Source organism: Camellia sinensis, chromosome 14, assembly GCF_055761805.1.
Source record: "Camellia sinensis isolate YWXY chromosome 14, ASM5576180v1, whole genome shotgun sequence".
NCBI lineage: Eukaryota > Viridiplantae > Streptophyta > Magnoliopsida > Ericales > Theaceae > Camellia > Camellia sinensis.
In genome coordinates, this window is record NC_138974.1 from 66,047,198 (window position 1) to 66,119,286 (window position 72,089).

Consider the following 72,089-nt stretch of genomic DNA (forward strand, 5'->3'; position numbering starts at 1 on the left):
TATGTTTCTCATTCTTTCCGAAACACCGGGATACGTCCCTATGTTTCTCATTCCTTTCCGAAACACCGAGATACGTCCCTATGTTTCTCCTTTGTTTCGAAACACCGGGATATGTCCCTATGTTGCTCTCTTTTTCCGAAACACCGGGATACGTCCCTATGTTTCTCCCTCTTTGGTTAAGAGCATTTGGAATACGTTCTGGTGCTTGAACCACTTTGAAACACTGGGATACGTCCCTATGTTTCTCCTTCGTTTCGAAACACTACGATATGTCCCTATGTTTCTCCCTCTTTGGTTAAGAGCATTTGGAATACGTTCCAATGCTTATACCTTTCTGAAACACCGGGATACGTCCTTATGTTTCTTGCATGATCATAAGTTATGCTCGGCTTTGTGCATTATCTTGCATTTTGCCCCTGCCCTCGGGCGCATATCTTTGTCTGCTGCTTGTATGCTTTGTCTAAGTCTTCGGCCTTGTCAAAAATGGGTCGTCTCTGGGCTTTGACATTCACTCCTGTCATTTTTATGACTTTTGAGTTCTGTCAAAGAAGGGCAACTGTAGACACTCCATTTTTGACCGTCCTTAAGACTTGGACGTCATCGTTTGAACATTCAATGATTACCCTTGTTTGTGTTCGTCTTGAGTTCTCGAAGGTTTCGGCTACGCGCCTTACCTCGAGACCTCTCGACTTGTTTGTTTTGTGTTTGGTTTTGCATCAAACACTTGTTGTTTTGCTTCTGAGGGTGGGAAATAGCTTGTAGGCCATCCCCACACCTCATCGGTCATGGCTTGAGGCCACCGGTCTTGTTTCCTTGCCACCGGCCATTGGTGATGGTCGGTCGACAGTATTGATGGTCGGTCGGCATTGTGTTTGGTCGACCGGCCACTGATTTTGGTCAATCGGTCACTTTTTCTGGCCGAGACCTTTTCTTGAGGGGGGTTTGAACCTTTTGAACCCTTGGTTTTAGCTTCTTGAGGAAGCTTGAACCTTTTGAACCCTTGGTTCTAGTTTTTCGAGGAAGCTTAAACTTTTTGAACCCTTGGTTTTAGCTTCTTGAGAAAGCTTGAACCCTTTGTCTAGCTTCTCCAAGAAACTTGAACCCTTTTGCCTAGCTTCTCCAAGAAGCTTGGCCCTTTTGTCTAGCTTCTCCAAGAAGCTTGGCCTTCTTGGCCCTTTTTGCTCCAAGCTTCTAAGAGAAGCTTGGCCCCTTTGCTCCAAGCTTCTAAGAGAAGCTTGGACACTTCTTCCTCTATAAAAGAAGAGCTCAAGGGTTCCAAGAAATTTGTCTAAGGCAAAAAGCATACATCTCTCCCTATATCTTTTCATTTTAGCTTCAAAGTGCTTAGTTCTTGGCTCCATTACACACCACCTCCTATCCTAACACCTCCACCATCACTCTAAGCATCTTGGAGGCCATTTCAGAGGCTAAGGGATTGGTTTTCTGGACCAAGAAGCTGCTGTCCCTTTTTGGCTACAAGGGTAACACACTTTACCCTCTTTTGGTTTTTATTTTGCTTCATCTTTTAGCCATACTTAGAAGCATTTTTGAGCTTTATCATAAACTGAAAAAAGTCTTCTTTTGAGCTCCTTTTTAAGTTTGTTTAAGATCACTTTTGTGTTTGGGGTTGTTTACCCCCCCTTAGGCCTTGTTTGGCCCCATTTTGTGCTATTTTTGGTGAGCTTCGGGACCACCTTGTTTGGGCCTCCTCACCACTGAAATCTTGAGGGATTTCAGTGGTGCGGATGGTGTCTTAAGGTCCTAAGAAGGAGAGGGCCATCCCTTTTCCTTGTTGTCTTCAAAAAGTGCCATTTTAGCCTCATGTATGAACACCATTTTTTAAGTTCATGTTGGCCATGTCTTAAGTGTTATTTGTGCTTATTTTGCCATGATATATCACTGTTTTTACTTGGTTTAGACACACCATGCATGCCTTGTATACTTGTCTTGTAATGCCATGAATTTGCCTTAACATGCTTTAGGCTTTGACTCTTGTTCTAGCATGATTTTGGCCAAGCTTTGTGAAGCTTTTATGCATGTTTTAGTATGCTTTAGCTCTGTTTTTAGTTGCTTTGGTTATGCTCAACATGTTTTGTATAGTCTTTTTGCATTCTAACTTGTAGGCCTTGAGTGTGTAAAGCTATGAGCATGTTTTGCTTGATTTGTTTAGTTGGTTTGGCACCTTTTCTAACATAATTTCAGAGCTTAGTATGCATGCAAGGTGTCCATGTTTATCTCTTTTAAGTGTGCTTAAGAGTCCCTCATTTATGCTTAAGTGTTGGTCCATTTGCATGCATGATTGTACGTGTACTTGGCCCCCATTTCCTTAGCATTTGGTCACTGTTTTGGGCCTAGTTGAGAGCTGCCCAAATTAGTTTAAGACCATTCTAGCATGTTGTTGCATGCTTGCCCTATGTGTTGTTGCATATTTGGCCTCGTTCCATGCTTGTTACATTGCATTTTGCATATTTGATACATTGCACCTTTGCATGCTTAGGTTTTAATGCATTTGGCATGAATTGTACTTAACATGTTGTCCATGTTGCATCTTGCATGCTTGCATGGTTAAGATTACACTTTGCATGTTCGCTAACTTGCATACTTGCCCTCATGGTCATGTTGCATACTTAGCCTCCATGCCTAGGTTGCATTGCATAGAGCGTGCATGCTTTGCCTCTTGAATTGAGTATGATAGAGGTTGGGCTTTATGTGTTTATTCGGTTTGCATGTCATTTGAAATCAAAATGCACAACTTGGCCTCTTGGGCCATCATGCATGGAAATGTGCGATTAGTGGTCTGAGGGTCGATCACCATACTCCCTTGAGTCTTAAACATGATATGTAGTGTGGTTGTGCAAACATTTGCTTTGAAATGCATTGCCATGCCTTGTCTGTCCTCTGCTGCTGTCAAAATAGGTTTCTGCAGGAAGACATGGCCGATCAGCCATCTACAGTGCCGACCGACCAAACATTTGTGGCCGATATCAATATCCACGGTCAATGGATGGTCGGTGGCCTTTACTCTTGGCCGGTGACCTTCTACAGTGCTCAAAAGGTGGTTCAGAAGCATCCCGGAGACTTATGCAGTTTTCAGAGGTGCAAAACAGTGTAAACAGAGGCAACAGTGGCATGGCATTGGGTTTCCGAGCGAAGCCAATCCGAGCATGCATTCATCCCTCTTCCCGGGACTGTTTTACTGCTTTATTAGCTTAATTAAGTTGATTAATTGGTTAAGGGTTTGTAATATTTAATTAGCTAAAGTAATTAATTATTTATTCGGTATGTATTATTTATTCGGACCCTCCGAGTGAGGGCACAACTGTAATAAGCGTGCGTATGTGTGATGCATGTCTTTCAATCCCCACTTTTTTCTCCCTTTTACTTACCTGCTTTTGATGGTTAGTACTAGGACATATTTCAATTAGCATCATTATGTTCGCATGTTTGTATCATTCATTTGTATTGCATGCACCGGGCTCGGCGCATCATACTAACTGTATTGTATTTCAATTCCAAGTTGAATACATGTATTGAACTGTCGCATCTCATATGTCATTCTTAGGGTACCCGAGCCTATTCTAATTGCATCTTTGCATGTGTTGCATTAGTCATTTTAACATGAACTAGGATCATGCATTTGATTACTAACTAGTTTCTGTTTCGGCTCGGAGTACTCGGTAAGTGCTTATGCTTTAGCATCCTTGCATGCGTGTGAGTGTTGCCATGACAGCATGTTTGCCATGAGGCTAATTGTTTATGTGATATAACTGCCTGAATGCTTGTGGGTGAAGGTTGGATTGCTTGAATTGGGACAATTCATTGAAATCTGTATTTTAGCCTACTTGCGAGTAGCAAACTTCAAACCATTTTCCCAAACAAACGGATATGCAATGCTTTATTCCAAATTAGGCGATCTAGTCTATACTTGTTTTGCTGTGCGCATCACATAGCAAATCTAGGCTAATAACCGGAATAAGAACGCATAATGTTTTTAAAACTGGATATCATGGTTAGTAGAGGCCGATCTTTGGATCGGGCGAGAGGGGGTGCTCATAGCTGACCTTCCCCAATTGTACCCAAGTTCCCGAGCCGAAGCAACTTTGGTGATGACGGACACGTGGCCTTAGGCAACGAGTCAGGGTTTCCTAAATTTTCCCAAAATAAATATTTAGGTGGCGACTCTGTATCTGGCAAAGCAGTCAATGTTTGGCACTTCTTTACAAAAATCTGTTTTCCAAAACGATTTGCCGGATTTGGACTCTTTGGTGATTTATCAATCTGACATTGCACATTGTGAGATCAGATTAAGAACCGTGACACAAATCGAGTCCGAACTGTAGCATGGGGCCCGAGGGCGCGTCTACAACTAGTGATCAAATATGGAAATCGAGAAGACGAGCTTTGATTTGGCATGGTGGAGGAGAACGATGATGGTGTGGGAGTCGATGTAGGTGTTGACGATGTTGAGAGAGATAAGGAGAGAACCAAAGTCAAAAAGCTTGGGCTCCATTTTTTATATGCGAGAGAGAGAGTCTGAAACTAAAAAAAGAGAGAGAAAACAAATGAGAGTGAAGGGGATGTTTGGTTGTAGTTGTTGGAGAGTGGCTGTAAAAGTAAGGGAGAGAGAATGAAGACAACAACTTACATTCACAGCAAGCATGCAGTTAGACATCTGGCATTGATGGAGGAGGTCTTAGAAGGGTAAATTAAGGGTAAATTGGTCTATTAAAAATTAATGGGACTTGAAGGAGCAAATAATCTTATTTAGGACTTAATGGATTATGAGTTCACAATATGGGACTTGTATGTAAATGCTCCTTTAAAATTTGAGGGTAAAATTCAATTACATAGATTTTGAAGAGTCAAAAATACTAATTTCCTTTATAAATTTTCAACATACTAAGGATAATGAGATTATTTAAAATGGAAAATGTTTGAGACTATTAAAAAAAAAAATTATAATAAATGTTAACTTTTGATTTGTTACATACCCAATAAGATAAAGATCAACTCTATTGTCAAATCATTATAGGTGAATTTTTAAATTTAAAATTATGAATCTCTAACATTTCTTATTTAAAATTTGGGAGTGGTTCCACACACACTTGTGTTTACACCATTGCTTACATATCTCAGTGGTAAATTATTCATGAAAAAATTTAATTGATTTAGATTTTGAGTGTGAATTATTCACGAAAAAATTAAATTAATTCAATAACTGTAACCATATAATTTATCATATTTATGTAAACAAATAGATGATTTACTTTAAATTTTGTTTGTAATCTATTCTTCTAAAATAAATATAATAAAATTATATTATTATAATTATCAAATACAATAATTTATACATAGAAACTCATAAAATGAACTAATTAAAGAGTTAATTACTAAAAAGTCTTGTCTACATATTTGGTGGTAGCTTAGGTCCTGTCAATAAGTTTTTGAACCAATAAGTCCCATTTATAAGTAAAAAGACGTTTTGCCCTTTAATCCCCAAACTGAAAATGTTCTCAATTTCAAAACTGAGAATGTTCTCAATTTTCAAAACAGAGAATGATTTTAGTATATAATTATCAAAACTAAAAAATTTCTGTTTGGCTTATGAGAAAAGTATGGGATTGAAAAGAAAGATAATTCTGCGAACCTGACACATTAGATTGATGAATTGAGTTTTTTTTTCATGATTAAAATTGAGAATATTATAAACTGAGAATATTCTCAATTTCAAAAAACTTTTGCAAATTCAATAAAATTTGATAATCTACAACAAAATTTATGAAACTATCCGGTATTACCTATTTAAAAAAAAAAAAAAAGTTTCAACACCCAAACTGCAGAGAGAGAGATTAGTTTGATGTGATCACCTCCGAGAGAGAGCCCATGCGAGTGAGCCGATGATGATGATCCAGCCTTGAGTGGATTGGGCTGACGGAGTCGAAATCGTTTAAGGAAGAAACGATTACAAGAAAGGGACACTATTATGGCTGTCGGAGAATCTCAGCGACGAGAATCTATGGCCACTGGTGGGAGATTGCAGCGGTGAGGGCTTTGGGGAGATTCCTTCAAAGTCTGATTCATTTCTAGATCTGGTTCGAGATGTCGTGATGTCGAGCTTCAGGCAATATAGTTCGTAGAACTGACGTGTTCTCGGCTAAGAGAGAGAGAGAGAGAGAGAGAGAGAGAGAGAGAGAGAGTAAGAGTAAGAGAGAGGGAATGAAGTATAGCAATGGATGTTTGACAGCTATGGAGGAGGTCTTGGAAAAATAAATGAGGCTATTAAAAATTAATAGGACTTGAAGGAGCAAATGATTTTGTTTTGGACTTAATGGAGTATAAGTTCACAAAATAAGACTTGCATGTAAATGCCTCATAATTAAATCATCTTATTGGATCCCTTGTTGAGTGCCCGAGCATGCACACAGAAAACTGTTACATTAATATTCCGATGTTTGTAAACAAAATATAATTTACTATTTGGTAAGATAATTTTTTTTATTAATCGATAAGAAATTATTTATAATATAAGAAAAATTATATTAAAACAATTATAGAAGCTCAATCGCTAATTCAACAAAGAACTCTCCAAAGTGGAAAGACTCAACTAGCTTAATTACTAATCAAATTTAAGAAAGAGCCTATAATGAAAAGAGTCAAGAAAAAAAAAAAAAAACAATGAGTTATATAACCAAAAATGTCCTATTATCTAGTGTACATACAAGAAAAAGACAAAATAAAGACCTGATTGAAAAGAGACTAAAATAATTAAAAAATTATTATAAATTATTAAATCATTTTAATCCTTTTTTTATACATATTTTCATAAAAAAAATACTAAAATATCAATTCTCAAACGTTTCTAAGTATAGATCTCAAGAAACTTTACAGTAATTTTTTATAGTAATAGTTTTCACATTTTTTTTAATTTTTATTTAAATTTTTTTATTATTTAAAAAATATTTTTTACACAAATTTCGATATTATGGTCACAAGTGGGCTGATGGGCTACCAAGAGTATTATTTTAATGGGCTTTAGGTATTTTACAGTATATTGGATCCTTCATCTTCTACCACACCACAACTCTAGAACCCTAGACGACATCAGAAAACCAGGGTTACTTTTACTCTCTGTTATTTGTCTCTCTAGCAGTAGCAGCGATGGGCGTAGATATGGCTCCGGCACAGTCGAACAAGCTCCGGTGGGGAGAGATGGAGGAAGATGAAGGAGAGGACCTCGAATTCTTGCTTCCGCGGCGCCAGGAGATCGGACCGGACGAGAACGGGGTGAAGAAGGTGGTGGAGTACAAGTTCAACGACGAGGGAAACAAGGTCAAGATCACCACCACCACCCGCATTCGAAAGCTCGCCTCTGCTCGCCTCAGCAAACGCGCCGTCGAGCGCCGCTCCTGGCCCAAGTTCGGTGACGCCGTCCACGAGGACGTCGGCAGCAGGCTCACCATGGTCTCCACCGAAGAGATCATCCTTGAACGCCCTAGGGCTCCTGGTAAGCATTTGTTTGCTCTCTCGCCTTTTTTTTTTTTTTTTTTCAATTTGATCCTTTAGTTTCAATTATATCAATTTACCTTTTAATTTTTCATACTTAGGTCAGTTTAATAGGAAATTAGGAAATTGGACATAAATTAAGGACGATGGTTCATTCAAAACAGAATAGACAAATTTTAAATTGGACGTCAATTCGCCAACCATTTTGATGATGATGAGAGTGAATCAGCTATTTTATCTATTGATTTCAATGTGATTTCAATCCAATAAAGGCATTATCAATTAGACTAAATTGGCACAATGTGAAAATTCAAAGGAAAAATTGATACAATTAGAATTATAGTACGGGGCAAACTAGAGGGTTTATGGGTGTAATTTCCCCCTTTTTCTTTTGTGTTTTGTTATTTTTTTAATTGTTTAGCGAGTATAGAGGTAAGAGGTTTGTAATTTTCTTACTCTTAAAACTTCGATTATGATACCAATTAAACTGCAGTTTGGCTCCATTGATTTGGAGAAAGTTATGGTCTATTGGTTTTGCTTTTTAGAACTATTGTCTGTTTTCTAAAATGGACAATGACTTGGGAATATCTTCAAGGTGACACCTTTTTAACATATTATTTTTACCTGAGGCTAAAGAAACGAGTTGGAAAGGGATGCAATTCCAAAATTTCATTCTTTTGGTGTTCCAAAATTGCGAAAATAAGCTTGAAAAATGATATACTAAATTGGTCCCCGGTTACATTGATGGTATTGGAAAGTCGTCAAACCCTATGGTGCAAACACATTATACCTGCTATTGTACGCCTATTTCTGTATGATTAATGCATGAACTTATTTCCAATTATGTTTTCTTGTCCACTGACAGTAGGGTGTGAATATGCTGATTCTTTTGGAATTTTAGTTTGTCTTTTAGAAGGCTTATGTGAGGAATTTGATTCGGAAGTTCATGTCATACTGTGATTCTATTATTATGGGGAGGTCCCAAGGATTTGTGTTCTCTGAAAGAATTCTTTTTGACTTGTCAAATTGGGGTTTTTTACAGTCCACATGTAGTTTGCTTTCAGATATTCGTTTGGTTTGTAGTTAGTATGTAAATTTTTTGTAGGTTTTGAAGGATTTGTGACCCTAACATAAATAGTTTTCCAATACAATGATGTCAATCATTGACTATCTTGGGACATTGGGATTATTTTCAATTTCTTCAAACGAAATTTATCACTAGAAAATTGTAAATACATGATTTCTATTGTCAAGTAGGGTGAAGTGTTTCCAGAATCAAGCATAGTCATGAAAACATTACTATGGTGCTTTGGTGCTTTTATGAGTTGTTTTGCAGCCATTGATTCCAAATTGTGAAGAGGCTTCACCTTTGCCGAAGGGGGTGGAGAGTGTGCAAGTTCCTTTAAGGCATGCATGGAATGCCCCCTGTGTAGGAGGGTCGAACCATGGGGACCAGCTCTTTGCAAAAGGTGTCCTATGCTTAGGGCAAAGTGGCTCAATCCCTTTGGTTCAACATTTAGGAGGTTTCTAAACTACCTAATGTAGTTGTGGTCAAACCTTGGAGACTGTATCATGGGGTGTTAGTGGGTAACACTTTTGAGGTGTTATGTCTTGGTCAACACTAGCCTTTTCTTCCTGATTGTGCCTCTCTCCAAGACTAATCAAGTCGAAGGGGGCACCATGACGAACCCTTAACTCTTGTCTCCAAGTCACTAGTAGAAGGGGACACACTTGGTTGAAGAACTACTCGATTGAATCAAGGAGGTACCAAGCAGGTAAGTCACTAGGGCAGGGACTATATTCAAGTAGAAAATTCTTGGCCAAGTGTCACAGGCCGACTCCTTTAGAGGCGCAGCGGATCAATTTTTTGCCCGTGTGGCGCTCAAACTCCACCAAGTTTATGCCCGCCATAACTCGTTGACAAATCGAGTGTTAATGATCTCACCCGTTTGAACATTAGGGCCCAATGCTTTGTTAAGCAAAACAAACTTCACAAGGAGGCTCCATCTTCACCTGGATGCCATAAATAGGCCTAATGCCTCAAGTGCACCAAGCACGGCATAAGTTGCTTCATAGCGCCAAGCTTACCTCAAGCAAGGTGCTCACCCAACTTAGGTTCATGTCATCAAGGTGCCAAGCCACACAACAATGTGCTAGTGAAGGCCCTTGACTTAGCCAACAAGCCAACATAGCATGTTGGGTCTTTGACAGCATCTCGAAGTATCGTAGGATCAAGCATGCCTTAATTGATGCATATAGGAAGCCACATGGTTATGCAAAGCCCACAAGCCATCGAGGGTCAATCTCTTGCCCACAGTGTAGTCCTCGTGCCAACACGTGTGTTAGATTCCGCCTAAGGCCATTGCTCACCTTAGCGTTGCATCAACGTGTAGCATGAGTAAGGAAACATCTCAATCCGTAGCTTGTTTGTAGCATAATGTAATCCCTCAATGGACTTAGTCAATGTATTACTTGATGCTTTCATTCAATAGTCCATATATGTGGTGTTGCCTTCCAACCGCTTAGCATAAGCCAACGGATCCCCAAGGTTGAACCCAAACCAAGCACTTGAGTTGCAACTCGAGGTCTTTGGTGGTGCCTCAATAGCCCATTTGGTCTAAAACGAATCCCCAAGATGCCAAATCGCGTGGCATAATAGAAACAACGTGCTGGACCTCTCCCTCGGGAGGCACGTGCAATGCTCACATTTTTTGCATCGTCCACAAGGCTCCTAAACCCGCGTGGAGACTCTAGACACCGTTCTGGATGTCTAAAGCCCGCACTTGAGTTGCCCTAAGGCTGCTCACTTGAAACTCAGTTTGGGGAGGGAGGCAGGTAGGTAGTGCACCTTGCCTCCTTATATATGCTTGTTAAGCATTTAGTCATCTGGCAGGAGGAAACATGCCTTTGTCCAAAGAGTCATAATCAGTGTGTTTGGTTTGAGTTTTTTGAAAACTGACTTTTTTGGTTTTCGTGTTTTTTTGTTTTTAGTGAATATTTTTTAAATTTTAAATATTTTTTTTACTTTTTTAAATGCACCTTACTTAGATGTTTCTAAAAAGTAAAAAATTTGTGAAAAAATATTTTAAAAAATTAATTAATACATAAAAATATTAAAAAAAAATATATACTGAATTCTTATATTTTTTTTTGTATTTTTGGTATTTAGTGAATTTTTAAAAGATTTTTTTTACAAATTTTTTTACTTTTTAGGTGTATTTATGTTAGGTGTGTCTAAAAAGTAAAAAAATTCTTAAAATATTAAAAAAATTCAGTAAAAACAAAAAAAAAACACGGAAAATAAGAAAGTAGAATTTTCTGAAAAATGTTTTTTGAAAAGCGGAAACAAGCAAGGTGAATGATTTTTCAAAAATTCCACAAATTGAGAAAAATCATGAAACTTGGTTGGAAAAACACTTCTCCCAAGACCTCTTTCCAGTAAAAATTTCAACTCAAAATTCCTTCATTTGGATGCCCAAACAACGCGCCGAAAATCTGCCGCGGCTGGCTGCTGCTGCCGCCTGCTGGCAATGGGCTGCAGCCTTGCTGCTGGTGCTGGCTGCTGGCAGTGGGCTGCGGCCTTGCTGCTGGCGGCTGCTGCTAGCTGCTGCTGCTGGTGGCAGCTAGTGCTGGCTGCTGGCATGGGCTGCGGCCTTGCTGCTGCTGGCTTGCATGCCTTGGGCTGCATGGGGCCAATGTCGGGCCACGTTGAGGCACTTCCAACGGCCACTCTTGTGCACTCAAATGGCCACACCACCGCGAGTAAAATGTCACGGAGTTGGCCTTGCAAGGCAACCCGTGACACCAAGCCAGGGAGTGCTTGAGTGGCATAATGGATGCCTTGTCCCCTTAGGCCCAGAGCTAGGGTACAGTGTGCACTAGCTTAGTTGGCATAGCTCAACCTGGGATGGGAGCATGTGGAGGTACCTTATTGGCACACGATGCCTTTGGTTGTGCATTTTGCATAATGTTTTTTTTTTTTTAAATTTTTATATTTTAATTTTTGTATTGTTTAAGTTTGTGAATGGACTCAATTGTGTCACTGGAGGGGGGCGGGGAACCCTGATATTAATGCCCACTTGTGTCACCTCATGCAGCTTACACTGAGGATATTCTCTGTCAGATTATTTAGTTGACCATTTTAAATATGATGTGGTAAATACTTTTAAGTCCAACAACATGGCTCATCCTTTCTGTTTTTAAGCAGTGTGGCCCATCATGATGCTTATGTATGCATCTTTATCCTATATGTCATTTTTTTGGATGTTGATTTGCACACCATGTCACTTCTCTTTCATTTTATTTTATCATTTTCTTTGGTTTTGGGAGTTAAAGAGGCAACTAATGTGAATCTTGAATTACTAGGAAAAGCAGGTTTTGATCATCATCATGATGTCCTAAAAAGAATAGTGTAGTGCTATCTCCATATTCTCTACCAGCTTTTTGGGATGGGCCCACACAAATTCATCCTCAAAAGCAGGAAAAGAGAGTGAATGATAGAATGATTCAAGTTTTCACTGTTATTTTTCTCCATGGCAAACAAAGCTCAATGGGTATGGCCCAACAATTATTACTATAGGAGAAAGGAAGAGGTCCCAATCCCACAAGACTTCTTGAATCAGCCAATTTGTGAGACCTCATGTGTGGTTGGAATGTTGTGCTTACAAGCATAATGCAATAATTAATAGTTTATGTCAACATCATATCACTGTCCCAGTTCATTAGAAATTTTATGGCACTTTCTCTTTGATCTGGTGTGAGATGGTTGACATTCCTTGAACATTTGAATTAAAGAAAAAAATAGCAAGTGCACATACAATTCATAGAATGAGACCCCACTAGGTCTGTGCTCTGTTTTTTGTTTTCATTTTTCAAAAATCACAAACTTGTTTGACAAACTAAATTCTGAAAACAGTGGAGAAAAAAATTCAAAAAACAACCAATTTTTCAGGAAACACTAAAAATGTAGTTACCGGCAAATCTCAGTAGGGAAATTCGCTTGTCACAATAGAGAAATTTCACCTTCCCTCACAGCTCTAGTTGAAGAGAAGAATGGCAAAATAAAATAAAATAAAATAAATGAGAACATTTTCTTAGAAACTACTGACAGCAAGTGTGTTGAAGAATGCTACTTAAATGAGAATTATGCACTTATTAAAATGGGGCCGTGGTTGCGATCCAGGGTGGGGTGGTTTGTAGATCTACCATGGTGATTTGCAAACTTTGATCCTTTTTCTACTTGCTATCTCATCCTTTTTTAAGACTAAAAACTGAAAAATGATGTATAGAGAGTTCTTATTGCCAGAAAGGGTGATGTATTTGAGGAATGGTGTGCTTGGTGTTTTGGAAGTTTCAACCAATGTCAACATAAATGATGAACAGGTCGATTGTACCCAAATAAGTAATGGTCAGTAGGTACCCTTCTCACTTTTGTTCTCCATATGTTTGTGGCCTTTGGAAAGAGGAATCAAAATGTGGGGTCCACTTTTGGGGTTTGAAATGGGTATATACTTTCTGGATATGCTTGGTGGACCAAGTGACTGTTGCGAGCTGCGAAGTCTTTCGCATAAGAATTTATGTAATAACTATTGTTTGCAGAACAATTGAGTTCATCAGCAAGGGTTGATCAAAGTTCTCTTAGGGGTCAGAAGTTTTTTTTACTTATATATTTAATTAATATTAATTTAATTTATGTAGTTGTCGATATTTTGTAGTCTATTCGTTGTGTTAATTTTTGAAAATTGAACTAATTTTTTTTATCATCTTTGTTTTTTGCTCCTTCCAGTTTTGTCATGTGTAGAGGTTAAAAAGGTGTTATGGCATTGACATGAACCTGACGCTACATCTCCTTAGCTGCTTTTAGTTCTCTATACGCACTTTTATGATGCATATGAAATAGGGAATTTCATGGATATGAATTTGGTTTCATTGGAACAAATACAAAACTCAAAAGTTTTCAATTAGGAATATAAATCCCTACCACACGGACACACACACAAAAACAAAAACTACACTGCTAAATGATAATCTTATCAAAGGATAATTGTGGAAATATAGAAGATTATGATGCGATGAATAGGAATTAAGAACAAAAATTCATGTTTAAATGATGGTGCCACTATCTCATTGTCACAGTGAGCGACCTCCATTTTTTTTTTTTTTTTTAAGATTTTGTTGTTGCTCTTCTCACATTGTATGATCCGTCTTTTTTGAACTGTTGAAATTGAGTAGACAGTCTGATGATTTATCTTAAACTCATCCATTGCGAAGGTGGAACATTCTCTTTTGAACTTTATAACATGAGTTACAACTTTTATGGGATAATCTTCTTCTGGTAAAATTTCATAGACGGTAAAAATATTTATTGTTAACTAGAAGTAAGAAATGTACTTCTAAACTCCTTTTCAAAATAGCAATATTAAGGTGGGGCCAACTTATCAAGATATAAAATAGAACAAAGTGGGGCCTAGTGATGGCTTGGATTTTGGGTTGGGGCTTAAATAAGCGCACTAATGAGATGAACCCAAAACGCTCAGAATGTTAGACAGGGAGAAAGAGCTATTAAAGTTATGGAACGAGTTGTCAAGGGACATGTAACTGACTTCACTCACTTATATTTACATTGTTATAACATTTAGCTATATGTGTGTGTGTGTCTGCATGCTTGTACGGAGAATTTTCATTTTCCACCTGTCAAGAAACATATATGTGAAGGTTTATTAACGTAAGAGAAGAAAACATAGGTCAAATAGTATGCTTTGTGTTTGCTCAATGTTGATTTACTCTTTGGTCTACATGGGATTGATTGCTGATTGCCCCTTGGAAGATTACATTCATGGCACATGTTTTACTGTTAATTCCACATTCCAAGGTCATATTGGCATCCTGTCTTTTACATCAGACGTGTATGATTGACTTTGTCTGTTGGTTCTTTTTTTTTTCTTCTTTTATTTTATAATTCATCCATTTGGTTGTTAGAGAGGTCTACTTCAATGTTTATGTTGAGCTCATATTTTCTAGTGAATTCACAGCAATATGAAACTATTCTTTGTTCATAACCATTGAATGGTGATGTTCTAATTTGTTTCCCACATATTTTGTTGTTAACAACAGGCAGCAAATCTGAAGAAACAAAGGTTGCAGGCGACCCCTTGGCTCAAATTGGGAAAGCAGGTGCTGTACTCATGGTTTGCAGGACATGTGGTAAGAAGGGTGACCACTGGACTTCAAGGTGCCCTTACAAGGATCTTGCCCAACCGAGTGAGGGCTTCATTGACAAGCCACCTGCATCAGAAGTCCCAACCGTGACTTCCGGCCCCAGCAAGGGAAGCTATGTTCCTCCGGGCATGAGACCAGGTGCAGAAAGAACTGGGACAGACATGAGACGCAGAAATGAAGAGAACTCTGTCCGGGTCACCAACCTCTCAGAGGACACCCGGGAAGCTGACTTGCATGAGCTGTTCCGTACCTTTGGCTCAGTGAGCCGTGTTTACGTTGCTGTTGATCAGAAGACTGGCATGAGTAGAGGTTTTGGTTTCGTTAACTTTGTGAACAAGGAAGATGCCGAGAAAGCTATTAACAAACTCAACGGGTATGGTTATGACAACCTAATTCTCCGAGTTGAGTGGGCTGCACCTAGGGCAAGCTAGTATTTTTCCCTAAGGTTATGGAGACGTATAATTTATCCTTGTCAGTTGGGATTTTGAACCTTTTACTATTTCTGGTTTAGACTTAATTTCTTATGCTATTGCTTGTTCAAGATTTTGGGGATCCTTTTCTTAATATAAATTTTCTCACCACGTCATGAAGAATGGGGTTAAGACTTTTAGTTAATTTTACTGGAACGGAAAACTCAATTTAGTTGAGTAGAGATTCCAAGATTTAAGTTTAAAGGACAACCTAACTGCGTGTAACGGGTGAGTCACTGAATTCAGTGATACCCTGTGAGGGTGGGAGGTTAAGTTAATGTTTTTTAATGACCAAAGTGATGTAAATAATTAACCGTGGTATAATGAGATACTTTACATAAGTTACTTATGTGTGTGCAAAATGAGGTTGTTTCTTTAAGAATTGATAAGGTCGAATTTTTTAAAAATACTCACTGAATTAGGTTAGTGTTCCAGGATTATTACCAGACGCGCTAATGAGAACAAGAACAAGGCAATGTAAAGTTTGTGTTTTTTTTTTTTTTTTAAATGTTTTTTGATAGTTGGTGATTTCCTTGAAGGCATAAAAATATATTTTTGAAAAAAAAAAACAAATAAATAAATATGGTGATAATTTGTACTCTTTTCCTAACAATTTGTAAATGATAATTATGATACCATGATACTTGTATATTCTCTTTTTATGTTTTTGTTTTTGTTTCTTTCCAAATTTGACGGGTGGTCCAGATGTGGAGTCATGATTATATTGGCAAAGTTCTACAGAGGGAAGGAGGGAATGAGGCATATTGCAAGCACAAACTCTTCAACGCCCAGCTTTTAAAGGGGTGATGATAACACAGATTTGGGGTGCCTGCTGTGCACCTAGCACAGTAGGCACTGTTGTGCGGTTTTATGAGTTTATTTTAAGATCTGTTTTTATAATCTGAATCATTTATATTTTAGAGTATATTGAGTAGAATATATCTGTAAAAAATTAAATTAATCGGATATCGTTAATCATTGTGGTTTAAAGTATTGAAATAAATACAAATGTGAGGGTTTACAGGTATGTTAAACTTGATGTATTCTAAAATGTGAACGGTTCATATTATCAAAATGGATTTCGAAATAAACCCATAAGACAGCACAGCAGCGCCTGCTGTGCTGGGTGCACAGCGGACAAAAACCAAGAGGAACGTTGCGACCCCTGCCAATAGCTGAATGGAAAATGGAAGTACGTGAGAATGAACTTTGTGACCGGGTTGCCCAAGACACCCAAAGGGCTTGATGCTATATCTGTAATAGTGGATCGCCTCACTAAGTCAACACATTTCTTACCCTATAAGATAACCAACACTTTAGAGTCTATGTGCAAACTCTATATTGGGGAAATCATTCGACTACATGAAATTTTGGTATCCATTGTATCGGGTCGTGATCCATGATTCATCTCTCATTTTTTGGGAAAGTCTGCAAGAAGCTTTGGGTATCGAGTTATGTTTCAACACCGCTTTCCACCCACAAATGGATGCACAATCTGAGCGCACTATTCAGACATTCTTATTCCAATGTCAATGTAACTGTGGTGTGAAACTAATGCAAATATTGTAAATGTAACATTATATACATAGTTATTTATTCAAAATATTTTAAAAGAAAATTGAGTTGGCTAGGTTGAGCCAAACTTTAAACATATTAGCCTGGTTTAAAAATAAATTTTGGAAAAGAGTTTAAATTTTTTTTTTTTTATTATATATTTTGAAAATAATTTTAAAGCTTTGAAATTTGTAATGATTTGATATTTTTTATAGTTAAATAGATGAATGTAAGAGAAAAAATAATTAATTGATATATAATAATAAAAAAAGTGATTTTAAAAAAAATTCAACTAAACATGATTTTATAATTTTTACTTTAAAAATATATTTTGAAAGGCAAATCAAACATGTCCATATAATCACATCCCCTACCAAGGGTTCTAACTCGGTTATTCCTCCATTGTTTGGATTGGAATTGCGGTTAATTTGGTCCACTCTCCTCAACTCGTTTTTACATATAGCCTCTATTAGTCTTCATTTGACATAAGTTAAAATAATTTTTTGGGGTTAAAATAATCATAAAAAAATAAAATAATTTTTTTAACTTAATAAGATAAAATATCACATCTAAATTATAATTATTTTATTTTTTCTCTCACAAAAGTCAAAAAAATTAAAAAGCCTATCCTAGACGAAATTTTTTAATCCTAGACTAAAATAGCCAAAAATTCAACTCACATCCTAAACGAACCCTTATTTTTTATTGTATGGTTGAATAAAAAGTAAGTGAAATATTTTTTAAGAAAAATATTTTTACATTATTTTTTAAAAAATAACTTATTTTTAAAAATTTTGTAAGTCAATTTTTACAAAGTTAACTCTCATTTACTATCTTTTCAACACATTTAGCATTTTAAAATAAATATCTTAACATAAATGATACTTTATTGAATCAAAATTTCTCTTTTAAATAATAAAATATTTTTATTTCAAATATCAACTAACTGCTGAAAAATAAAAATAAAAATAATTTTTTTTTTTTGTGTAAAATCAATTTATAAAAAAAATTATATAAGATATTTTACGTCAAAACAAACAGAGTTATAATTTTTCTTTAAATCCTAAATATTTTTCTCGCTTGCTTTTTATATAATCACATTGCAAAGAAATAATCACATTACAAAGAAATAAAAAAAAAAAAAAACTATCTCTTTGACCCAAATCTCCATGTGTACAATGGTCATTATATTTTGGCACTAAAAATAAGTTACACAAGTAATAAAAGTAAAATCAGTTAAAAAAAAGTAATCTATAACATATATAAAAAGAAGGTAAGCGTGGTGTAACAATGGTATAACGCTGGGACTTCTTCGCTGCGTGGCCTTCAGCTTAGTCACACACACGACGGTAGAAACAAATAAGTTCCAAAGCTCCTCATAGAAATTTTCCAAAACAGTGGTATGCTCTTTGCTTATTTCCCAAAGCTCCTCCCTGCCAAATTTGATTGCAAAATTTGGGTTAGTCCTATGGAATTCAGATGAGTCACGTCGAAAATGAAGAAGAAAACAAATGTTACCCCTTCGAACAACACACACACACATATATATATATATACATATCTTGTGGATGGAGTTGCTGTTATCCTGTTCTTCCCATCACTGTCAGTGCTGTTGCTGCCATGATGCTATCAAAATTGGACATCCAAAGCTTCGCTCCTGCTATTGCAAATCCTGGTAATTACATCTGTAATTTCATACCTACTATTTACAAGTGTGTTGAACAATATTTACCCACACTGTTTTTCACCCCTGCCCCTACACACCAGGTGTTTGTCAATATGTCTCAACAAACAAAGACTTTGCCAGGAATCATAACGAAGGGGGGAAATTCCAACATTTCCAAAATAGCCAATTTCCAACCCTACTCAAACAAAGACAATAATTCCCAAGTTATGAAATTTTTATAAAGAAGTCTTTATCAATTGAGTGAAGCCCAAAAAAAAAAATTATAAGAGATAAATATGATATTCCATCACAATTTATTCATTGAAATCTCATAAATCCAATATACTTTATTAGAGTCTTCAATTTGGATGAAAGAAAAAGGCAACAGCAAGAAAGCAATTCTAGAATTAAAGATTCTAATAGAAACCAAAATCATGATTTGGAAGGGGAAAAAATAAGGTGGCTAAAGGCATGGTCAATCATAAAGAAGGGGGAAAATTCCCACATTTCCATACCATCCAATTTGTTTTTATGTTTGTTTTTAATGTAAGTTATCTTTGTTTTCAATCTTCTTGTCCTCATAGTTGTTATCAGACCAAGCATCAATAAACCTTCCAAGATGTGGAATATGGAAAAATAAAATTGTCTTATTAGCTATAAAAAATTCATAACTTGGGAATTATTGTCTTTGTTTGAGTGAAAAATCCAACATAACTTAAATTAAAAAAAAAAAAAAATTACAAGAAGAACAAAAAAGAAAGAAGTCTTTATCACTTGATTGAAGCCCAAAAAAAAATCATGAGAGATAAAATCATAAGAGATAAAATCTGATATTCCATCACAATTTATTCATTGAAATCTCAGCAATCCAAGATACTTTAGAGTCTTGAATTTTGGTGAAACAAAAAGGCAACATCAAGACATAAATTAAAGAGGATGGTTCAGGTGCTTTCACAGTTATATGAACACTTAAAAAAGAGCTTTTGGATTAAGGCAAAGCTGCGAAGTGTTTATGAAAGATAATCTTAACAATGGCAATGGATCGAAGTTCCCGTAAGGGTGTTTAATTACGCAGAAGAATACAATCCGGAAGAGGAAAAATCGAGAGATGTTCAAGTGCTTTGAATTTATGCATTGTCCATATAAATATAGCATATGGTAGCTATTTTATTAATGGTTGCAAGTTATTGAATTCAAACTCAATGATCACCATGTTTCTAAACTATTGTGACTCTTCATTCAAATCTTAAACTTCCTACTTCCAGTAACTTCTTCCTGCGGGAAGATTGAATCACCATATAAGGATTTGATTTGGTGTGAGAGGGTCCACCATATTATGGTGTGATCACCTCTCATATCTTCAGTTTAGACACAGAAAATGATGTTTTCTTGAGTGAAAAGTCCAACACCCAACAAAGAAAGAAATTCTAGAATTAAAGATTCTAATAGAAACTAAGATCATGATTTGGAAGGGAAAAAAATAAGACAGCTAAAGGCATGGTCTTCATAAAACGAAACATTTTTGTTGATTCACAAATCGAGCTTTATATGAACACAATAACGCAAAAAATTCTTTAATTCGGGCAGAACATCAACAAAAGCTTTGAAATCATCACAACAATAATAATGAACAAAGCAAAAACAATTTTTTTAGATTAAAAAAAAAAGAAAAGAAAAAGGAAAAGACAAATCACAAGCCATTACGAAAATAAAATAAAAAAGAAATTCTCTGGATGTACTCTGTAACATGAGGGAATTGAAATTGAAACAAAAGAATGAATTTGGAAAATCTCCTTTCATTGTTGTTGTTCGATCTTCACATTTTTTAGGCTTATGAATCCCGAAAATTTTGTAAACCTGAAGAAGATTGAATCCAAAAAATCTGTACGTCTGAGATTTGGAATGGTTTTTATGATTGGAATGGTTTTCATATATTGGTTCTCAAATAGTTTGATTTATGAATCATCTCTTTTATAATTAAAATGGTTTTTGTTTATTGAATCATCTATTTCTTGAATCTTCTTTATGTAATTGGACTTTCTGTTGTTCGAATGCCATGTTTTCATTTTAGGTTTTCATTTTTTTTTTATCATATATATGTCCATATCTGTCGATGATGTTTGCATCAAGGATTTGGAGAGGGATTTATGAAGGATTCATTCTTTTTATTTACTGTCTTAAGTGTGCTATTATCCTTGTAATCAAATCTTATATCGCCCTTACTGATGTGAAAAAATTATTGGTATTTGTTGGTTGGATGGATTTGTTTGTCATTCTTTTTTCAATAACCAGGAAAATTTGGGGTTATTCTGGCATCTATATTATTGCCAATCTTTGGATCTCTGTATGGCCTCTTGTTTGCCTACATGCATATGTTTCCTTCCTTTTATTTGGTGAATAAATGACAATTTAAATTTAAAAACTTGCATGAACTAGAAAGAACAACTGTTTAAATAATTCAGTGCTACAATCTATTTATGGCATGAACTAATGGACCTTCTTATTTTACTATATTCCTCATTGCTTTATTTGTTATGACCCTAATATATTTAAGAAGCTATTTTTTCTTTTTCATTCTTTGGCAGGGTATTAGAGATTGGGGTAATCCACTGTTGGTGGATTAACAGAGTTTCTCTATGCTAATTTCAAATTTAAATAATTTATTTAAATTGATCTACAACTTGACAACTATGCATTCTAAATTCTATTTCGACGGTCAAATAAATGCTTTAGATTTACTCTTTGCCAAGCTCTTGTATTTGCCACATATTTGTCAATTCTGTTTTATTATTATTTCCAATACTTCTTAATCCATTATAGCACCCTTTGTGGATCTCACTTTCTACATATTTCGTATGTCTACTTCAGGAAAAGCACAAAAATAAAGACATTCAAGGATCACTTTTTGAAGAACCTTCTCATGGAGCTCTATTTTGCACTTGGGAAACATTTAAGAGGACATTGAAAGATAGATAGATTCAAAGGGATACGTATTAACCATTTCCATGTTCTTTTATATATTTGTTAATCATTTTAGTATCTCAAAATTCTCTTCTTAACACGTTCATCCCACAAATGGTTAGACTAACAAGCCGGTCTTGCTCATAGAACAATGTCATATGGTATTTCGCTTCTATTTATCATTGTCAACCTAACTTCAAAAATTATGTCTTCTTGTACTCTATGTAACCAAGTTTCTTGGAGTCTATTTTTATGTTCAACAATGTTTTTATTTTTATTATTTTTATTTTTTAGAGCTAAACAACATATCATTCATTGTGGAGACTTTCACCACCGGCTCAAGATTGGAGATCACCTTAGCGAGGTAATCAGATCGATTCCATCTTAGAAAAGCACAAAGATTGTTAGTTATCATAATTTTTAAAATTTCTGTTAGTCTTTTACTTTTGTATTTTTGGTTCTAGGTATTATTAGTTTTTTCCACCAGTTTAGTCCATTCATTTATTCTATCTTCCTATTGGTTATGAGGCCCACTTCAAATAGGTTATTGTTAGTGGCTTAAGTGAATCTTATTTGTTCTCATAACTAAATCTCAATGATATTAACTTAGAAGATATGATGATCTAGAGGATAACTGAACTTATACATTAAAAATTTGTTGTCTATCACTTTGTTTTCTATGGATCTAAACCTATACATTAGAAAGCTTCTCTACTTTGACAGGGCTGCTCAATTTTTTTTTGTAACTATTTGTGATGTTATTTTGCTAATTTCAGCTCTGAAGTGGGTTTACTTCTGCAAACGCTGTTGATGCTTGTTATGTTATTTTCTCATTCTCTTATGATTGGAATCGTTTTCATCCACTTGCGTTTTGTGAACTTCCACGCAGCAATTTAGCTTAGGTAGTTTCTTTTTGCTTGTTTAGCTAATATAGGCCCCGTTTGGTAGAGTTGTGGGAAAGTGATTATATCTTATAACTTAACGGCTTATGTGCCTGTTTGGTGCAGCTTAAAAACTGCTTATTTCAGATTTCAGCTTAATTTAAGCTATTTTGATGTGTTTGGTTTAGCTTATACCTTATAGCTTTTTGGAAATCAGAAATCAGCTTATTCTTTGAGTGGGGCAGGAGATGCTTAATTTATAAGTCAGAAATCAGCTTATGTTCATAGTTATAAGTTATAAGCTGTTTAGACATAAGCTATAAGCACTTTCCCACAGCTCTACCAAACAGCTTATAACTGTGAACATAAGTTGATTTTTGACTTATAAATTAAGCTTCTCCTCCCCCACTCAAAGAATAAGTTGATTTTTGACTTACAAAAAGCTATAAGCTGTATTGTTAAGCTGAACCAAACACATCAAAATAGCTTAAATTAAGCTAAAAGCTGAAACAAACTGGAAATAAGCCCTACCAAACAGGGCTATAGTTCTCATGTGAAGAATGGAAATGATATAAACTGAAAAATCAATGTGCACTTTATTTTTCTTTTGATGGGCTGTACTCATTTTTTATTTGAATTCATTAAATATTGAGCTTAAAGTCCTTGCTAGGACCATTTCCATGTGTGGATTTCGAGATCAAGTTGCTAATAGTTGTTGGAAAAAGACTGAAACTTACGATTTGGGACACAAGTAATTAACATAGATGACTTGTTATTTGGAACTATTTTGTTTATTCAATGTGGAAAATTTCTTGGATCCCAATAGCTTAAACAGTTGCTAAAATAGCTACTTTCCAATACCAAAACCCTACGCCTACCTTTATAAAAAGTTGAGATAAAAAATAATTGCTGAAGTGTTTGTGCAAATTTGAGTGGTTTCGGAGTTGTCGAAGGAGAGCCCTTAAATTAGATATTGACATGTATCTATCCTTCAAAACACAAACACAAACAAAAACAACAATTTCGAAAAGCTTTTTTTTATGGACAAGCTTTACTGAACTTATTTTATTCAAATATATATTATTCAATATTCAGATATGAGGCTATTAAATTTTTTGGTTTGCAATTGGACAGAAGAGGTTTGGAACATTGATAAGCTCTTATTATAGAGGTGCATATGGAATTATTCTCGGTAAGCTATTTATAAATGCAGAAAATTTGCATTCCAATGTCATTTATGTGGTAGTTATACTTTTGATAGTATATATTTTTTTATGGTATTTCACATAGAATAGTTCTCTGATTTTTTTTGGGTAACACATGAATTGTTTTGAAAAAGTCTGCTTGGTCACATGCTTCTTCTTACCATTTCAATCAATTTAAAAAATTTTAATTGTTGATACTTTGTTGTCATCTTTCCTCTGCCTAATATTTAAGCAACCATTTTTGTATTTACTTTTTGTTTTAGTTTATGATGTAACAGTGATGCGACTCTACGAGCGAAGTGTGTGGGAGCCAACTATTAAAAATAAAATGAAATAAAAAATGTCTTTTTTTTGTTATGTGTAATTATTAGTTATTAATAAATTATTAAGTTAATTAATAATTTTTAATAATGTTAAAATTTTATTTTAATTAATAATTCAAATAATTTCATTATTGTATAGGTGAACAGTTAAAAATTTTACTTTTTCAATTAATTTTATTAAATAAAATTTTTTGATAAAAAGTTATTTATAATTTTTTTAAATTACAAAAAAATAATTCGTATTTTAATTAAATCTCATATAATTCATTTATAATTTACCCACATTCAAAAAAAAAAAAAAAAAAAAAGTATAGTAATAAACAAATCTGGTAATATTTTGCACTAAAAGTTTATTATTAGCGGAGCATGTCGCGACAAGCCGCGTCCCAGTACCCGGTGACAGTGGTGAGACGTGGTTTTTGAATCATCCGGGGTTCGCATATTCCGGTGACAGTCTGTCCCGTCTCATTCCCCATGTTTCACTCTTCTCAGTAGTAGTCCTCACCCAACACTCGTCTCTCTTTCTCTCTCTCCTACTCTGCGCCGATCGGAGATCAGGTTCCTCCTCGCCGGTTTCCCATGGCTACAATCGTCGAATCTGTTTGGCTGGTACTGTTTCTCCGTTATTTCACTAACAAGCGGTGGTCTTTTTTATTTTTATATGCCCTAGATTTCAACTTTTTTTTGTTGTTACTTGAAATTGCTAATTCCACATTGAGCATTGGTACTATTCGATCTGTTCAACATATTTATATTTGTCTATATGTTTTTTTTTGTTTTTTGGTATCTACAGTTTGCATTAACAGTATGTTTGGATGGGATGATTTGGTGAGAAATGATGTATCAAATGTTTATAAATTAGATGAGAAATGATGGGGAAAAAAAAAAAAAAAACAAGATGATTGGTTATAAAAGTTTTATAGAAAGTTCTAGAGATCCTAGAACATGACTCTAAATTTAGCCCTAATGATATGGCAGTGGGTTGGGTCTTAATCAATTAATTCACAACGGTCTCAAGCTTTTTGAAAATTTCATAATAGGGAGAATCTCATTAATATACAGAGTAAGAAAGAAAAAAAAATGTCAATCATATCCCTCTTTTATGTTCTTTGTTTTCTTATCCATTCAAACATTTATAGTGGGCAAACAAAATCATTTATATTATTTTCTCACCTGGATGAAAAACCACAATAATTTATTTTCTGTACTCACCTCTCTTACCAAACGGACAATAAAAGCGGGGCTGTATGTGTATCCATGATTTATTGTTTTTTTTGTATATTTGTGAAAGAAGAATTGGACTTTCCTTCTCTCTATTTTTGTAGATGTGGCTTTTGAGTTTCTGAAATTTACTTTTGTGAAGCTTGTATGAGGGGGTTCAAGAATGTTGTCGGAGATTTCGAAATTTTTTAAAGAAAATTCAAATTCTCTAGAAATGATGAGAGACTTAGATTCTTCAATGGTTACAACCAAGAACACAATAGCAAAGAGATGATGGAGATAAGAGATTGAGTGAAGAAGAAAGTAAAGTAGTTAAAGAGAGAATAATGGCAAAGCTCTCCCATGATCTCCCACTTTCACTCTCAAGGTAGGTAATAGAAAAAGGGAAATTAGTTTTTTCCCAGGAGTTGTCTCTCCAAAATCCCATCCTTTGTAAAGCTATGGGTGGGTGTTATTTATAGGCACCTCGTGATGTAGGATGTAACTCATATGGGTGGGTGTTATTTATAGGCACCTCGTGATGTAGGATGGAACTCATGTGCAAGGCACATGGGGAATATTCTCTCTAACCACTTTGTCCGAGGAGGTGATCTCTCCGAGGATGAGAAAAATTCCGAAGAAAAGATCAACTTCTCGGCAAACCCTTCTTCTTAGTCACGCCTAACCAATGATCCTAAATCATCCAAAGGGCTCAGGGGTAGTCCTAGAGGACGCCCTGCCGCAGAAGGGTCATGGGTAGTTCAAAAGAATGCGTTGCTGCAAATATTGCAGAGTCTTAAGGACCCCCTAGATTGTGCCACCTCGATTCGGATATAGGCTAGTTTAACCGAAGAGTGAACTTATCTCTACTCACTGTCCTCGAGATCGGGTCCTTTGTTCGGACTTTGTTACTCGCATGGTTTTGGTGCGTAGATCTCGGAAAGCTCCGAGTTCGCAAGTGTTTTGGGACTCATTAATGGAGCGGCTTCTAGATCATGTTCAAATCCGTTTGAAGCCAAGCGCTTTGGATCTCTAGGTTCATGGATCTGAACCCTTTTGAGTTCGAATTCAAATAGGTCTTTAGGTTCGTGATTCCGAACCCTTTCAAGACTAAGCAAATACCTCGGAGAATGGATCTTCTCCGAAGGTTTCATCTCTTCTGAAAGCAACAGTTAACCTCCTCGGACACCCATATGATCTGGACCTCCTCGAATGGTTGTTGGGCTTTCTTTAGAGATATATGTTTGAAATGTATCTTCCTTAGGCTAATTTGTTGACTTTCTTGTGGGCCCGTTCAATAGAATTCACTTGGCCCATTTGGTAATAATTTCTCCAAGCTGACCAATTTTTGGACTTTCCGATTAGACTTTGATTGGGTCCAATTAATTTAGTGGGTTCAAGTTAACCCTTCTTACAAAACTATAAGAAGCAATGGATTTGTATATTCGATTTGATTGTTGACTGAATATATACTTCATTTAGCTCTCGATATTTGGGTTTTATTAGTTACATAGGATTATTTAACGTGAAGGATACTCCGTGCTTGCTAGATTTTGTAGGTTTAGAGAAGAGAAGGAATTAGGGAATGAGTTAGACTTCATTCCCTTTTATATTGATAATTGAGCAATTACAGGCATAGTCTGAGCAATCACAAAAAAGAAAAAAGAAAAAAAAGGAATAAATACAATTATTTTCTATTCTAATATTTCCTATTATAAGAATTTTCTATTCTAACACTCTCTCTCAAGCTGGTGCGAAGATATCTCTCATGCCCAGCTTGTTGAGAATGCTATGAAAGGATTTGCTCCCTGGTCCTTTGGTGAGAACATTAGCTAGTTGGTCCCCAGTCTTCACAAATGGAAGACATATGGTGCCACTAGTGAGTTTTTCCTTGATGAAGTGCCGATCAATCTCCACATGCTTAGTTTTATCATGCTGAATTGGATTATGAGCTATGTTGATTGTAGCCTTGTTGTCACAGTATAGTCGCATAGAATTAGTCTGATGGATTCCCAAGTCTCCCAACAATAGTTTAATCCATAGTAACTCACATACACTTTGAGCCATAGCCCTGAATTCTGCCTCAACACTAGGTCTAGCCACCACATTCTATTTCTTACTTCGCTATGTGACTAGGTTACTACCCACAAATGTGCAGTATCCGGAAGTCGATCGTCTGTCAGTGACTGATCCAGTCCAATCTGCATCAGTAAATGCCCCCACACTGAGATGGCCATGTTTTTGAGAAATAGAGGCCATTTTCCAGGAGAAGACTTCAAGTATCTCAGGATTCTCATAACTGCCTCTAAGTGAGAAGTTCTAGGAGCATGCATAAACTGGCTCACCATGCTCACGGCAATGGCAATGTCTGGACGTGAGGGAGATAAGTATATGAGCTTGCCTACTAGTCTATGGTATCTCCCCCCTGTCAACTGGATCTCCCTCTTGATCCTCACTTAGTTTTTGGTCCGATTCTAGAGGTGTATCACATGGTCTACCTCAAAGCATTCTAGTTTCTTTTAGCAAGTGAAGTATATACTTCCTCTGGCATATGAAGATGCAACCCTTGGACCAAACTACTTCAATGCCCAAAAAATACTTCGAATAGCCTAAGTCCTTGATTTCAAATTCTTTGGCTAAGTATTCTTTCAAATGAGGAATCTCCTCAACATTATCTCCTGTCAGAACAATATCATCAACATAGACAATAAGAGTTGTGGTCTTGCCATGTGAGGAGTGTTTCACAAACAAGGTGTGATCAACTTGACTTTGCTTGAACCCATATTTGAACATAGCTTGAGCGATTCTTTCAAACCAAGCCCTCGGAGATTGCTTTAGCCCATAAAGAGACTTTTGGAGCCTGCATACTTTACCATCGGACTTAGCATCAAAACTAGGAGGAATATCCATATAGACCTCTTCTGCTAGGTCTCCATGAAGGAAAGCATTCTTCACATCAAACTGATGAAGTGACCAATCCAAATTTACAGCAAGAGAAAGTAAGATTTTCACGGAATTCATTTTGGCAACCGGTGCAAATGTCTCCTGGTAATCCATCCCATAAGTCTGTGTGAAGCCCTTAGCAACTAGTCTTGCTTTGTACCGTTCTATGGAACCATCTGCTTTGTGTTTTATAGTGTACACCCACTTACACCCAACTGGATTTTTGCCTCTAGGTAACTCTACTAACTCCCAAGTGCTACTCTTGCTGAGAGCTTTCATATCTTTTATCATGACATGTTTCCATTTCGGAATAGAGAGAGCATCCTGAAAATTGGTAGGTAAACTCATAAAAGACACTGTAGACAGAAAAGCTTTATATGAGGAAGACAAATGAGAATAAGAGACATGATTACTAATAGGATGCTGAGTACATGACCTAACCCCCTTCCTATTAGCAATGGGAACATCTAGATCTGAAAAAACAAGAATAGAAGCACTAGAATCAGAATTACCTGGACTCTCAGGAGAGGGGGGTGACTCTGGACACTCATCCGGAGAAAAAGTTGGCAGTAGAGGAAGGAAAGTAGTCTCTTGCATCTAGGTGACTTGCTGTTTGTCCTTGTCCTTGATATAAACTTTGTTTGCTGGCTTTTCTTCAACAACTGCTGGCTCATCATCCCCTATCTTTTCAACCACTTGCAGAAGTGGAACAAGAATCGCTTCACACCAAGGCCCCCCTGAAGGGATGACTGGAAGACCGGGGAGGTCGGAAAGTAGGGCTGAGACTCAAAGAAAGCGACATCTGTGGAGACAAACCATTTGCGAGTGGGAGGATGATAACACTTATAACCTTTTTTGGTGGCAGAATAACCCAGAAAAACACACTTAAAAGAAATATGATCCAATTTACCACGAGTGGGTGAATAATTACGGACAAAGCAAACATAGCCAAAAGTCTTAGGAGGAATGGAGAATCCGGAAGAGGTTGACCCGAACAACACTTGAAGAGGTGTTTGTTTTTGAAGAACTTGAGTAGGAAGACGATTAATTAAATAAGCGGCAGTGAGAACCGCTTCCCCCCAATAGGATCGATGGACCCGCATTTCAAAGGATAGACAACGGGCAACATAAAAAAGATGGCGATTTTTGCGTTTTGCAACCCCATTTTGTTGAGGGGTATTAGTGCATGAAGTCTGGTGAATAATGTCATGAGTGGTGAAGTAAGTGGCAAGACCAGAGTCAATATATTCCCCTCCATTATCAGAACGTAAAATTTTGACAACCGCCCCAAGTTGAGTACAAATCATTTTATGAAAGTTTTGAAACACAGAAAATACCTCACTTATATCTTTCATCAAATAGACCCAAGTGGCCCTGGAACAATCATCTATGAAGGTAACAAACCATTTTTGACCCGTTAAAGACACAAAATAGGAAGGACCCTAGACATTAGAATGAATCAAAAAAATGGAACTAAACTTTTATTAATAGAAGGAGCAAAAGAGGCTATGTGTTGCTTTCTAAGTTGACAAGACTCATATTGAAAATTCGACACATTATTTTTCTCAAAAACAGAAGGAAATAAATGCTTAAGTAATAAAAAAAGAGGGATGTCCTAAGCGACGGTGCCACAACCAAATGTTGTCCTTGGTGAATAGTAGCTGAATAGATGAATGAGCCAGCTTGTTTGTCTGATCCAGAATGTAGAGCCCATGTTCCTCTCTATCACTGTCAATCCTCTTCTTCGTGATGAGGTCTGGAAAAAGACAACAATCAGGAAAAAAATGTCACGCTACAATTTAAGTCACGTGTAATACGACTTAAAGATAAAATATTAACACTGAAATTGGGAACATGAAGGACAGATGACAAAAGAAGGGAAGATGTGGCATGAATTAAATCTTTTCTGGACACAGACGAAATGGTACCATTAGCAATACAGACTTTTTCCTGACCTGAGGAGGGGTTATATTCTGAAAATAAATTAAAGGAGCCAGACATATGGTCGGAAGTACCAGAATCAATAATCCACGGGACATGCATATCAGATAGCAATGCATATGGGGAGGAAGCCAAGTTACCTGAATTAGTAAAGGACGAAGAAGGTATACCTATAGTAGAAGTAGAGGCTAGACGGTCTAGCACGTGGCGAAGAGCAATCTCAAAATCTGAGGCAGATAACCTCGAGACATTAGCAGCGAAGGAGACAACCGAAGATGAAGATGAAGGCTCAATAGTGTCTGAAAGATGGGCTCGTGCATCGGACCCGCGGCCTCTAATACTAGACCGACCCCCTCGAGTACCACGACAGTCGCCTCGGCCAGCAGGGAAAGTACCATGCAGCTTCCAACAAGTCTCGCGTGTGTGGCGAGATTGACGACAGTAGTCACAGTAAAGATTATCCTTTTCAGAGGAAGGATGAGAACCACGAGTCACGCGGTCGCCATCACGAGATGGTGCAAAAACTAAGGCCGAGCGATTAGTAGTAGTAGAAGGAAGTATCGCAGAACGGCGACTCTCCTCATTTTGCACAAAAACAAAGGCTTGTTAGAGAGAATGAAGCACATCCATGCCATTTACTCTGCTCCAAACTGGATCATACTCCACATTTAGGCCTTCTAAGAACTTGAAGACCTGCTCTTGAGCCACAAACTTCCGGTAATCAGCAAAATTAGTGGGACAAACAGGCTTGTAATCTTGAAGGTGATCAAGCGGCTTCCACCCATTGCTAAGGAAGGTAAAATACTGAAGGATAGTTGGTTCACCTTGTACCGACCTTTCAATGGGGCGACGTAACTCGAAAGTCTGTGAGAAGTTCCCCTTCCTGGAGTAAGTAGTTGCTACGGCCTCCTAAATATCTTGGGCAGTGTCCAGCGATAAGTAGCCTTCTTCAATCTCCGGAACCATAGAATGGATCAACCAGCCCATAATCAGAGAATTGGTGATCTCCTACTGGTCATAATGAGGGTCGGTGGGACTGGGTGCCTGAACCCGCTCGTCAACATATCCCATCTTCCCCTTGCTCTTTAAGAAAATAGTCAGATTCTGCGACCATGCTAGGTAATTCTGACCATTGAATGGAGAGGTGGTGATTCTAAGGCCAGTGTGGACGTTATCAGTCATAGTGGAAGGGATAACAGAACTCTCGCCCTGAGATGGTAGAGAGGTAGTAGATTCGCTGGTCAAATCCGCCATGGAGACTACTAATTATTCCTCAAGCACGATGCCAATCACAGACTCGGAAGATGATAGCGGAGGAACAAGCACAATAACCACTAAAAAATTAAGAATCCAATTTTATTTTTTTATTTTTTTATTTTTAACATCACCAGAAAGCAATCGACGGGATTTTTTTTTTTGTTGAGTGTTTTAAACAATAGTTCACAGAGATGTAAACAAACAAAGGAGAAGGACAAACAAAGTTTATATCAACAGAGTCCTACGTAGAGATGAGATGAACCATGATGAACAAAGACGAGAGGTGAAGTTGAAGATGGCAACAGACGAGGGCCTAGATGGCCAAAGGGAGTGCCGACAGAGGCCTATGACACCATAGGGACTACCGACAACCCCCTTAGGAAGCCAGAGGGATTGTCGACAGCCCCTTAGAAGGTAGGAAAGAGGTCGACGAAGCCTAAGAGGCTGTCGAGATAGCGGGGCAAAGGTGTTGAGACTGGGGTTTGACTGTAGGTAGGCTGGGTGTGGGCTATAGTGAGATGAGGCTAGAGTTTGGTTGGTTTGAACTGTGTTGACGGGAGAGGAAAGGCAACAGAGAGATGGGGCTAGGGTTTTGGCTCTGATACCATGTCGGTTTAGAGAAGAGAAGGAATTAGGGAATGAGTTAGACTTTATTCCCTTTTATATTGATAATTAAGCAATTACAGGTATAGTCTGAGCAATCACAAAAAAGAAAAAAAAAAAAGACTAAATACAATTATTTCCTATTCTAATATTTCCTATTATAATAATTTCCTATTCTAACAGATTTTTTGTGGACTCTTTTATGGTTCATGAGGTCCTTTATCTATAAGTAATTGGCGCATTGCAATGTGGGAAGATATAATAATGAAAAAGGGTAATGTTAATGACAAGTTAGTTATCATTTATTAGCTACTTGTAGGCATTGCCTGCAAATATGGGTAGTTATTGGATCTCCTCTAGATACTTATAGACAATATTTATTGATTGAATGTCAAGATTCTGGAGGTTTGGAATGCTGATTTGGGGACGTAGTTGAAATCTTTGCGCTGTATTCACGCTTCACATTGTTTTCGTTGTTATCTAATATTATTATTATTATTTTGTGCAACTTTTTATTCGTTTATCCACAGTATGTGATCACTCATTTCAATGATTTTCAACTGGCGTGTCTCGGGAGCTTCTTTCTTCATGAAAGTGTCTTTTTCTTATCGGGACTACCTTTTATTTACTTTGAAAGAGCAGGATGGCTGAGCAAATACAAAATTCAGGTCTGTTACTCCTGGCTTTACTAAATTAGAATGATTAATTTATTTAATTTCATCGTGTTATTACAAGATGGAAAGGAAAAACAAATTTAAGTTGTATTAGTCAGTGGTGTAACTTTGTCAAATTTTGTTTTGATTTGGCTTTTTCCCTACTCAATAGTTGCAGCAAACTTTTTATTATTATTATTATTTATAAAAGTTGTCTCTATTTTTATATTTTGGCCACGAGTTTTTGCATTACATTAACTGTTTTTCTATGGAGAGAATTTTTCCATCGACATAAATTTGACTGTGGCTTCTTGATTGTAACAACCATATTCTTTAGGTACACATGGTCCAACCATAGCAAGGTGTTAGTTGAGCTCACTTATCTTTGATTTACTATTTTTTCATATGTAGTCATGCTGGATATAGGCTGTGTTACTATTTCTCTTAATTGCTGCTTAATGAGACAGCAAAAGCATATCTAGTCAGTGTTTCAGATCTTGACATACAGAATGGGAGGCTTTGCTTTTATTTTTATCCATTCCATTATTATGAGGTTGGATGGATGACAAACCAGTACTGTTTTCTGAGGATCCAAGCAGCTCCATATCCATTCTCTGCTAGCCACATATTAATACAGGTTTCTGAAATTCTTTCTCCATGTTCTTACAAGTCAGCCATTATGAATAATGTATCTTCTTCCCTTTTCTCTACCCATTTACAATGATCTCATCATTGGTCTTAACAAAATCCCTAGTACAACATGTTCATGTTAATGCAACTAGGAATCTCATTGAGAGTTTGATCCAAGGATGAACACTAGCGACATGCTTAACACGTGAATGAAAACTTGGATCGGAACGAGCCCTGGCAGAGGAATGTAATCGTTCCTTTGAATCTTCATTTTGTTTTCTATGTTGCTGCATTTGGCAAGTCACTTGCAATTTCATTACAAGATTTATTCTATATGACTAATATGTTGGTTAACATAAGTTGGTTTCTGAGCTAGAAGCAAGAGGTTTGATGCAGAAATCTTATAAGAAAACAAACCTGATGCTGCCATTGAGACCCAAAGTTGTTTTTCACTTAATTTGATGTGTGTGATGTCTGTCAAAAATTGAATAAAATGGTAAACCAGGAATGTCCTTGTTTAGCAGATATCTTAATCCTTTCCATATGTTTTCATCTGATTCCTTAATACTCATAGCACTCTCTGTATCTCATATTAGTAACTTTGTATCCTCGTTCTCATCTTCATCATAGTAATCGTCATCTGTAAATTAATGCACTGCAGGGAAGTTTTGTATCTCTTTTGGTCTTCAATATGTCTCTCCCCAGTTCAAGTTAGATTTATGTCAGAATTACAGTTGGGGGGAATTTTGGAGATAGTGAGGATGAACACTAAAAATTGAAAGTTGTCTACATATTTTGTTGTAGCAGTATACTTTTATGATTTTCAATGTAATACTGAAAGTTGTCTACATATTACAAGTGTTGCTGTTGTTTTGGCTTATAATTTGAGACCAAAAAATTCTATGATTTCTTATCAGTGCTACTAATGAGTTAATAAATATTTTAATCCTAACTAATGAATTTAACATGTTTGTTTTGATCGACCTCGTGTTACTGCCTGGATCTATATTTATTAGTGTTATTATTAATTTGTGGTCCAATGCAGCCAAAAAATAACTCCCCTGAAGCTCAGGAGAAATGTATCACTCGCCTACTGCTGTATCATTTTTGTGTCAATCTACCAGTTATGATTGTTTCCTATCCTGTCTTCAGATTCATGGGCATGAGAAGTAGTCTCCCTTTGCCATCCTGGTACTTTGAGGTTCTTTATATACTAAATCTTAATTTTGCAGATATTATTTTATGTTATTCTTTTATTACTCTAGCTAAATAGCTGTTTCAATTATGCTGAATACTTGTACAGCTTTCATCTTGTTTGATGCATAGATCTTGTTTGGAGTGATTTGTGAACGTTTTGGTTGAGCAGGAAAGTAATTTCAATACAGATTTTATTCTACTTCATTCTGGAGGACTTTGTATTCTATTGGGGACACAGGATTCTACATACAAAATGGCTGTACAAGCATGTTCACAGTGTTCATCATGAGTAAGTGACAAGCATCGAGTGCTTATATAAATTACCCTGTTTTTGAAGTGCTTATTTTTGTGTAGTTTGTATTATGTTCGTAGCAGTATGTTTTATTGAATCTACAGGTATGCAACACCATTTGGACTGACGTCTGAATATGCTCACCCTGCTGAGATCCTGTTCCTTGGATTTGCTACAATTATTGGTCCTGTCATCACTGGGCCCCATCTAATAACTCTGTGGCTGTGGATGGTAGTTAGAGTCCTGGAGACAGTTGAGGCACATTGTGGTTATCATTTCCCCTGGAGCCTCTCAAACTTCTTACCCTTATACGGAGGGTCAGTATATTAATTTCTTATTTTTTTCTTAGCAGCCTTTTTTTTTCACTTGCTCGATATACCTGACATCTGTTTTATTAATGTTACAGGGCTGATTTTCATGACTATCATCACCGACTGCTCTACACAAAGTCTGGCAACTACTCCTCGACTTTTATTTACATGGACTGGTAATTTATTTATTTATTTTTGGTTGCAGGATAAATATTGTGATTTGTGTGGTTGGAATGTAAAATTCTGTTATTGCTGTAACATTTACAAACCAAGTTGGTGAATCATGGATACATTTGATACTGATTAACATGTACACACACATGTTTGTGTTCTGTGGTCCCTTTTTTGCTCATTTGGTGTCTGTAGTTTAGTTGTTCAAGCTGCATTTACCAGAGAGTTGATGAAAATTACATCCTGGTGGAATACGGCAACTAACTTAATATATCTTGTGTGTTAATTTAGAAGTACTCAAGATACATAAAATTTAATTACCTTGAAATTCTTACCTATAAGATCAGGATGCCAAAATCAAAGACTAAGATGTGATGTTCTAGGCTAGCTATATGAATAATCGTCACAGGGTAGTTGTAAGTTTCTAATTTTTTTTTGTTATGGATTACAAAAATTTGATTCCAATGAGATAACTAATGCAATTAAGGATTTTTTTGGTGGAGCTCAACTGTGTGAGAATCATGGGGGGAGAGACATGAATTTCCAATAACAACAAGCGTGCCACTAAGGATTAGCATTGAGTCCTTATCTTTTCACATTAATCGTGACTCAATAATGTGCATACTACATATCTTGAGGTGTATGTTACTTGTTGAAGATATGGTTTTAATTAAGGAAATTGGAGTAGTTCTTAGAATGGCGTTAGAAATGTGGAGGAATCATTTAAAATCTAAATATTTTTAGGTTCAGTTGGTGAAGTTGAAGTATACTTTGATATCTTGAATTAATTATATACACGAAGAAGGGGAGATTGAGGAGTATGTTTCACATAAACTTGGATTAGGATGAAAGAAATGGGGAAATGCTTCAGGAGTGATGTGATTGTATAATTCCCATGAAATTGATGGAAAGCTTACATAGGAAGGCCATACGACCAGTTATGGTGTGGAATCTTGGACAATTAAGAAATATGCTTGAAAAATGAAAGGTGTAGCAAAAAAGAGGATGATGAGATGGAGGAATGTTGTTACAAGAAAAGGTAAGAATAAGATATAGATGCAATCGTGAAAACTAGAAGTGGCATCTACTAGGGAGATAAATGTAAGGTAAAATTGATATTGTTTGGTTACATACAATGTTCATGAATTAATGAATTGATGTGTAGGAGCAATTTGATCCATGTTAAAGATGCCAAAAGGACAATTTGAATGAACATGATGTTTGGCTTGTACTTTAACCAGTGATATGGTTCTAGGTAGGGCTGGTTAGACGATGGGTACACATAGCTAACCCCAAATAATGGGATTAAGGTTGTTGAGTTGAGTTTAATTGATAATGAAACTATCCATTTGACTTCTAGGATGTTTTCGATTATAGGTTTGATAGCTGTTTTTTCCCCATGTGCTATGTATGCATATATGATCATTTAGTGATTGCACAAACTAACTTGACAATTGGAAAAACTTATCGTGCCGTATAAGAAACGTGAGCTACAATAGTGATTATGCATCAGCTTATATAGAAATTCTGTTTTTGTTTTTTTTTTTTGGTAGGGTATGATAGAAAAGTTGCTTTATCATTTGTGCATATTCTAGTTCTGTTTCCCTTTGTAACCCAACTAGGTAATAACGTCTCGAAGGCAAACAGGATATGGTCTCTTAGAATTATAACATGCTTTTGCTGGTCGATTTGATGCTTATCCTAAATGTCAATGAATATAATAATGCTTAGAAGATAGCATGGAATATGTGACATTGGCTTAATGGACTAATTATTCGTCAGGATATTCGGAACTGACAAGGGGTACAGAAGATTGAAGGCATTGAAGAGCAGCTAGGAATGAGGTGGTGGGCAAGCAAATATGAAAAAAAGCAGATGATGAAAGAATTTTTTTTGTTGCCTGCTTTGAAATTGGATAATGGGTTCTTAGCGGAGGGCATCTTGGGAAAGGACTGATTCATTATTGTTGTTCTTGTGAGTTACCATATTTTAGGTTTATATTTGCTCTTGTGGGTTACAGTTCTGTGTAATGTGGAATTTGTGCAAAAAGCTTCTTTGCATGGTTTTGCCCCAGCTTCCATGAATGGAGCTACTGGCTTTTCTTGATTTCATGTCCATTAAGTCATGAATACTAGGGTTTTTAAAAGTTTGTATACAATTCCTTTATTATTTTGTTCCAAAAAATCATTAAATCGAATAGTAAATCGTTTTGTTTTAAATTAATGAATGAATTGTTAACTATACGATTCACTTTATTTAACAAGTATATACATATTAAATACACTATTTATAATAAAATAAATATTAATATAATTAAATTATATATATATATATATATATATAAATGTAAAATTACTTGTTTCAATATAAATTAATTGATCTCTCTTTATTTGTTTTTGGGTAAATTACAAATATATTTCTTGAGGTTTGTTTAAAATATGAATTTTTTCACGTGGTTTGAAAAATTACAAATACGTTTATGTCAGAATTTTTTATTTAATACAATTAATTGAAAAAATAAAATTTTTAACTATTTTCTTATACAATAATAAAATTATTTGAATTATTAATTAAAATAAAATTTTAATATTATTAAAAATTATTAATTAATTTGATGATTTATTAATAAAAAGATTTGTTTATTATGAAATCTGTTCTCTTATACAATAATAAAATTATCTGAATTATTAATTAAAATAAAATTTTAATATTATTAAAAATTATTAATTAATTTGATAATTTATTAATAAAAAAATTTATTTATTATGAAATTAAAAATCTTAGAGAGTATAATGTGATTTTTAAAATTATTGGGAGTAATTTCTAAAATGATTTGTGTATTATGCAAATGACTTTTTTTAATCGGATATTATGCAAATATAACTGAATTATTTGAATACAGTGAGTCGTATGAAATTACAATTGAAATCGTAAAATAGTATTTTCACAACATCAGTTGAAAGCTTTAGGAATTGTCTGAGATGATCTAAATAATTATATTTTTTAATTTTTTATAAAATATGAGTTAAATATGAATTGGGTTTAAAGTGATGTGATAGAGAGGTGATGTGATTTAAATAGGATAGTGACTTTTTGACTTTTTAAATTTTTTTAATTTATGTCAAATAAGGCCTCAGTTTATCAACAATGATTGAAATTTTTATTTTTTCTAGAGATCTTTACAATTCTTTTTAAATTTTTATTATTGATGATATGAATCCTATGCATACATAAAACATATATCACTGTGAAGATCCAAACAGAGTTGTATAGATTTTAAAAAAATAAGAATCTTAAGCATTTTTTTTTTTAATTTATCCAACGAATCTGATGTGGACCCCATCTCAGATTTCTGATTTGACAATTCCAGCTCACACCTGTCTGTCCGTCTCCCTCCATTCCTCTAGTAGAAGAATCCGGATCCTCGGTCGCCATTTCCTGTGGCAGTCCCTGCGGCCCTCGCCAAACGACGTCGTTTTTAATTTAATTTTTTTTTTCTTTCAAAATTTGAGTATCCCTTTCTTCTTTCTCTATCGTCTCATCTATTTGTTTAGCCCTAACATAACAGAGACGAGAGAAAGACACACAGAGAGAGAGAGAGAGAGAGGCGAAGAGACGACGACGGAGGAACACGATGGAGAGAACAACTGAGAGAGATGGTGGAGGGATGCGACGGCGAAGGATAGAGGATGGTGGAGGGACACGACGCGGCTCAACGGCAAGGTGAGATTGCGGCCATGACGAGGTCATTTCAAATTTTTCATGCTGTTATGTATATAGGTATATATGAAAAATCATATATATTTCAGATTATATATATATATATATATATATATCATATATACGTATATATATTTCAGATTTCATATATGAACATCTATATATTTCAGATTTCATATATATTTCATATATGCGTCTATATGATTGCTGTTATATACAATCCAGATTTCATATATTTTTCTCTGCTATTTTCTGTTTGGTTGTTGGTGAGTTTCGGTTTACTTGTGTGAATTTTGTATTCATGCCTTGTAGGTGTTTGTTGAAAGTTCTAAAAGAAATGACATTATTATTTTTTGTTTTTTTTTGTAACAGAAATGACATTATTGTTTGATTACAGCACAATAGTAAATTTTATTTGCTAAAGATACATATAATTTTCAGGTAGATGCTTCCCATTAGGTATCATCCATGTCTTTCTTTTTAGCTACTGTTACTTAAGCTAGGTTATTGTTATGCTAGTTTGTTTAAATTAATAAGCAGCATTTGGTTTCTTCACTTCCTCGATACTACCTAATGAGGACTTGTATATGAGGATTTATCATTTACATCTCAAAGATAAACGAGGTGATGATTCTGCTTATATGTTTGTTGGGTTTGTGATTATTATGAGTTAGTTGATATTTTGTTGGGTTTCTAACTTACCAATGATTTATATCTCTAGCTAGAATAGCTATTTATAGCTTGAATGGTGTTGTTTGATACAAATTAAAATTGACTTCTTTAATTTCTTATTTGCTTGCAGTTTGGTTGATGCAATGCAACAATGATATGGGTGGATAATGGTGATGATGTGAGCTTCAGGATGGGAGCTAACAAATGGCAATACTTGATAATAATGCATGGGGATTAAAATTCATTTTGTATTGTTGGGAGTTGACATTTAGATTTTTTTTGTTCATTTTTTTTCTTCTTGTTTATTTGGAGAGAATTGACACTTGTTTCTGATTTTTTCTAGAAATGTTATTGGAATAAAAAATCTATTAATATCAAATTTATGTTGTGACCAAATTTTGTGTTTGTTAAATCAATGGCAACCAGGATCATGAATTGAATTGGATAAATTGTCCTTTATTTGCTTGGCATACTTCACTTCTTCAATCTACTTTTCTGTGTGGGATGAATTACCATTGTATTACAGGTTGTCAGAAAATAAATAAAAAATTGAAGAGGTTTGGACTTTGAGACTGTTAGGATCTTGTCCTCAATGCCAAAAAAAGTGAGATGATGTATGTTTTTGCACACTACATTGCTTTCTCTTCTTAACTTCCTTGCATTTTTCATACTTCCCCTCCCAACACACCTCCCAGGCCCCAAAATTATTTTCAATGAACCAAACTCTATGTTGTAATTTTTTATTTTAAAAACTGTAGGCAAATGCCACTGGAGTTGTCATGTTGCTATCTATTGGGTTTGCAAAAAAATATTATGCTGTGTTGTTGGTTGGTTTGGAAGCTGTAGCTATTATTAAACAAATCATATCATAGAGCAAATGAAACAATATATATATATATATATATATAGAAACAAAACATATTATAGAGCAAATGAAACAAAACGTATTATTAGGCAGTACCAAATATATTGTTAATCATATACCAACACAATTGCAACCATCTATATTTGTATTCTCGAATATGAAATGTACCACTGCAACCGTTACACTAAATTACATCATAAAGTACCAAATGAAACAAAAAAAAAAAAACAAAAAGGAAAAAAAAGAGAGCAAGTCCTTTAAATCCATTGAAATGATTGCATTTGTAGCCCCTGAAAATGATTTGAGCATCTTCTACTAGTCCTTTGAAAGGGCATTTCTCATTGGGACCATCTTCCATAGTAACCACTGACCCAAGCTCCCTTTCCATCACATAACAACCCTCCGAAGCCACCGTAGGCAGATTTCCCTTTGATACTCCCATTTGTATTAAGCTTGATTATTCCTGCAATGAGGCAACACCACATTGTTAGATTGGATTTCATCAAAGTAGTGATACTTTTTAGGAGAAGTGAAGGATTTCATCAAAGTAATCAAAAATGGTTTTTAACACTATGTTTGTGGTTTTGTTCTAAAAAATCATTTTGTTACGGTTTTTCCAAATGGTCCAAAGAGATGTAATAAACACAACAAACCAAGACAACGATGATTCAAGGATGATTTTTTCTTGGAATTACTCTTGATCCAACCCCTCAAAGGCTCATCTAAAGAACAAGAGTACCACATCATAGGCCATCAGGTGAGCCTTTCCAACAAGGGATAGAAGTAGCAAAACCAAAAGGATCAAGATTGTTGATTTGAATTCATCATTACTTGAGTCTGAATTTAAATTTTAATTGATTTAAAATAATGAAGTTATAATAATTTTGGATGAGTTAATACACTTTTTAATATAGTCTCACTCCATCATTACCAAGTGTTGCTTATTCATTTAAACAAACTAGCATAAGAATAACCTAGCTTAAGTAACAGTAGCTAAAATGAAAGACATGGATGATATCTAATGGGAAGCATCTACCTGAAAATTATATGTATCTTTAGCAAATAAAATTTACTATTGTGCTGTAATCAAATAATAATGTCATTTCTATTACAAAAAAAACAAAAAATAGTAATGTCATTTCTTTTAGAACTTTCAACAAACACCTACAAGGCATGAATACAAAATTCACACAAGTAAACCAGAACTCACCAACAACCAAACAGAAAATAGAAGAGAAAAATATATGAAATCTGGATTGTATATAACAGCAATCATATAGACGCATATATGAAATATATATGAAATCTGAAATATATAGATGTTCATATATGAAATCTGAAATATATATACGTATATATGATATATATATATATAATCTGAAATATATATGATTTTTCATATATACCTATATACATAACAGCATGAAAATTTTGAAATGACCTCGTCATGGCCGCAATCTCACCTTGCCGTTGAGCCGCGTCGTGTCCCTCCACCATCCTCCATCCTTCGTCGTCGCATCCCTCCACCATCTCTCTCAGTTGTTCCCTCCATCGTGTTCCTTCGTCGTCGTCTCTTCGCCTCTCTCTCTCTCTCTGTGTGTCTTTCTCTCGTCTTTGTTATGTTAGGGCTAAACAAATAGATGAGACGATAGAGAAAGATGAAAGGGAAACTCAAATTTTGAAAGAAAAAAAAAATTAAATTAAAAACGACGTCGTTTGGCGAGGGCCGCAGGGACTGCCACAGGAAATGGCGACCGAGGATCCGGATTCTCTAGTAGAAAGGACACTCTTTTTTATTATTATTAATTTTAATTCCAAAAATATAACTTTCAGCATAAACTTATTTTGAAAACTAGTCATTTTAATTAAAAAAATTAGAAAATTATTAGTAAAAAATTATACACATTTTTTTTTAATAACAAGTGATGAAATCAATTAAGAAAGAAATTTCATTAGAGAGAGAAAATCTTAAAATATTATAAAAACTAAATATTCAAAGGGTTTAATCTTATATTTATAGGATAAAGGCCTAACTAACTCCAACTAACTTTCATAGTGCTAAACATAACAAGCATATTAGTTTTTACTACATCAGTTGGGGCTATAACAAAATAGCTTAAGATAATAAAATCAACAAAATGACTCAAAACAATGGCTTATGAGAATATGATGGACATGCTACGACAACCAAGACTAAATAATTGCAAGTCCTTATTCAAGGTCATCCTAGCAAATATCCTTTCATCAAAATGAGTTATTGTTTATGAACATCAACCAAAGCCATTTTGAGGTGCGAATAGACCACCCATGTAGCATGCCATTTTGGAAACAAGATATCATCAAAATAATGCTATACTCACATGGGCCCACAATAAACGCATCATTCCTCTACGAAGCCAAGCCGGCTACCAAGTCAACACAAAGTGGAACAAATGTCTTTGAAGGCATTTCTTGGAAGCAAAGATCAGTCAATACCCATGAAACTTTAATGTTATGACTCTCTACCATAATTTTCTTCGAATTTAGAAAAGGAATAGAACGAGGGATTGCAACCATTTTTTTCATGGGAAGCAATGTGAGAGCAAAACTTGCTTCATCTACAAAACTTTCTTCATCTTCGAGTACACCTTCGCTCTCTACAAGAAGGTCATCTTCATCATCATAGTGGTCAAAGATTGAAGCTCTTCCATATGCACAAACATCAACTTTCTTTTCATATTCATGAACTTTAATTTCATTGTATTCGAATGCTCCACTCATTGATTTATCAAAGATGGAAACATTTTCATCTTGATCACGAACCTTGTGTTTGATCATAATATTATTCGCTAAAGATGGAAGCTCCAACATCAAAAATAGGAAAGTCCATACCATAATCTTGCCCATGATCACTACTTTTTTCCATATCTTCTTCATCATAACTTGGTTGAACCACCTCGTCATTAAAGAGAATCTTATGATAACGTCTATCATCAAAAGTCTCTTTCATCCCACACTAGTTGAGTTACCAACTTCGACATAGTCATAGGGTAGTTGTCTGATTGCCCAACCTCTTTGGTATTAATGTTTGAAATTTGAAATGCCCTTTTTTTGTGCTTCTCAACCAACAAATGCAACACGTGACTAGAAGGCAAGAAGTGCTCCTTGAACTTCTTTCTCATCTTTCTTCACTCTTTAACCTTTTCTTGACCATTTCTTTGCCTATCAACTTGTAATTGTTTCCACCAATCAGAGGTATGACCTTTGATCACAGCTACCTCTACGACCTTGACCTTGTAGAGCCATTGACAGAAAGAACCACACAGACTTATATTCAAAGAATTATAACAGAAATAGAGATCCAATTCTAATCCAAAGAAGAATTCTTATCACAACAATAGAGATCCGATTCCAGTCTAGAAACCCAACCCTCGTACAAACTCAACTTTAATTGAATAGTCCAGAATGAAAATCAGTAAATCAAGAATCATGTATTATGCAAAAACACGTAGGATCCCAAATGCAAGAGTGTATCAAGAATCAAATGAATAATGAGATCAAGATTCAAGAATCGATTTTCAGCAACAAGCTAGTCCACAAAATCAGCAACAATGAAGATCATTCAAGAACCAATATCTATTCAAGAACTCAATAGAATTGACATACAACAGTGGATTTGATGGTCGATGGATGAACAAGGACCAAGTCAAGCATGGTTGACCTTGAGTAAAAAAATGGACTGATTGAAATTCAAATCGCAAAGTTGCATTCAAGAACAGTCTGAAAACAAATCACGATCAACCAAGGGTCTTTGATTTGAATTTGAAATGCGAACATCGAGGTCAAATCTGGAAGGCTGCGTTCAAATTACAAGTCAAGATCTAGGGCAAACTCGACCTACAAAATCGAATTGAAGAACAAATTCATAATAATCCAAATTTCTACTAGTATCTTTAACGGAAATCGCAAGTCTTGACCAAGAGAATCAAACCAAGAATAGGTCAAGAAGTACCTAGGTCACACCAGGGCTTCAAATCGAATCCCAAATTCCAACCTTCCAAGTCAAAATTGCAGGCTAAAACAAGAACCCTTTAACTACAATCAAAAAGTTCAACAGATCTAAAATCATAACCCTATGTACTCGAATACATTGTTCTTCAAAGCAGATTTCTTAAATTTCTTGATGCAAAAGTCCTCTTAGTTCTTTGAATGAGTTCTGAATCTAGATTTGGGGTGAGAAATTGATTTCTAAATTTAGATTCTAAAATTGCAACACAAAGCAAGCCACGACCCCTTCAATTGCAAACTATGTTAAACTCAAGTCACCGTGTAGAGGCAGAGCTAGTTAACTCAGACACATGACACTGCATTATACTCTTAAGCTGACTCTTAATTGGAAGAGACAATTGGAATCAAAGAAAACCTTTGCTTTAATACCAAAATGATGAAACCAACCAAGAAAGAGATTTCATTAGAGAGAGAAAATCCCAAAATAGGTATAAGAGCTCTTAAGCTTTGAAATATTCAATATCAAAGTATCATAAAAACTGAATACTAGAGGAGCCTAATCTTATATTTATAGGATAAAGATCCAACTAACTCTAACTAACTCTTATGGTGTTAAACATAACAACCATACTAGTTCTAACTACATCAACAAGTTAGTAAAAAGTTATTACAAAATAAATTTCTAAAATAGGCCATAATCAAATAAAAATGTGAATATAACAAATTTTCCTAACAATGGGTTGTTTAGGAAGTAGGTTAAAAGTTTGTTTTTTTAAATTTTTTTGACTTTTTTTTTTTAAAATGTATAAAAAAATAGAGAAAAGATGGAGTTAAAAGTCCAAAAAAATGTTTTTTATCTTTTTTTGCCAAAAGAGGCCAATATCTTGTTTGCTATATATTTGTAAGGGAAAAAAGAAGGTCAAGAATGAAAAATTTTATTAAGGGAAAAAAGAAGGGGTTTGAACTAATGAATCAACGGCGACCCCTTTAACTTGTAACCTAATTTTACTAACATTTTATCTTTGATATAAAAAATAAAAAAGAAGCAATGGGAAAAGAGAATATAAAATATCTTTTTTATCTATTTTATTGCAAGAGAAATTAGAGAATTTTTAATAAAAAAAATTAATTAGAGTGTTCCATCTCAATCCAAATTTAATTATGAATCTAAAAAAATAAAGTTTAATTAATTACCTGCTTTCATAATTTAGTTCAATATTTATAAGTAAATTTATTCATTAAAAATAAATGAAGTGTATTTGATAAATATAATGATATGATTCACTAACATATTAAATTATTAAAAATATATTAAAATTTTAACTAACAGACTTTCTTATTCAAGGTCCGTTTAGGAAGAACTAAAGTGGGTTTTTTTAGTTATTTTAGTCACAAAAGATAAAATAGGTTATTTTAGTCACAAAAAATAAAACATTACATCTAACCCATAATTATTACACTATTCTCTTACAAAAAAAATCAAAAAAGTCAAAAAGTCAAAAAGTCCTTCCCAAATCAAATTTTTTTAATCTAAACTAAAATAACTAAAAAAGTCAAAAAATTAAAAAATCAAGCCACTTCCCAAACGGAGGCTCCATAATGTTGAAAAGTCACCATCACCAACCCATTACATTACCCAAAACTCGTCACCTCTACTCTGCTATACCACCGTCGCTTCAACTATTATCACATGTGCAACTGGTGTCACCACTAACATAGGATAACAAATTGTGAGGGTTCGGAAAGATATCGGGCGACGTTTGTTTTCAGAGGTAAAATAGAGAGGGTTAATAGTAAATATATTATTAATAAAAAGATTATTAGTGAGAGAATTGATAATGAATGAATTAAGTAAAATTATATTTATTTTGATGAAAGTTGTTAATATAGGAATTGTTAAATTATTACCCTATAAAAGAAATATAAAATATTAAAATAAATAAAATTATGATTTTTACTTAATAAAAAATACAGAAACATTAAACGTTAATGTTGAAAAAAAATGGCCAACATGTAAATAAAAAATAAATAAATAAACCTAATCCCATGAGACTAATTTCCGAATACCATCTTTACCTTTTCTATTTCAATTCTAACACTAAGACCCCGTTTGTTTTCAGAGATAGAATGGAGGAGATTCTGTTTTCAGAAGTAGAATAGAGGGGATTGATAGTGAAGGAATTAAGTAAAATTGTGTTTGTTTTGATGATGGTTGTTAGTGTAAGAATTGTTAAATTATTTTTATATAAAATAATAAAACAAATAAAAAAATATAAAAAATTAAACATTAATATTTATAAAAAAATTCCCAATATATAACAAATAAAAAAAATAAAAAAATTTCTAATCCCCTCACTATTTTTCTAATACCATCTCCCCAACCTCCATCTCAATCCCCTCCCCAACCTCCACCATCTTAATCCCTTCCACAACTCTACAAACAAACACAATATTAAATAACATCTCCACCATCCTAATCTCCTCACATCTACTTAACTCAAAACAAACGGGCCCTAAGATCCATCCTAAGACCATGAGATTATGAATCTCCTCTTCATTTCTCAAAGCAAACACAACATATAATGAGTCCAACCTCCATTTCAATCCCAATCCCATCTTTATCTCTTAAAACAAACGGGCCTTGGTCTAAACTAATTCACTAAAAAATAAAATAGATTAAAATAATTAACTTTTATTTAAGATGTGTGTTAGTTTTTTTTTTAAATTTTTTAACTATTTTATTTTGGCATTAAAAAGTCTCATTTGGAATAGAATTTTTCTCTTTTTTGACTTTTGTGAAAAAAAAAAAAAAATTATAGGTTGAATGTGACGTTTTGTTCTATTTGACTAAAATAGCCAATTTTATCCAATATGACTATTTTAGCTCAAAGTAGTATCCCAAACATAATAAGATAAAATATCATATCTAATTCATAATTATTTTACTTTTTCTCTCACAACCATCAAATCAATTTAAAAAAAAAAAATCAATTAATTTTCCAAACACAATTATTTTAACCAACTTAAAATAGCTAAAAACCAAATAGTTAACTAAAATAACCAATTTTCCAAACAAGGCCATAAGCTGGAAAGGTGGATTTTTAATTAATTAATTTATTTAGTTTTTGCATATATCAAATAATTTAATATTCAACAGTTAAATTTTTGTTCACATTTTTAAAATTTTAATAGCATTATCAAAAAAGCACTATAGGAGTTTGGTTATAATTTTTTTATACATTTGTTTAGAATGAAATTAGTTAAAATTTTTGCAAAAATATTAAATTTCTATAGAACTTGTATCAACATGATAGCTTAGCTTTCACTTTCTTGCAACAAAAAAATAAATGAAGAAGAACAACATAAAGTAACATTATTATCCCATTTTCCAATTTGCCCATAATTGCATGTGTTCCTCGATAAGTTGGAAACATTTGAGCTCTATATGCTCATATCACCTTTTACTCATCGTTCTGATAGAAAGCACCGCACAAAGTGTGCTAGAGATAAGTATGTTTGGGACATGGACTTGTGATTATCCTCTAGTAGAATAGTACTTAATTTATTCTCATCCTTCGAGGGAAAAAAAAAAAAAATGAATTAACACATTTAAAATTTTATTTTTGAAAAGTTAATTATTTTAATTGACTATCTAATTTTTTAATTATTTTAATTTAATTAAAATAATTGTGTTTAGAATGACAATTAATTTTTTTTATAATTAATTTAATGACGGTAAATTTTTTTTTAAATAATTATAAATTTAATGTGATATTTTATTTTATTAATTATTATTTTTTTTAAAATAGGTAACTTGCCAAACAAGAGTTCCGACTACATTCTTAGATACATGGCAAGAAAAAACGAGACTATTTTTGGAAAAAATTATTCAACAATTTCAAAATACCACGTAATCATATTTTAAGTCAATCACCAATTACTTAACTTCATGTTATTTATTTTTTTTTATTTTCAACATAAATCGTAAACCTTTATCCCTTTTTACTAATCAAAATTTTATTTCGAGAATACTGAATATTCACCATAATTTTTGTATGTTCAAGAGATTCATTTAATTTCCTCCCATACATCACTTCTCCATTTTTTTTGTATTCCGCGTTTGCCCCGCATAGTGCACACCTGTTTTCTTCACCCTCCTGTGTGAGTGATTTTCCAATCACACTGCCCAACTTAGTAATCAGCTGGAGAGTACTGGCAGAATAGATGACACCTGGCTGACCTGCAACAGAAAAAGAAGATTCTGGCGGTGGTTTGTCCACCCGGGGGCACTCCGACGATCAAGTCAGTATATCTCTCAAAGATAATCAATAGTGCTAAACTCACTGTTCAGAATATAAATTGCGTACCTTCGACCCATGGGGATGCCTCTCTTTAATAATCAACTCAATCCTTGTTCCACTAGAAGCCTAGCTTCAATGGACTCTTGCTCAGTACTTATCATGGACTCTCCAAGAGATAAAGATAAACTCCCTAAGAGTGTTATCCTTATCCATGCTAAAGTCCTTCGTCATTCTAGGACTCTTGTCTCTTATTCGCTTATCTCGGATTCCGATATCTTCGGAGATTACCTCGGCCTTGCCGAGATAACCTCAGCGTCATAACCTGGACATGTGGCACCTCGGCTGACACGTCAGCGTCACCTTGGCCACGTGTTGGGACTCAGAAAATATATCCCCACAACTGCCCCCTAGGTTCTATTACCTCGGTATTCCGAGGTGATGAAACCTATATCGGTACTTCATGCCAGTACATCGGCATAAGCTGAGATCATCATCATAGGCCGATATGTCTTCTTAAAGATTAAGAATCCCAAGGGATTCTTCACACGTATGAGTTGTTATACATAACAACTCAACCGTTTAAGCCACGTGCCTTCCCCTCACTGGATCGTACTTGTTACGTGCTTGTAAGTCGTCTCATGCCTGCGTGCACTGTCTGACAAATCCATTTTTCTAGGCTCATCAATTCTGTGTTGCCGCCGTTTTAGGTTTTTAACAAAACTTTTCCCGCTTTCGTCTTTTCACTTTACATTGTCTCTATTCAAACTCTTTCTCTCTCTTGCCTTCTCTAATCTTCCATTGTTCCAAGCTCTGAAGCTCTGCTGTCACCGTTATTTCACCTCTTCCGGCGAGGCTCTTTTTCCGCTACCGCCGTTTGTCTGACTTCGGCGATCTTAACATCGGTTTTTTCCCTCTGGTAAGTCATCGTTCTTTCTGGTTTTTAGTTCTGGCCACCTTACTAAACTTTACTGTTTTACCTGCTGTTTTTGCAATCTTTGTTCATACTTTCGATATTTTATCTTGCATTTTGTATTCCACTATATATTTGAAATTTGTTTGATTCATGATTCTGTTTTTACCCAAATCATCTTCTTGAATATACACTGTTCACACACCAGTTGATTTCTGCCACTGTTCTTGGCCTGATACCCTTTTGTTCTTTCAATGTTCTTGACAATCCATCTTTGTTCTTGATTCTGAAGCGTATCCCTGTTTTTTTGTTTTTCTAGATCCGTGCATCCAATCTTCGTTTCCATAAATCTAGGTTTGGGATTTGCCTGTAGAACCCTTGATTTTTAGGAAAAACTGAAACTATTTTCACAAATCCTTACCCAGCACATACTTTAGGTTTTTTGCCGAGGTCTCAATATCCCACTTTTCATTCTGAAATCCAGCTCCTCCTAGCTAAGCCGACATCATGGGTATGTGGAAACATAGGGTAGACACCCCGACAAAATTAGAATACTTCAGGCGAAAGTTTTCCATTCCTGCCGACGTCCATCTGAGGTTGGCTGGGGATGACGACTCTATCATGCCCGATGTAAACCTCATGCCTTTCCCAGTAGTAGCGTTTATTGAGTGTGGACTTAGGTTTCCACTTGACCCTTTCTTCCGTGAAATCCTCCACTTCTATAGGTTGAACCCAATGCAACTTGCAATCAATTCGTACCGAATTATTAATGGTACCATAGCCTTAGCCAAATAAGAGAATGCTAGGATTACTCTTGCCGACTTCCAGTTCTGTTATACCATGTGTCGCCTGAAATCAGAAAAAGGCCACATCTATTACCTCAAGCCGAGGTCTACGGAATACAAAATTGTTGCCGACCTCCCTGACTCCAACAAGGGAGCGGGGGATGATTACTTCATCGTTTTGGGTAATTGGGAGTTTCAATCAAACGATGACCTCCATCTTTATCCGCTAAGTCGAACAGTTTTCGGGGAAGGAGCTGGTAAGGGCCACCCTTCACAAATTTTCTTGCTTTCTTGTATAAAGTTTTCAACATTTTGCTCTAATGTCTATGCTTTTTTCTTGCAGCTCTACCTTAGCCACCAAAGGGCTTCCGTCAGTCTTTCTTTCCTAGCAAAGACTTGAAGAAACTTCTGAATTTTCCAGTCCACAAGCGGAAGGCCCCTCTGTTTCTCAACTTCATCCCCACGTATAAGTCGGCTCTTCCTGACGTCCCAAAGAAGAAGAAGAAAAGCCTTTCTCCACCTTCTGCCACAACTACACAAGTCGCATCCACATTTCGGACAGACCAAGGATCAACCTCTAATCCAGCTGAGTAGCCGTCAACCTCGGCTCCATATCTGATCCCGATATCCCAACGACAACGCCGGCGACGAACCATTTTTCCTGCTGAGATGGGCCGTCAAAAAGCTGTTGCAAAAGATCTCCTGGCCAGTATCCCATCAACCGTTGACGCTCAACCAACGCAAACCCAACCTCCACCAAAACAAAAAAGAATTAAAAAGGCTCAACCAAAGGCCAAGGTGACTCAGGTTGACACTGAGGACACTTTGCCGATCTCCAAATTGGCTGAGAGTGACAAGTCCCAGCTTACCGCGGAGAAGAGGCGTGCCAAGGCCCAACCAACTGATTCTCCAAAATCAAAGAGGCCGAGGTCATCTTCTGTAACCACCTTGGGGTCCAAAAAACATGATGCCCCCTGGGCCCCAAAAATTACTCTGGAAGATAAGCCAATTATGGCCAATGATAGCGCTGATGACATCAACGTCGGCGTAACCCTTAGTACTGCTCTGCTTCTCCCCGGCGATCTCGACCGAAACGCCGAGTTGAGCGAGTATGAAAACTACGCTCTGATGCTTCAACGCTCCGTTCAAGTAAGTGTCTTTATCTGGCAACTTTTTCTTTCTTTCTGTTCATTTCATACTTGTAATTTTTTCTAACTTCTGTTCTGTTTACTTTCAGGCCATCCAGCATGCCCATTCTTTTTCAGTACAATCTTTTGAGAACCGGGAGAGGCTAGCCGAGATGAAGAGGGAAGTCTCTAGTCTTCAAAAGGCCAACAAAAGTTTACAATAAAAAATGAAAAAACTAGAAGACTAGGCCGAGGCTGCCACTAAGGCCCAAAATGATGCCGAAGAAAAGGCAGAGTCTGTTGAGGCCATCAAGAAGGTTCTTAAGGCCCAGAAGAGAGAGGCCGAAGAAAAGATGGCCCAAGCCCAGATAGAACTGCAAGACGCTCTGGCCACCAAAGAGGCTGAAGTTAAGGCAGCCGATGAACAGGGCTACAACGAAGGAGTAGCCAATGTTACGGCGGACTACGAAAAGTAGGTGAAGCAGGCATGCAACAGGGGTTTCACCCTTGGCTGGATGACCTTGCTGAAAAGGCATGATGTCCCCGAGGACTCCCCCCTTAGGAATGCCGATGTCCTTCCTCTGCCATTCCCCCCAACTCCAAGCCAAACCGCCGACGACGACTCTGAGTCTGAGGAGGAGGTTTTGGTGAGGAAGCCCAAGGAAGCTGCTGGGGTCAAGTCACCTACTCAAAATGAGCAAGTCCTGGACTTGACTCAGGCCTCGTTTGAGAACAGGCTAATTTAGTAACTTTTTAGTTATTTGGCTAAAATATGAGCTAAAAAAAATTAGTATGTTTGGAATGATTTTTTGACTTTTTACGAAAAGATGTGCAAAAAGTAGAGAGAAAAGAGAATCTTTTACTTTTTGGTATGGGTTATTGGCTTTTTAGCTTTTTTAGTAACTTTTTGACTTTTTGACTAAATGGGCTGGTTCCCAAACGAGGCCTCAAGATGAGGAGGATGAGAAAGTCTCCAAGGATGCCACTCCAGAGAAGGGGTCATCGAACGTGCCTCCTGCCGACAAGAGCATAGATGAAACCCTTCAAGAAATTGATGCTGAACTTGCGGCCGAGAAGGTTGCCGAGATGTCTTCTCAACAGTCCTCCGAGGTCCAAACCCAACTTGCTGCTGAAGACTCTTGATTTCATGTTTTTCTTTTTCTTTTGTGCTCTGTACTTTTCTTTTTGGAACAATTGTAGGCTTTGGCCGATATGTCAAATTTTTTAATATAACTCTCTTTTCTGAATGCTTGTACGTGTGCCTTCTCTGTATTACTCTTGTATGATTCCATACTTAGAATATATCTTTAGTATACACTTCAATCTTTGTGCAACCTTCTCGGGGTGACATACCTCGGTTATACAAACTAATGATTTACCTCGGCAAGTACAAAAGTACCTTTCTTGACATAACCTTGGTTTCACCTTGTAAATTTTTTCATAAAATTTCAACAAGTGTTTTAACCTTAGTCTTCAACTTGTAAACTTTTCTTAAGTTTCAACAAGTGTTAAACATCATTTCGATTTAACTTCAACTTGTGAACTTTTCTCAAGTTTTAACAAGTGTTAAACATCATCTCGGTTTAACTTCAACTTGTAAACTTTTCTCAAGTTTTAACAAGGGTTAAACATCATCTCGGTTTAACTTCAACTTGTAAACTTTTCTCAAGTTTCAACAAGCGTTAAACATCATCGCGGTTTAACTTCAACTTGTAAACTTTTCTCAAGTTTCAACAAGCGTTAAACATCATTTCTCTTCTCTCTGTCCCCTAATGTTAACCTAAGTTCCACTTGGGGTCTCATTATGCATGTATTCCGAAACAACGTTACGTATCTTCATCAGTCACAAATATAGAAGAATTCGGCTAAAATTTTATTCATTACGTCGGCAAATAACAAGGACATTCTAATGGTAGAAAAACTTCAGATTACAAGTATTCCAGGGTCTTGGCAACTCTTTGCCCTTACTATCTTCAAGCCGATATACCCCGTTGCCTAATACCGAAGTGATTCTGTAGTGTCCTTCCCAGTTTGGGCCAAGCTTGCCCTCCCGGGGATCCTTCTTGTTGCTGATGACTTTTCTCTAGACTAGGTCGCCGACGTGGAACTCTCTTGTGTTGACTCTTTTATTATAAGCTCTGGCAAGCTGCTGCTGGTAGGCTGCGAGCTGAATTGCAGCTTTCTTTCTTCTTTCTTCTAGTAGATCCAGATCTCAAGCTAAGAGTATAAAATTAGTCCCACTCTCTACTCCCTGGGTTTTGATCCCAAGGATGCCGACTTCAAGCAGAATGACAGTTTCTGTGCCATAAGTCATGGCAAAGGAGGATTCCCTTGTTGATCTTCTCGGCGTAGTCCGATATGCCCAGAGCACATTTGGTAGTTCATCCACCCACTTTCCTTTTGCTGCTTGCAGCCTTTTCTGTATCCTATCTAGGATAACTTTGTTGGATGCTTCTGCTTGACCATTGCTTTGAGGAAAGCTTGGGGTTGAAAAGTAGTTCTTGATCTTGAACTTTGCACAGAAGTTCTTGATTAGTTTGCTGTCAAATTGTGTTCCATTGTCAGCAACTATTACTCTCGGAATCCCAAATCTGGTGATGATGTTCTTCCATAAGTTCTTCACGTCTACATCTCGGATCTTGGCTAGGGGCTCAGCTTCTATCCACTTGGTGAAGTAATCTATTGCTACCAGCAGGTACTTCCTTTGTCCAGTTGCTTGGGGTAGTTGCCCAACGAGATCCATGCCCCATTGGGCAAACGGCCAAGGACTGGATACTGAGTTTAGGTCTGCTGTATGTTGGTGTATTAATGGTGCAAACCTTTGACATTTTTCACATTTCTTCACATAGGCTTCTGCATCATTCTGCATGTAGGACCACCAATACCCCTGGGTAATGGCCCTGTGGCAAGTAATCTGCCCCCAGTGTGGCTTCCACAGATTCCTTCATGTATTTCATATAAAAAATCTTCAACTTGTGATGGGTGTACACACCTTAAAAGGGGCCCAGTGAAAGATCTTCTGTAGAGATGTTCTTCTACTGTTAGACTGAATCTTGCCGACTTCAATCTGATCTTGTGTGTTTCCTTGTGGTCATCTGGCAGCTTTCCTTCTTTCAGGAATGTAACAATTACATCCATCCAGCTTGGTCCCATGTCCACACACATTGCTTCATGCTCTGTGGTCAGTGGTTCGATGCTCGGGCCCGATAAGTATTCGACCATTATCGTCCTTGCTTTTCCAGTTTGTATTGCATTGGCCAGATTGGCTAGTGCATCGGCGTGACTGTTATCATCTCGGCTAACCTGATGTAGTCGACAATTATGAAACAAAGCTACTAACCTGCTGACTTCCTTTGCGTAGGCTGACATCCTTTCATCTCGGGCTGCAAACTCACCCGTTGTCTGGTTGACTATGAGCTAGGAGTCACAGAAGACGATCATTTCGTCTGCTTCTGCTGCAACCGTCAGCTTTAGTCCTGCAATCAATGCTTCATATTCTGCTTCATTGTTTGAGGCCTTGAACCCCAATCGAATGGACTGTTTCAATACTTCTCCATCTGGAGATACCAGTACTACTCATGCCCCCACTCCTTGCCAGTTTGAGCTCCCATCGACAAACAATTGAAAGGAGTCGCTGATGTAAATGCTGCAGGGTCTGAGTTTTTCCTTTTTCTTTTGTTTTGTTGCATTTGGCTGGGCTTTTCCTTACTTGCTTGGACATCGTTCACTTCGGCTCAATGGAGCCCGATGTGCGATGGATTCTGGTGTTAACTCGGTCACGAAGTCGGCCAAAACTTGGCCTTTGATTGCTGTTCTCAGTCTGTACTCCAAGTCATATTGGCCCAAAGCGACTGCCCATTTGGCTATTCTCTCTGTCAAGTCTCCTTGTTGCAGTAAGAACTTCAAGGGGTGCTTAGTTAGCACCACAATTTTATGGGCCTGGAAGTAATGGTTCAGCTTCTTTGAAGCCATTACTAAGCCAGTGCCAATTTCTCTAAGGGTAGATACCTTGTTTCTGCATCGACTAGGGTTTTGCTTACATAGTAAACAACCCTTTGCTCTCATTTTTCTTCTCGAATTACCACTGCGCTTACTGCGTGTTCTGAGACTGCTAAGTACACAAACAACTCGTCCACGGGTTCTGGATTTGAAAGAACTAGAGCTGTGGTCAGATACTTCTTCAAGTCGGTCAGGGCGGCCTCGTATTCTTCTGTCCATAAAAAATATGTGGCTTTTTTCACTAGGTTGAAGAAAGATTTGCACTTGTCTGAGCTTCTGCTTATAAACCTATTCAGGGCTGCGGCCCTTCCAGTTAACATTTGTACCTGTTTTGCCAATGTCGGGCTCTTCAATTCCAAGATGGCCTTAATCTGATCTGGACTGGCCTCAATGCCTCTTCTAGTCACCAGGTATCCTAAAAACTTATCAAATCCTACTCCAAATGCGCACTTCGCTGCATTGAGTCGGAGCCAATATGTTTTAAGGATGTCAAAGACTGCTTTCAGGTCGGCCAGATGACCTTTAGGTTCTTTGGTCTTCACGACCATGTCATCACTGTAAACTTCCACTGTTCTGCCAATTAGGTGTTTGAACATCTTGGTTACCAGCCTTTGGTAAGTTGCTTCTGCGTTTTTCAACCCGAAAGGCATTACTCCGTAGCAGTACAGCCCTTTGGGAGTGATAAACGTAGTCTTCTCTTCATCTGGAGGGTACATGGCTATCTGATGGTACCCCCTGTATGCATCCAAGAAGCTCATCCTTCCATGCCCCGAAGTGGCGTCTACCAGCTGATCAATCTTGGGTAGAGGAAAGCTGTCTTTGGGACAGGCTTTGTTCAGGTTAGTAAAGTCTACGCAGACCCTCCATTCACCATTTTTTTTCTTTACCACCACTGTGTTTGATAGTCATGTCGGGTAATCTACTTCTTGAATGGCCCTGGCCTCGAGAAGTCTGTCTACTTCCTCCTCCACTGCTTCGACGTGTATCAACGTCGGTCTTCTTGCTCGTTGGACTACCGGTTTGGCCGATCTGTCAACGTTCAGCTTATTGCAAGTGACCTCGGGGTCAATGCCAGGCATTTCGTAGGGTGTCCATGCGAACACCTCAATATTTGCTCTCTGGAAAGCTTTTATCTCTCTTTCTTCTTCTTCGGCTAGGCTCGAGCCGAGAAGAAAGAAGCGTTCTTCATCCCCCTCTTGGACGAGGATTTTCTTCAATGTTTCTTCACTTTTTTCGATTGGCTCCTTACCGACATCCTCTAGGACCTCCACGTCCTCGTCTTCAATCTCTGCCTTCTCTGGTTTTCAAATGCTGCTGGTGGATTTCATTGCTGTCATGGAGCAATTTTTTGCCTGCAACTGATCTCCTCTAACCTTCTCAATCCCATACTCCATTGGGAACCGCAATAGTTGATGCAAAGTTGAAGGAACAACCCTCATTGCATGCAATCATGGCTTTCCCAAAATGATGTTATAAGGGGAGGGTGTGTCAATTACAGTGAACTCTGTTGTTATCTTCCTGGTGCCTGCCTACACCTCCAAGATGGTTGTTCCCAGTGGCCATGTCGGCGTTCCATTGAACCCGACCATTGGGCTATTGGACTGCTCCATATCGCCTAGGTGAAGACCAAGCTTCTTGTAACATCGGACGTACATGATGTCACAAGAGTTGTCTTGGTCAATCAGGATGCGCTTTACTTGGCATTCCCCAACTTGGAAGGCTACTACCAAGGCATCATTATGCGGATGTTGCACCATTTCAAGGTCGGTTTCAGAAAAGGACACTACTGGTCCTTGGCTCTCCTCTGCTCGATGCCTCTTCTCCCCGACTTGGTAGATATGCTGCAGATGTTTTACCTTCTAGGTCTCCCCCCAAATCTCGTTTTCGTTGACCTTCGAGTGAATGACATTAATTACCCGAGGTCCTTCTGCTTGTGGTTGCTGTGTTGGGGGAGGTGGTGCTGCTGTCGCCTGAGGCAATCTTGCTTGTTCTTCCCTTGTTCTGGCCTCATCGACAAGGTCTCTCAGATGGCCTTGTCTCACCAGGTCTTCCAAGTGTGTTTTCAGGGTTGTGCAGTCCTGAGTCATATGCATGTTTTCATTGTGGTAAGCACAATGTCTGCCAAGGTTTCTTCCCATGAATTCTCCTAGTGCTTTTGCTGGTGTTCTGAAATATGATTGATTCCGAATTTGATCCAGGACTTTGTGAATTGGGATTCGAAACACAGTTGTCACTGCCTGTGCAACCCTCAATTCTGTCTCTTGTTTGCTCAATCCATTATTACCTCGGCCTCGCTTCGGCGAGCCGTTTCCATTTTCTTGCTTTACCTCCTTGGTCCCCGATGTATCTTCTTCAGCCCTGGCGTACTTCTCGATCCTCGCCATGAGCTCTTCCATGCTTTTTGGCAATGTCTTTGCCAAAGATTTTCGTAGTGGACAGTTGTCTTTTAGGCCGTTCTTGAAAGATACGATCGCCACCTCTTGATTACACTCTGATATTCGGTTGAACACCTCGTAGTACCTTTTTGCATAGGCCCTAAGGCCTTCATACTTACTGATCTTCAGAGCCATTAGTGCGTCCACCCTTAATGGCTGCAGTTTGTTTGTCACGAACCTGGCCACAAACATGTCGGCCAAGCCTTCCCAAGTCTTCACGCTTCCCTTTGGTAATTTGTGGAACCAATCTGATGCAATCTCCCTAAAAGATGAGGGGAATACTTTGTAGAGCAATGGCTCGTTCCCACTGTACAACGCCATTGAATTCAGGTATAATCCAACATGAAAGTTGGGGTCCGACTTACTATCGTATATTTGGAACCTCGGCATACTGAATTTTTTCGGAGCCTCAAATTTGTCTAACTCTACCGAGAATGGTGTTCTCAGCTTTTCAGGGGAAGTTACCTCGGTATCGGCATTCTGCTGCTTTCTCTTGAGATAATCTCTCAAGTCTTCTTTGTTCCGCCCAAGAGCTCAGCTATCTTCTGACTTCAGTCTTTTCAGTATACTACTCTCAGCTTCATGGTGGGTCTTTTTCGATCTTTCTTCGTGAGTTGTGTCGAAGCAGAGTGCTTGCCCCTGAATATACCGATGTTCTTTGGGGTCTGCCTCCTTGGCACAGTGCATCCTCCGCGACTCTTCTCTCATCGACTCTCCTCGCCCGACCTCCTTGGAAGGCCGGTGAGAGTGTTTTTCGCTTCTGGTGTGCTGAGGGGCTATTGGGATTGTCTTCTGCCGTCCCTTCTGGGCATTGGCCGCTGAAATCAGCGTGTCCTGCAGCGGGTATGGTGGCTGCATGACATTGTTTTGCATCATGAAATTGACGAATGATTGTAGGTCTGCCAATTTGTTTGCCATCTCCTTTACCTCTTCATCTCTCCGCAGGCATCTATCCTTCTTGAAAAATCTAGAAATCCCCTAGATGTTGATTTGTGATTATGTATCAATTTAAAGCAGAATATAACAATCCCAATCAAACAATCAAACAATCAAGACAAAGAGACACAACGATTTAACGTGGAAAAAACCACAATTGGACACCTCCAACTGTGATAAAAAAACCACGGGCAACAGCCACAAGACAATCCACTAAGAAGAATTAAAGGAATTACACAGGTATACTCTCAATTACCTAGCGAATCCACAACGCCTAATTGAACCAACCTTTATGTGCCTCTTCCAACCCCATCTTCACCACGGAATTGTCTTTCTGATGAGCCACTCCGGATTCCACCAAAGCTTCAGGCTCGAATTCTTCAGAATCCACAACTGAAGAATAACTCTCTCTTTTGTGTATAAGAAACAAACCTTTGATGTACTCTCTTTAGATCATGAGTTGAATACTCAATAAAAACATCAAAGAAAAACTAGCAAAATCTCTCCAGATATAAACCTTAAGATCCAAAAATAAGATCTGAAGAAGTCTCCCTAGTGTTGGGAGAAAACCAATTATTTATAGAAAACCAAAGCAATCCTAATTTCAGAAGAAAACCAACTCTTTAATCAAATCTGGAAATCTGGGATCGCGCGGTCCGCTCGAGCGCCCTTTTCCCCGCTCGAGCGGAGACTTCAAATTCTGTGATTTCATACATGCTCCACGCTCGAGCGTCGGTTTTGCCGCTCGAGCGGCAAATCACACCATCCAGTACTTTTTCAGGCGACTGCAGAGATACTGAGAGCTTCCAATCCCCGCTCGAGCGTCCCTTTCCCCGCTCGAGCGGGAAGGCCAAAACTGGAAAAACTGGAAAAATATAACATGATTGGACAGGCAACTTTGAGTGCATTTTTGCATTTTGCTTCGGGCCGCGAGCTGACCGGGCAGCTCGACCCCCGTAATAATCAGCGAAGTGGCAATCTTGAAAATATTTGCATCACAAACTTCTCTGAAAGGCTCAATTCGGGTTGGATTCGCATCTAAACACTCATAGCCTCACTGAAATAAATGTGCGAAAATAAATACAACTGAAAGGAGTTTTGTCAAACGGGATTGCCAAGAAATAAAACCTAACACTTCTATACTTGGAGGTCATCCTCATTGTAGTACCCACTTCGATCTGGCTTTTTTGGTACGTCGCCATCCTAGCCGACGTCTTTCTTGTTGTGATTTTGGTCGCGAGTTTCTGTGTTGCGGTTGTCTCCTTCGACGTCAAGGTCGATGGGTCTGCCACTCCCAGCAGGAGTGTCGTCCCCAATCTTTTCCTTCTGTCCGTCACTGGTCATCTATTTTCATTTCATTCCCACAGACGGCACCAAATTGTGTGAGTGATTTTCTGATCACACTGCCCAACTCAGTAATCAGCTGGAGAGTACTGGCAGAATAGATGACACCTGGCTGACCTGCAATAGAAAGAGAAGATTCCGGCGATAGTTCGTCCACCTGGGGAGCACTCCGACGATCAAGTCAGTATATCTCTCAAAGATAATCAATAATGCTAAACTCACTGTTCAGAATATAAATTGCGTACCTTCGACCCATGGGGGTGCCTCTCTTTTATAATCAACTCAATCTTTGTCCCACTAGAAGCCTAACTTCAATGGACTCTTGCGTAGTGCTTATCCTGGACTCTCCAAGAGATAAAGATAAACTCCCTAAGAGTGTTATCCTTATCCATGTTGAAGTCTTTCGTCATTCTAGGACTCTTGTCCCTTATCCGCTTATTTCGAATTTCGATATCTTCGGAGAGTACCTCGGCCTTGCCGAGATAACCTCGGCGTCATAACCTGGACACGTGACACCTCGTATGACATGTCGTCGTCACCTTGGCCACGTGTTAGGACTCAAAAAATATATCCCCACACCTCCTAACCGAACCCTATCCTTTAGTTGTGGGATTTGAGTAAAAATTTAACAATCCCAAAATAATATATATATATATACATATATATTTTTCTTTTCAAGGAACTTGAACCCTTGTCCTTTGATAGTATAATTATTATACATTAAAAAAATTAATTTTTTCAAATTAATTTTTAGGCCAAGTTTGTCTAACCTAAAAAAGTGCACTTATTTCATCTTTTTATCTTTTTTAGGTCACATCAATCAACATCTTTTCTCTACTTTTTCTACACATAATACAAAAAAAGTCAAAAAGTACACTTATTTAGTCTTCCCAAACTTGGCCTTAATAGTAATTTAAAAAAAAATATCAATGGTCATAATTATACTTTTTATATTATTAATAAATTTAAAAAAAGAATAAAATAAAAAATTCAGATTACTAAATTCTTAATTTTTAAAAAAGAGATAACATTTTTGAACAATAAAAAATAAAATAAACAATTAATATTTTAAAATAAAAATAATATATAAAATTAGATAAAATATAAATATATTTTATTCACATTTTACTTATCTTTTTTTTCTTCTTAAATTTTTTTCTCAATCTCTTAACTAAACATAGCATAAATCTTCTTAATTAAAAACCATCAAAAATAAAATAATTTTTTTTTAAAAAAAAAAAAAAACCAAAATTAACACGAAGTGCTGTCCATTCGCTACGTGTCTCTACTGAGGTCCACCACAACCACACTTACGTTGTCAGTGCTTCGCCTGGCCAATGCCAGTTTCGTCAACAGCATGGACGCATCCCAGCACGCCTTGCCCACCATTTCCCCTCCGCCGCCGGCCTCTCTCTCCTCCTCCGAATTCTGGTTGCTCTCCGCCGCACACGGCGGCGCCTTCCCTCTCAGGCACATCCTCGCCACTCCGCACGCCGTCTCGTTCGACACCACGTCCCACAGACCATCGCTCGCCAGTATCAGACAGTCATCCTCCGCCGTCCGATCCGTCACAGTCACCTCCGGCTCACAGTTCACGTATGGCTTCAAATAGTTATCACCTACATATACACATGGTACATAATAGCGTAAGGATATCAATCAGGCTATCCTGCGCCTATAGAGAGAATATAGAGATCTCTGGAGCTTCGATCTTACCAATGGCTCTTGACATGGCGAGAACACCGAGAACTCGTGGACCGTCCCAGTATATAACTCTGCCTCCGGCTGCTTGGATCCGGCTCAGCTCGTCTGGACGATCCGGCTGTCATTATTCCAAACAAAATATATTAAAACAAACTGGACTTAAAAGGTAAGAACTCAAAACTAACAAACAATCAGGACCGTTGAGCATACATGTCTCTAACCTTGTGATCGTTCGAGAGGGGGATCGCCTTGCCAGTGCGACACAAAACAGCTCTGGAATCACCACAGTTAGCGACGATGATCTTATCAGGTGTAACAATGGCGACCACGGCTGTGGATCCAACGGCGTCGCACTCCGGCGTTTGGAGTTCGCACCTGCAATTCGGGCCCAACGCGGTTTTGTTCCACGCGATAACCTCCTTGTCCATGCGATTGAAGCTTCGCTCCATCGCGATCTTCCATTCCGTTGTCGCTCTCCAACTCTTCTTTCACTAGTTCATGTAATCGGTCTTTACACTTCATCGCCACCTACAATCAAAGCCAAACACTCCGGTCAATTCGAAATCGAAACCCTAGAAAATATGTGATTTTTTTTTTTGGCTTACGTACATGAGAGCAACCATGGCCGTCGTAAACGCCGAAGTAATGGAATTCTGTGGCGGTTTCATGTTCTCTCCGGCAAAACGACGGGTGGATCGCCACCGCGTCCTCCATGTCTCTCCGCCTACCACAAACTGACGCCACACCAAACTCCGGATACACCTCCTGACTCACTGAACTAGACAACAGTGATGAACTCGAAATCGGACTCGACAAATTCTCAGGGCGATCTGAAATCGAGCTCTCTTTCGTCTCCGATCTCTCGTTTTCCGACTCTAAAATCTGTTCTCCTCCATCTGACGAACTATTCTCGACGGCGTTATCGTGCTCTAGTTTCTGACGCTTCTGTCCGTTTGAGGTCTCAGGGGTGGTCACACCGGCGACGTACTTGAACCGTCGGATCTCCATTCTCCGACGCCTCGCCAGTCGTGAACTCGGTTCGCACGGCGTCGATGCTTCGCTGTCACTCACTACTTCGCAACAGATCTCCGCCATTACATAATCTCCACCACTTCCAATGCCCCGGGTACACCCCCTTTCTCTACTCCATACGCAAAATTCAGTAGAGATTTCAATTAAACCACTTTAAAAACCTATAAGAAATCAAAAATCTAAAGATGAGAGAAAGATCAGTGGCTTCCAGGAGGACACAGCTTGGTAGATACACAAAACTCTCTGCAAAAGCTTTTTGGTTGCACACACAAAAGGCCGGTAACGAGCAGACCGTGACCACCAGGTACAATTTGTGTGACGTAGCACGTCAAAACAAAACCGATCTCCGCCGTTCATCTGTCTCCTTCAACTCACCACCCGGCTGTTCAAATCCAACACGTGTACAGAAAACTCCCCCTTATCTCTCTTTGCGTGGCCCAATCACCGAGCACCAGGAGAAGGAGAGAGAGAGAGATTATACGAAGTTGCTTTCATAACACCCATGTGGTCCTCAGACCTCGTCCACCAAATTTAAGCCCTCCCTCTTTTTCGAGAAGTTATGGGTTCGTTTGGTTTGTATTTTTGAAAAAATTTTGTGAAATTTTTTTTATAAATAAATTTTTAAAAGTAATTAAATAAAATAAATTTTTTAAAAAAAATTTATCAAAACTTGTAAACCAAATAAGTTTTTCAAACAAATCTCTCTCTCTCACACATATTAAATCAATCACTTTTTTCAAAACTCTCTCTCAAAAAATATCTTTTGAAAAAACATATCTCTCAAACACAAACCAAACATACCTTATATTTTTATATTTTATATTTTATATTTTTATTTGTTTTCTTGAGACACCAACACGTAGCGTATCAACACGTTGCAAATGATAAAAAGAATAAAATTTACGAATTTGTTTTGATATTGAAAATAAGTTATTTTAATAATTTTTAATTTTTATTTTTGAATGATTATGTTTTAATTATGATTAAGTTTTAATTAAAAATTCATATGTTAATATGTGCATTCTATTTTTGTTTTGATTTCGTAATTCATCATCTTCATTCTGTTTGCTGCTTCCGCTTTTTGGTATCAGAGCTAAGTGATGTTGTACCCTGTTTCTAACTGTTGTGCTACTTCTACTCAATCTTCTCTATTATTTATTTGATTTCGTAATTTTTTAATTTTTTAATTAAAATATATAATTATTAAATAAGACCTGAATGATGAAAAAATATAAGATCATAATAATTGTAAAATATAAGATCATAATAATTGTAATTAATAAAGAAACATAATCACGTGACATCTTTGAGTGATAATAAATCTTTTTCTTTTTTTCTTTTTAAGGTCAAGTTTAGCTATTCTAAATAAGTACATACTTTTTATCTTTTTATCTTTTTTTTTATTACATCATCTTTTTATTTTTCTGTACATTTTTTTGTAAAAAGACAAAAAAATATATTTATTTAGGTCATCCCAAACAATCTCTTAATTTTTTGATAATTTTAAAAGGTCGTAACACGTGTCGCGACCGTGGAATACGAGATTGCAGTTTAATTATAAAATTCCGTCTTCATTCCGCTTGGGGTCTTTCGGCCCAATAGGAGACTTATACGTAGCGGGCTTGTGATGTTGACGTGTGGGCCATGATGTCTGCGTCCTTGACGCCTGTTATGAACTCATTCTTTGACACGTGTTCGAATCTGGAGACCCGACCTAGTCGGTGGCGCGGGACACAATTTTCGGTACCATGGTTTGGCCACGGTGGTAAGTGGTTATGAATTGAATGATTAATTGACTAAACAACATAAATGGGAGGTGAAAAAAATATTTGGAAATTTGATTATTTTATTTCATTTTTTAGTTATTTGATTATTTAATTTTATTAAAAAAATTATATTTGAAATGATAGTTAATTGTTTTTGTAGTTAATTTGATAATTGTAAAAAAAATAAAATAATTATAATTTAAATATAATATTTTTTATCTTATTAATTATTTTAATGTATTTTGTCTTTATTTACTATTAGCGTATAACTTGTACTATGCACGAGATTAAATAATGATAGATAAATTTATTTCTTAATTAATTAAAAATAATTTTAAAAAATAAATAAGTAAATTTTGGTTTCGTTTGGCAAAAAAAATTGGGATTAAAAAAATATAAAAGACAAAATATGGTAAATATTTTATATTTAAATCATAATCATTTAACTTTTTCTTCCAAAAAAAATAAAAAAGAATCAACCCAAATAAACTTTCTAATTCCAAGTTACGAAAATACCAAATCAAAAAAGTCAACAAAAAAAACCTAGCCAAACGGAAACTTATTTTAACTAGTGGTTGTTTTAAATTAATATTTTAAATAACTTTTTCATTATTTTAAGAGATAAGAAAAATTATTTTTTTGGAATGTTAATAGGTAATGTTAGAGATATCAAATTTTCTAGTAAATAAATGACTAAATATCTCACTTAGATCTACAGACCTATCTGAAATATTTGATCATTTATTTAGTAAAAAATTTAAAACCTATAACATTTTTCTATTTTAATTGTATGAGAAAACGTGAAGATAATTCATTATGAATTTTTTTTAGCTTGCTAGAAATATGAAATTAACCTTATTCCATAACTTGAATCAATAAAATCTTAAAGTCAATTTAAAAAATATAGTTGTTTCTAAGTTAAATAATTCAAAAAATATTAGTATATCTTGATTATATTTTCCTATCTCTATATTATAAGATTATGTATATAAAAAATTTACAATATTTAGGTTGAGTAAGTCATTCAAATTATCTCTATGATTTTGTGAGGTTACATGCCATTTGCAAGCTCTTCATATTGGTTAGAGTTAAAGAAATTATGAGATTTTTTTTTTTTAAATGGATAAAAACAACTTTATTAATGAAAATAAAATACATAGATATTGTTGAATCAAACATCAATACATACATTTGTGAGTCTTTCATATCAGTTCAAGATTTGAAAAAATTATAAGCAAAGATATGAGTATCAAGTTTGTTTATGTTAAAAAAAAAAATTTAAATAAACAAAAGATTAATGATTCAGACCCCACTAGGGTCACCTCTAGGACCCCCATTCCACTGTGATTAGCAAGTTTTTTATTTTATTTTATTATTATTTACAGTGGGAGTCTCAATTAGGTCTCTAAACAAAGATCATAATGGTCATAGTCATGCACCTCTAATAGTACTCATATGTAGGATGACTAAATAATCAATACATGTGTGAAACAATTTGCAAGAAAAATATTCAAAGATTGCAAGTAATTTTAAAATGGAAAAAAGAAGAAGCAATTATCAAAAATTTATTGAAATAATGAGTATTACCAAAAATAAAAAGTAATATGATTAGATATTTATAATTCATAATAATATGATAAATAATATACTAAATAATGTCAACTTAAGTAAAAACATGATTTGACATGCATAAATGACGATCTAAATAAATTCCATGGAAAATTCCAAATGACTTGTAGCTCTACATAGAAACCACACACAAAAAAAAAAAAAAAAAAAAAAAAACAAAACAAAAACAAAAAAAAAAAAAACAAAAAACGAAAAACAAAAACAAAAAACACAAAAAAAACCTTACATGTTGTCAACTTAAGTAAAGTAGTGAAGTTTGAAAATAATAATAAAAAAGTCACTTAAAATCAAAATTAGAGGAATTACAATTAAAACATGCATTTTTTTTTTTCAATAATATTTCAAACCTAGACTTATGAATCTACAATTTATCCAAAAAAATAAATCAATGGTTCAAATTCATTTTACTTATGGATTCCACACTTCATCAATTTAATATTCACCACACAAACACATTCGGAGTAAATTATGAGTTGATAAGGTGGGTTCATAGTATTTCTTTTTTTTTTGGGTAAATTCATCATTGTATCATCGACGTTCTCTGACGGTTATATATATAACAAAATATAAAGATATAAATATAAACTAAAACTCTCTAATGCTACAATCACAAAAATATTATAATATTTTATGGATTAACATCCGCAATAAAAAAAAAAGAATAGTATTTAAAAGTTATATCAGAAAAATTGATAAAACAGTTAAAACAGATGTTGATACCATATTTGGATGAAGAAGAGATTCAATTTTTTGGCTAATATGGTTGCTATGGTTGTTTCTGGTTTTTGAATTGACGATAATATGTGCTTTAGGCTTTTTTTTTTTATTTTATTTTATTTTATTTTTTTGAATGATTACATCTATACTATATATAGGTACATAATGTATAGTATAAATAAAAATAGAATAATAGGAAATCAAAATTGTAAATTGTGGGATTTACCATAAAAGTGTTATTTTTTAAACTGAATTTTAAATATAGATTAGTAGATTCTCTTTTTGAAAGCCATAAATCATGAAATATTTTTTTTTAATTGTTTAAAATTAAAAAAATCATGAAATTAGATATGAAATTTTGAAATTGTGGTAAGACTTTTTGTTATAGATAGATATAGTATAGATAAAATTTTCTAAAATATTTTATTATTTCTAATTTTGTGTGTAACACAAGATTTTGTAATTTGTAAGTTGTTTTTTTGTCTTGTTTTGTTTTGTTTTTTTTTTTTTTGGTGAGAATACGAGATTTAAAAGTTTATTTTAAAAAAAAATTATGTGTATGAAAAGATAGAAGTACATGTGCATAAAAAGTCAATCTTTGAATATTTAAAACTTGACATTTTTATTTTCTTATTTTGGTGAATTGCTTCTTATATTTAACAAAACAAATGTGTATTTTGAAAAGCATCTATATATATATATATATATATATTAAGAAAATACGTATTTTCTTTTTAAGAATCATAAATTATGGACTAATTAGAGTTTTATTTTTGTATAGTTAAATAGAAGTTAGTCAATGAGAATTTTCTTAATTATTTAAAATTAAAAAAAATAAGAAAATTAGTATATGAGATATTGAAACTCTCATCATATTTCTTGTTAAAAAAATTCCCTTCTTCTGAATATATATATAGACTAGGGATAACCAGCGCCTGAAGGCACGACTAACAATTTTTTTAGTATCACATTTGTTACGAAATTCAATTGTAATAAATCAAATCAAAATGATAATATTATTTTAATTTATAACCTCAATGATAAGAAGTTGAAATTGTTTCTACATATTGAACTGATAAAAATATTCATAAATCTCGAATATTAAACTTCAAAAATAAAGTCCAAATAATGAATTTTATATTTTTGTGTTGCATAAGCAAATAATCTAAAAAGATTTACTAAAATTTAAGTCCAAATAGAAAATTTTATAATTTGATCCATGTTAAAATGACACATGTATAACAAACATTCAATAAAAAAATATTACTGAATTAGAGTCATAACTGGTAACCGTTTTGCCTTATCAGATTTCAATATCTTTTTTGAGTGGATGAATGAATATTTTGATACAAAAGAGTAATCATCCTAGCCAGCCAAAAATAAAACATTAATCATTCAATTTAGAATGAGAGCCAACCAATGGCACACATAGAGTGTATTAACATCTCATATGTTCTTAAACTCATTGTCAAATAAAATCACATAATAAAATGATCTCTACTGAATCACAAAAAATAGATACCTCATGTCTTCGAACAATTTGATTACATGTTTTACACACATTTTCTATATTTCAGCAAGCATTGCAAAAAATAAATGAAAAAAAAAATGGCACAATAACAGTTGAAATTTGAACTTGATGACAAAATAGTGCCACATTAGATAACATTTACCCAACAATTCCTTTTTTTCAAATAAAATATTAGAGAGGGGTCAAACAACTCTGACATGTCACCGAAATGTTTTACAAAATTGACTCAACTTGAGAGATTGCAGGTTGCAACACTTGGTCTCTAATCTTACCCTCTTAACGAATGACTTGTGCCAAAAAATACTTGCATACATTTTGATTTCTTCCAAAACCAACTATCCTTCCAATAACATATAAAAAACTCCAATGATTTAGTAATTTTATATGTTTCAATATTTTAATATGAAGTTTATAACCATAAAAATTACCACGTACTAGAATTGTCCCTATACAAATAGCAACATAGGGTAAAAAAATCCTTTAGCCTTCTAACAATGTAACAAATTAAAATGGCAAGATCAAAGTCTAAAAATCTAAAATACCACACAACAATCAAACAAAAAATTACTCATGCCTACGATACTTCTAAATTGAACATTGCTAGCAAAACTAATTAACGGTGCATACTTAATTAATAATACAGCTAAATACACCATAAATAATTTCTTGCAATACATCTAAGCTCTCTAATAAAACTATGTGAACAAAGTTGAGAACTGCCTGAAATTGCCAAGTGAACCTTGAAAGATAAATAACTCAAGTATTGAAATAACCTATTATCTCCTACTTTTAGCACTTGTAGCATTTTCAAGCTCACTGTGTCAAAATAGAGATTTCATGTCTCGAGCAATTTGATTACATGCCTGACACTTATTTTCTATATTTAAGCAAGCAAGGCAAAAAATAAATGAAAAAAATGGCAAAATAAAAGTTAAAATTTAAAAAATTGAATGTGATCACAAAATAGTGCTGCATTAGATAACATTTACCTAACTATCCATTTTTTTTTTCAAATAAAATGTTAGAGAGGAGTCAAATAAACAATTCCCTTTTTTTTTTTTGTGAATAAAATGTTAAAGAGGAGTCGAACAACTTTGACATGTCACCAAAATATTTTATAAAATTAACTCAACTTGAGAGATTGCAGGTTGCAAAAGTTGGGTCTCTAATCTTACCATTCTAGCGGATGACTCGTGTCTAAAAATACTTGCCTAACAATACCACCTAGTGAAATGTCCATACACAAATAGTGATATAGGATAAAAAATTCCTTTAGCCTTCTAACAATTTGACAAAATAAAATGACAAAATCAGAGTGTAAAAATCTGAAGTACCATACAACAATTAAAACAAAAAATTACTCATGCTTACGATACTCCTAAATTGAACATTACTAGCAAAACTAATTAACAGTGCCTACTTAATTAATAGCACAGCTAAATATGCCATAAATAACTTCTTGTAATACATCCAAGCTCTCTAATGAAACTATGTGAACAAAGTTGATATCTGTCTGAAACTGTCAGTGAACCTTGAAAGATAAATAACTCAAGCACTGAAATAGAATATTATCTCATACTCTTAGCACTTGTAGCTCATTCAAACTTACTATGTTGAAAAAAAAGGACACAAAGTGTAACGCCCTCAAATACGACATGCATTTACATATAAACCAACCACATTCCTTTATTTCATTGAGTTTCATTACATAAGTATTACATGTTAACATCAAAACAAAATGCCCTACGGGCTTACAGCTTTCCAAGTTAACACTTGGTTACAACAAAAGAGTACTAACTCGTTTACACATTAAGCCCTTGGCTTGAAGTTACATGTAATACATCAAAAGTAAAACAACTACACTATGTCCGCCTCTAGCCTCCCAAGCTATGTCCTTGGAGGTGGCATGCATCCTGTACCTGAAAATGATATTCCCATATAGGGTGAGCCACAGCCCAGTAGAAATGCACTAAACCAACCATGGACAATGACTAAAACATTAGCAATTGATAGTTGGTCAACACTGATACAATCACATAAATAACATATTTATGTCAACGACTTACAAGTCCCAATTACTTTTCATTTTCCCTTTAACAACAGATAAGCATACTAGCTCTATCATCATTTCCACAGATATGTATAAAAACTATATCTCACATTCAGATAAGCATACAAGCTGTATCCACACTTCACAAAGATAAGCATATGAGCTCTATCTTCACTTCTCTAGACAAGCATATGAGCTGTGTCTACGGAGTTCATCCCCTATCTCCTCCCAATACCTATCCGGTTTAGAGGTACATCCCCTATCTTCCCCTAAACCGCGGAGTACATCCCCTATCTCCTCCTCTACACATAACGTATACAAACACAATGGTTCTATATACAATCACCCAATACATACAAATAATGTATTCTATCAACCGTCAAGTTCCATGACACATTTCATTGATTAGTTTCAGTTTACCTAATCATCATGCATTGTCTACAACAATCACGACTATCCTCCACCGATAGCCCAAAGTAGTTATTTCTAAAACAGAAAATAAATGCACAAATGGATATTCAATCAACATTTCATTTCTTCATTCTTCTCAATTAATTATCCCAATTAATTAAACAATGTAGTTAGGGCAATTCCCATAATTAACATTTCAACCCTTAGGTCCCATTTTCATCAATGATTCAACAATCATTCCATTCTTTTCATGCCAAACATGCATCTAGGTTTATTATGAATAAAACCCCAACTTTTGTAAAATTACACAAAAGTCCCAAACTTTCACAAAATTACCAAACCAAGCCCAACATCTCAAAATACCAAAATTTAAAGACAAAACCCATAGAGAGGAGTAGGATATCCCTACCTCAAATTCGGAGTCCCAAAGGAGAAGACGACAAAACCCAACGTGCTCCAAAACCCGAGATTTTCAGATTAAAATGAAGCCCTCGACGATCAACAACTTTTTTGTAAAGGCCAAAGGTGAGTAAATCACTCCTACTAGATCAAAACCTAGAGAGAAGGTAGAGTCTAGAGTGAGAGGCTCAACAATGGTGATTTTGGAAAAGTAAGAGAGAGAAGAGAAAGTGAAAAAGTGATTTGAAAAGTCACAATTTCGGGACTTTAACCTAGGTCTCCGCTCGAGCGTAAAACACCCCGCTCGAGCGTCCACTCACAGACTTCCGCTCGAGCGGCCAACCGCCCGCTCGAGCGCAGAATGCACTCGCCCAACACTTTTGCAAAACCAGGCCTCCGCTCGAGCTCCCAACCCTACGCTCGAGCGGCCACTCACACAGCTCCGCTCGAGCGGCCAACTCCACGCTCGAGCGTACAACACTGCACAACAATTACTGGATGGGTGTATTCCCCGCTCGAGCGCCAACACCTCCGTTCGAGCGTACAGGCCAAAAATCTGGGCAACTAGTTTTGGTTTCTAAACTCAACCAACCTGAAACAAATCCGCCCAACACATCCTATAACTCAAATACGAAGTAAAAGGATGTAAACAAAATAATAAACAACTACCAACATCCACGGACACATGTCCGGATCACGATATAACAAGGGTAAACCCGGGATCGCTATAACCTCCCCCCCTTAAAGAATTTCGCCCCCGAAATTAAGCACAAGTTTTCAAAACAAGTTT

The 72,089-nt window shown here is 35.9% G+C and overlaps 3 protein-coding genes and 2 long non-coding RNA genes across 23 annotated transcripts; 3 read left to right on the plus strand and 2 right to left on the minus strand.

Annotated features, from left to right (window-relative positions):
- Window positions 1–6,990: 6,990 nt before the first annotated feature.
- Window positions 6,991–15,336, plus strand: LOC114274143 (uncharacterized). Its single transcript, XM_028216009.2, has 2 exons — window positions 6,991–7,504; window positions 14,617–15,336. Exons 1-2 carry the CDS (start codon window positions 7,159–7,161, stop codon window positions 15,150–15,152), a joined length of 882 nt encoding a protein of 293 aa, XP_028071810.1. The 5' UTR covers window positions 6,991–7,158; the 3' UTR covers window positions 15,153–15,336.
- A 2,632-nt stretch (window positions 15,337–17,968) lies between these two features.
- On the plus strand, window positions 17,969–37,202 carry LOC114274145 (methylsterol monooxygenase 2-2). 18 transcript variants are annotated; one of them, XM_082906206.1, is made up of 12 exons: window positions 17,999–18,420; window positions 21,280–21,401; window positions 21,667–21,736; window positions 22,149–22,274; window positions 23,388–23,445; window positions 32,256–32,393; window positions 32,887–33,015; window positions 34,054–34,199; window positions 34,375–34,494; window positions 34,602–34,814; window positions 34,904–34,984; window positions 36,762–37,202. In XM_082906206.1, the coding sequence occupies exons 5-12, from the start codon at window positions 23,431–23,433 to the stop codon at window positions 36,814–36,816; spliced, it is 897 nt and encodes a 298-aa protein (XP_082762332.1). In that variant the 5' UTR covers window positions 17,999–18,420; window positions 21,280–21,401; window positions 21,667–21,736; window positions 22,149–22,274; window positions 23,388–23,430; the 3' UTR covers window positions 36,817–37,202. The 18 variants fall into 18 exon arrangements, 17 of the variants coding, with proteins under 17 accessions (XP_082762337.1, XP_082762332.1, XP_082762333.1 ...); XM_082906204.1 differs by lacking the exon at window positions 22,149–22,274 and adding an exon at window positions 24,142–24,390 and having other exon boundaries at window positions 18,046–18,420; XM_082906218.1 differs by having other exon boundaries at window positions 18,074–18,420; window positions 32,790–33,015.
- A 1,125-nt stretch (window positions 37,203–38,327) lies between these two features.
- Window positions 38,328–39,767, plus strand: LOC114274181 (uncharacterized). Of its 2 annotated transcripts, none has more exons than XR_003633318.2 (2): window positions 38,328–38,702; window positions 39,502–39,767. It is a non-coding gene; the product is annotated as an uncharacterized LOC114274181 (long non-coding RNA). The 2 variants fall into 2 exon arrangements; XR_014350907.1 differs by having other exon boundaries at window positions 38,388–38,724.
- Window positions 39,768–40,321: 554 nt separating this feature from the next.
- Window positions 40,322–41,931, minus strand: LOC114274182 (uncharacterized). The gene is made up of 2 exons (XR_014350908.1): window positions 41,700–41,931; window positions 40,322–40,699 (listed from the first exon to the last, which is right to left on the minus strand). It is a non-coding gene; the product is annotated as an uncharacterized LOC114274182 (long non-coding RNA).
- Window positions 41,932–61,152: 19,221 nt separating this feature from the next.
- On the minus strand, window positions 61,153–63,245 carry LOC114274147 (putative protein phosphatase 2C 24). The gene is given in 5 exon segments (XM_028216015.2): window positions 61,153–61,679; window positions 61,777–61,882; window positions 61,986–62,228; window positions 62,230–62,292; window positions 62,374–63,245. Coding segments are annotated over 5 exon segments (1,242 nt in total). The 5' UTR covers window positions 62,860–63,245; the 3' UTR covers window positions 61,153–61,335.
- Between the last annotated feature and the right edge of the window lie 8,844 nt (window positions 63,246–72,089).

What these genes read in the sequence shown, in the direction of transcription:
- LOC114274145 (XM_082906202.1), top strand. Translation starts at nt 21,524, where the DNA reads ATGTCATATGGTATTTCGCTTCTATTTATCATTGTCAACCTAACTTCA. An exon ending in AGTCTCCCTTTGCCATCCTG is followed by an intron (nt 34,200 to 34,374) that starts GTACTTTGAGGT and finishes TTGGTTGAGCAG; the next exon opens with GAAAGTAATTTCAATACAGA. An exon ending in TTCTTACCCTTATACGGAGG is followed by an intron (nt 34,815 to 34,903) that starts GTCAGTATATTA and finishes TTAATGTTACAG; the next exon opens with GGCTGATTTTCATGACTATC.
- LOC114274143 (XM_028216009.2), top strand. Translation starts at nt 7,159, where the DNA reads ATGGGCGTAGATATGGCTCCGGCACAGTCGAACAAGCTCCGGTGGGGA. An exon ending in TGAACGCCCTAGGGCTCCTG is followed by an intron (nt 7,505 to 14,616) that starts GTAAGCATTTGT and finishes TGTTAACAACAG; the next exon opens with GCAGCAAATCTGAAGAAACA.